This window comes from Trichosurus vulpecula (genome assembly GCF_011100635.1).
Source record: "Trichosurus vulpecula isolate mTriVul1 chromosome X unlocalized genomic scaffold, mTriVul1.pri SUPER_X_unloc_6, whole genome shotgun sequence".
Lineage (NCBI taxonomy): Eukaryota > Metazoa > Chordata > Mammalia > Diprotodontia > Phalangeridae > Trichosurus > Trichosurus vulpecula.
The window spans coordinates 12,048-84,136 of NW_023494382.1; the positions used below are offsets into that span (position 1 = coordinate 12,048).

General features: G+C 40.4%; 1 long non-coding RNA gene across 2 annotated transcripts; it reads right to left on the minus strand.

Moving 5' to 3' along the window:
- Positions 1 to 444: 444 nt before the first annotated feature.
- Positions 445 to 50,530, minus strand: LOC118833250. 2 transcript variants are annotated; one of them, XR_005009307.1, is made up of 3 exons: positions 50,446 to 50,530; positions 1,602 to 1,763; positions 445 to 573 (listed from the first exon to the last, which is right to left on the minus strand). It is a non-coding gene; the product is annotated as an uncharacterized LOC118833250 (long non-coding RNA). The 2 variants fall into 2 exon arrangements; XR_005009306.1 differs by having other exon boundaries at positions 445 to 1,763.
- Between the last annotated feature and the right edge of the window lie 21,559 nt (positions 50,531 to 72,089).

Here is a 72,089-nt window from a genome sequence, read left to right on the forward strand (position 1 = left end):
CTCCAAAAGTCAACGAGTTCTCTAAGTATTGAAAATAAATATAAATATCTTGAAGTGTAAATGAGCCATGAGAAAATTAGCAACTAATCTGAAAGAGGGTATTATAGAATATCAAAACTATCATTCCACCACTGAAATTTCCATAACAAAATAGTCGTGGCATTAACAGTAACCCACTAACCCACAAGAAGCCAATTCTAAACCCAGACCCAGTGCCACATAGTAATCTATCGCAAATCACAGCATAATACAATAATCCGCAGCCAATATTTGTATAACATAACATTACATACTATGTCAAAATACCACTGTCCCAAACACCACCCACAACCTGCCTCCTTGTTTCCTTTGCAGGAATGATCTCTCTAAGTCCCTTACTTGCTCTTACCACCCTCTGCCCATGTTAGTTACCTTGGCGATAGAATGATAACATCACAAGTGTTCTATGATGCAATAAGGAGCAGCTTTTACTGGGTGAGTTGATTTTTAAAGAGATCATCCCGCGATTTGTCAAGTGTTCTGTAATTCAATCAGCAGATTCGAATTGGGCGAATTTCCTTTTCAGACAGCCTCCTAGGATTAGACAGTAAAAGTCTCAAAATCAATGTTGCATATCACTCAGATTGCTGCAATAAATGTCCACTAACACAAATTGTATTATATAGGGAGAATACGCTCAATTGTTCCCTTGTCACCTCAAGACCATGGTTTGCTATCCAAGAGGTCACAGTAGTGATAAGCATGTAATAAATGGGAAAAACAGTGCTGATAATGATAATAATATCTCTCATTTGTACGATAGTTTCAGGTTTCCAAAGTGCTTTCCGAATATCCTATCTGCACATGACAACCACTCCAGGAAATTGACTGTATTACTATCTTCATTTTATAAATGAAGAAACTGAACAATATTCCACCCAATGTCAAACCTGTCTATAAATAGATTGATTACAAGTGTACATTCCGGCCCTCAAACTAAGGATGTGAACAACAGATGAATTTTTGTATCTCTGGCACACAACACGTTTTGAAAGGTATGAAATTCTCAACAAAATAATTCCAAGGCTATGGGATCTTAAACTATTCACTGTTCCTCTGTGGATCCCAAAGTTTGCCTATGGCGAAGTGGGTGGGTAAACTTATGACATCTCTGAGATCCCTTGACGAATCTTATGGTCTTGTGCCATTGGCTCCAAAAGTCAACGAGTTCTCTAAGTATTGAAAATAAATATAAATATCTTGAAGTGTAAATGAGCCATGAGAAAATTAGCAACTAATCTGAAAGAGGGTATTATAGAATATCAAAACTATCATTCCACCACTGAAATTTCCATAACAAAATAGTCGTGGCATTAACAGTAACCCACTAACCCACAAGAAGCCAATTCTAAACCCAGACCCAGTGCCACATAGTAATCTATCGCAAATCACAGCATAATACAATAATCCGCAGCCAATATTTGTATAACATAACATTACATACTATGTCAAAATACCACTGTCCCAAACACCACCCACAACCTGCCTCCTTGTTTCCTTTGCAGGAATGATCTCTCTAAGTCCCTTACTTGCTCTTACCACCCTCTGCCCATGTTAGTTACCTTGGCGATAGAATGATAACATCACAAGTGTTCTATGATGCAATAAGGAGCAGCTTTTACTGGGTGAGTTGATTTTTAAAGAGATCATCCCGCGATTTGTCAAGTGTTCTGTAATTCAATCAGCAGATTCGAATTGGGCGAATTTCCTTTTCAGACAGCCTCCTAGGATTAGACACGTAAAAGTCTCAAAATCAATGTTGCATATCACTCAGATTGCTGCAATAAATGTCCACTAACACAAATTGTATTATATAGGGAGAATACGCTCAATTGTTCCCTTGTCACCTCAAGACCATGGTTTGCTATCCAAGAGGTCACAGTAGTGATAAGCATGTAATAAATGGGAAAAACAGTGCTGATAATGATAATAATATCTCTCATTTGTACGATAGTTTCAGGTTTCCAAAGTGCTTTCCGAATATCCTATCTGCATATGACAACCACTCCAGGAAATTGACTGTATTACTATCTTCATTTTATAAATGAAGAAACTGAACAATATTCCACCCAATGTCAAACCTGTCTATAAATAGATTGATTACAAGTGTACATTCCGGCCCTCAAACTAAGGATGTGAACAACAGATGAATTTTTGTATCTCTGGCACACAACACGTTTTGAAAGGTATGAAATTCTCAACAAAATAATTCCAAGGCTATGGGATCTTAAACTATTCACTGTTCCTCTGTGGATCCCAAAGTTTGCCTATGGCGAAGTGGGTGGGTAAACTTATGACATCTCTGAGATCCCTTGACGAATCTTATGGTCTTGTGCCATTGGCTCCAAAAGTCAACGAGTTCTCTAAGTATTGAAAATAAATATAAATATCTTGAAGTGTAAATGAGCCATGAGAAAATTAGCAACTAATCTGAAAGAGGGTATTATAGAATATCAAAACTATCATTCCACCACTGAAATTTCCATAACAAAATAGTCCTGGTCATTTGATTGGTTTAGCATTAAGAGTTTAAATTAACTTCGGCAGGATTGTCATTTTTATTAAATTCACATGGCCTAGCCATAAGCATTGATATTTAAAGTTTTTAAGTTCTTTATTTGTTTAAGCAGCACTTTGTGATTGAATCCATGTAAGTCCGTTATGTACTTGGTAGATCAATCCCCATGTATTTTTTTTTTTGCATTTTGTAGTTAATTAGAATGGAATTTCCCTTACTATTGCTTCTTGGGTGTTATTATTATTATGTAGAAAAGCTCTTGATTTTTGATGGTTTATTTTGTAGCCTACAACTTTTCTGAACCTGTTAATTGACTCAGTATCTTTGATAATTCCCTAGGATTTCCCAAATATACCAACATGCCATCAAACAACAGACATCGTTTTATTGCCTATTTAGCTACTTTTCTTTTGACTTTAATTTCGTTCTTTTGTCTTATTGCTGTTGATAGTACTTCTAAAACTATATCAAATAATAGTGGAGAGAATGGACTTCCTCACTTCACTCCTTTTGTAATCACTGTGAAAGGTTCTAGATCCCCATGGCAAAAGATGCTCGCTTTTGGTTTTAGTAGATATTTTTATGATAGTTAAAAAGGTCTCCCTATGCCTATGCTTGGTAGGGTTTTTAGTATGAATGAATGCTCCACTTTGTCAAAGGCTTTTTTATTTCTATTGAGATAAACATGTGGTTTTGAGTTTTTACATAATGTACTTTCCATAGTTGTCTCTTAAAACATTTCTGTTTTTACTATTTTCTTGTCCTTTAACCTTTATGGGCCCCAATTCTGTCATGCTTAAAATGAGGAGTTTGGACTTGATGGTTTCTGAGATCCCTTCCTCTGCTAGATCTATGATCCTATGATCTAGATTGCTTTTCCTTCTTCATTGTATTCTGGTCAGTTATAATAAATTTTATTCCAACCCCGAATTTTAATTTTGTGAATTTTTTATCTAAAAACCCTCACATTTTATTGAAGCCTTTTTAAGACATTACCATCATTTCCTGTCGTTTCCCCTTTCTTTCTGAGAGAACCATTCCATATAATAATATTTTTTAAAGATTAAAAAAAAGAAAAAAAGTTTAAAAAAATCAATGTAACTTATCAATACATGGAAAACGTTTGGAAATATATGCAGTATACCATATTTATGGACCTCCCACATTTAAGAAAGGGTGTTGGGCAAGGAGTACGTGGCCATGTGTCTTACATCTTTTCTTTCCTGCCATGCTAGTTCTTTGTGATTTTACAAATTCACTTTTGATTATTTTGTGGTTATTTCCATTTACTTTGTTGTAGTCATTGTATATTGTTTTCATGGCAGTATTTACTTCATTCCATATCAATGCTGCTCTGAATTCATCATATTCATCATTTGTCATTTCTTACAATGCAGTAATATTCCATCACATGAATGTACTGAAATTTATTTCTCCATTCCCCAGGTGACGGACATCTACTTTGCTCCTAATCTTTGCTGTTACAAAGAGTGTTGCTATAAATACTTTGATGCATATTGGGACTTTCTCCTTATCTGGGACCTCCTTGGGACATAAATCTAGTGGTAGAATCTGTGGGTTTGGAGGTTATGATATGGACAATTTAATCACTTTATTTATGCAGTTACAAGTTGTCAGTTTCCAGTCTTTGTGGTATGGGAAGACCTTCTGCCTCATCTCTGCCTCTTGCTAGAAGAAGAGAAAAACACCATTCCATTTCAGCAACAGACTCTTCCCTTCTAAGGAAGAATAAAAAGGCTATTACATCTAGTCTCTAGCTTGTTTTCTTGCCTTAGGAGCATGTTCCATGTACTTCCTCCCTCCCTTGAATTGCCTAAGGCCGTGAGAGAACTCCACCCATAGGCCTGATCCCTATGGACTGTGGAAATCTTTCTAAACTCTTAATGTTTTACACACTCCCCTATGGTCATACTTTCCCCATCCCTATAACTAGTTACTTGGGTGGTCATCTTTCAAATTCTATTCCCTGTCTTCTACTATCAATGATTTCCATTCCCCTGAACTCCAGCTACTCACCTGTAAAGGCAATCAGTGAATGGAAATAAGCTATGGAAAATAAAACCTTCACCCCTTACCCCAAGATTTTGAGCCCCATTCTTTTGAGGAGGGGAATGATGATATTGTTCTTTGTGCTTATTTTGTATTACCTTTGCTGTATTGTTTTATTGTTATGGTATTATTGACAGCAGTTTCCCATTGACCTCTGTAATGGATACAAAGATTTATGGGCCAACAAGTGAGCCATGTGGCCACTCTGATGATGAGATGTTATGTTAAGTATTTTGCAAATATGATGTGTTTATTTGATTGGAATTCTATTGTACTTGAAAAAAAAAAGAGAGAAAAAGAGTTTGTACCTATTTAGACACAAGTTGCCTGTGTAATGGACGTGAAATATCTTTGGGCCAAAGTAAAGGCAATCAGCGAATGGGAAGATCTTTCCCACCCATTTCAGTGGGCTCTCAGGTTCCTGGGGGGAGTGGCTAGGACCGGAGCCAATGATAGGTGCCTGAGTTTTGGTCGCTTGGGATGACATTCTTGTCGACGTGATGATGTCTGTCTACTGTGTGGGGGGTGAGAATACAGCTTGGAGATTGGGACAAGGAGACGCTGGTGATACAAAAAGCAGGACTGACCCTTGTGCAGACCAGAGAGTGCTGAGCAGGGGCTTGAGGCCAATGGCTGGTCTTCCTGCTGGAGGGCTCTGGCATTGGGGGGAAAGCACCAGTATGGCTTGGCTTGCTGCCATAATGTTTTTCTGTGGCCTCCTGGTCACTGTTGTGAGATGGGCATACTGGTTTTGGAAGGTTCTTGCCAGGATGTCGAATTGGGGGCACTGGTCCCTGGGTATGCTACTTTGGAGTTTCAATAAATTCTTTAACTCCTCTATCTTCCACTTAAGAGAATTCCTTATATCCTGCAATTCTGGACCATTCAGGCATATTCATGTTTATCTTTGAAGTCATGACTTCTGCCTTAATATTATATCTGGCAACAAGGATAGGATCGCTAGGTATAAGATCTCTATTTAGAAGCATAAGAACTTCAAGAGGAAGAGATGAATATCCCAGGGTGGGAGGATCCATTTTATTCCTCCCTAGAAATGAATGGGTTAAAAGAGCTGGACTCTGTGAAAACTGGGAACCAAGGCTACAGAGAGGAGATCCTAGGGATTTGGAAAGATGTTTACAAGAGGCTAGAATTCAGTCAGGGGCATCACTATCTAGGCAAAGCTGGATAGTGTTATCAGCCTACCGGCTAGTAGCATATGAAAGACTGAGATTAAGTGAAAGAAATGGGGGCACTTCTACACCACGGCAAGATGGGGAATCTCAGACAGCAGGAGAAAAAATTGTTGCTCAAGAATCTACTGACTCAAATCAAAATTTTTTCCATTAATGTGGCTAGGAGCAACAGGAGGCTAAATAGGCCAAGAGTGCATTTCAACTCAGCCCAGGTAGAGCCTGACTGCCAGCTTTGTCCTTGACATAGTAGCAGGGGAAGGGAGTGGAGAGAAAATGAGACAATGTCAGGGGCTGAGGCACAAAACTCTACTAGAGTTCAGGACGTCCCTGGCATAGAGAATGAGAGATGCTCAAATACTTAGACAGATGCTCGTCACATACAGAGCAGGAGGACAGAAACCCAAGGTGACAATTCAATTACAAGGGAGATTCAGGAAGATTTTTCAAAGCAAGAGATCACAGACATTTTGAGTAGATTCACCCAAAGAATGGGAGAACCGTTAATATCTTGGATGGTAAGATTCAGTGAACAAGCAGCTGGTGGAATATCAGTAGATAGGGTGGATAGTATGAGATTCATAGGTATCAGCCACAATCCTCTAGTTCAGCAAGCATTTAGGGAACATCTTCAGCAAAGAGATGGTGATGGCAAGACTAATCTGTTGGCGTTAGCCGCTGAGGGATATAATAAGAGATATGCTACTGATTCTATGTGGCCCACTGAGAATAAACCCTGGTATTCACTTAGAGATTGTATCATAAAACTAAAGGAGGGGGTAATGAAGACTGCTATCACGGCAGGAACTGCAGACATATATTACGATGATCCCTTGGGAGTCCCTCATAGGAATTTAATAGTCAGGACAGCTCCTCCTGCTTATAAACACCTAATTTTGACTCTGTTACTTGGGGAAATAGGGAGCTGTCTTTCGGTGGTGATACATAAGATTTTACAGTTAAGTGACTTAGGAGACTGGGGAAGGGATAGATCTCCCTAAGAGAGGTGAGTGAAGAGCCAGCAAATTTGGCACCAAAATAGAGTGACCAGAAAAGAAATGTTCACTGCTCTATTGAGAGCAGGGGTAGACTTTGAAATGATGGATGGCATTCCAACCAATGAACTGTACAGAATGGACCGAGATAAAGGACTTGATAACAGACAAAATAGGGAAATAAGAACTGATCCTGTAGATGCTACAGACCCTAAACCCTCACACCCAAGAGAGTCACATGTTAAGGAATACTAGGAAAGAGGCCAAGCCCCAGTCCAAATTAAGGAAATACACAGGCTGGATTGCAGACACCACATTAACTTGACCATACATTGGAAAAATGGGTCAAGTACGGTAACTAGGGCATTAATAGATACTGGGGCAGAGGCCACCCTTTTCTATGGAAATCCAGACAAGTTCAGCCATGGAACTCCTATTACTATCACAGGATTAGGAGGGGCTGAAATATCAGCCAGACAAGTTAAATTGATGATGAAAATTGGACAGTTGCCCAAGAAAGAATGTACTGTGCTTATTGTGCCGATTCCTGAATACATCATTGGGATAGATGTATTGAACGGTGTGACCTTGAATTTACCTGACGGGAAATACCAATTTGCTGTCAGAAAAAAGGTGTTAATGTAGTCTTAGTGGAGAAAATAAAGATGGACCCAATCACTTTGCCCGAACCTTCTGAAATAATTACTTTGAGGCAATATCGTGTGCTAGGTGGGCAAGATGAAATTGCCAGTACTATAAAAGAATGCGTTGAAGCGGGAGTGTTAGTCCCTACAACTGCTCAATGGAACAACCGTGTCTGGCCAGTTCGAAAGTCAGATGGGATGTGGAGGATGACGGTAGATTATAGACAGCTGAACAAAGTGACTCCTCCCCTGTATGCTGCTGTTCCAGACACTGTTACTTTAATAGAGAGAATATAGAAACATGAAGGGACTTGGCATGCAGTTATTGATTTGGCCAATGCCTTCTTTACGATCCCAATAGACCCAAAGCAATGGGACCAGTTTGATTTGACTTGGCAAGGCTGACAGTATAAATTTACATGCCTGCCACAAGAATATCTTCATAGCCCAACTATTTGCCTCAGGACTGTAGCTGAGCATTTAGATGAATTAAAGTTATCTGGTGTACAGCTTACCCACTACATAGATGACATCATGATACAGGGAGAAAACATAAAAGAAGTGGAGAAGAGTTTGACACTATTAATTGACCATATGAAAAGCAAAGGATGGGAAATTAACCCTGAAAAGGTTCAAGGGCTAGCTCAAACTGTAAAATTTTGGGGGATACAGTGGAATAAAGGACTGCGAGAAATTGTCCCACAAGCTCGATTAAAAAATCCAGGATTTTCCTACCCCTACTAATAAGAAAGAGGCCCAAAAGTTCATAGGGCTATTTGGTTATTGGAGACACCACATCCCACACTTGGGACACATTTTGAAGCCCTTGTATAAAGTCACCAGGAAGAAATACAGATTTGATTGGGGACTTGAACAAAGTAGAGCATTTGAGGAAGCAAAGGCTGCTATACAATTAGCCCTGGATATATGGCCTATGCAAAATGGGCCAGTGGAATTACAAGGGACTGTGCAAGATGACTATGCAAATTGGAGTTTGTGGCAAAAGCAACAAAGCCTAAGTGTACCTTTAGGATTTTGGTCAAGGAAACTACCTTCGTCTGGGATGCAATATACACTTTTTGAGAAGCAGCTGTTAGCTGCATATTGGGCTTTGGTAGAAACTGAGCAACTGACTCTGGGTCACGAAGTGGTATTAAGGCCTGGAATTCTGATTATGACTTGGGTAATGAGTACCCCAGCTTCCCACAGAATTGGACATGTGCAAGAGGCAAGCATAATCAAATGGAAGTGGTGTATTCAGAATAGGCCTAGAGTAGGCAAAAGTAGAGTTTCTGCTCTACATGAATCTGTGGCAAACATTGATACTGAGGATAATGAAAAACCCCCTGAACCTAAGCAACAGTTAGTACAATCCTTGGTGAAATGGAATAATGGATATGATGGACTAACCAAGGAACAGAAGAAACATGATTCGTTTACTGATGGGACAGCAAAATATTTGGGAGACAAGAGACATTGGAAAGCAGCAGCCTGTAACCCCTATACTAGGCGAACTCTGGAAAGTTCTGGGATAGGTAGAAGTAGCCAATGTGCCAAACTGATGGCAGTGCATCAAGCCATCAAAACAGAGAAAGGAGGACAGCGTCATATATTTACTGACTCATGGGCAGTAGCTAATGGGTTAGCTACATGGATGCCTATATGGAGGAATCAGAATTGGAAGACTCATGGCAAACAATTTTGGGGTAAAGAGTTATGGGAACACATATGGGATTTTTCTCTGGTTACGAGTTTGTCAGTTTTTCACGTTGATGCTCGCGCAACCCTGACCACACCAGAACGTGAGTACAATGCACACGCGGGTCGACTAGCAAAGGTTGCTACTGAATGTATTGTCCCTACTCCACCTCCAACTGATGACCCAGCCTTAGCAAAATGGGTCCACCAGACCGCCGGCCTTTTAGGGGTCCAGGCCACCCATCGATGGGCACAGGATTGCGGTATTAGTATCTCTCTATTTGTTAAAACAAATAACAGAGGAGTGTTGCATATGCCAATTGGAAAAATAACGAACTGTTCCTAGGATAGTAACTGGAGAAATAGCAAGGGGAAAAGTTCCAGCCCAAATGTTGCAGATAGATTATATTGGACCACTACCCCAAGATAAAGGATGTAAATATATATGTACAAGTGTTGACACATTTTCAGGTGTACTAGTGGCTTGTCCTTATAAGGATACAACTCAGAAAAAACACCTGTAAAACCCTAGATATTGTAAGTTTATACTATGGAACCCCAATGCAGATTCAAAGTGACAACGGGTCAAATTTCAAGGGTAATAAAATAAAAAGATATTGTATATTGAATAATATAGAGTGGATATATCATATTCCATATTACCCACAAGCATCTGGGCTAATCAAAAGAATGAATGGATTGTTGAAAGAACAGCTAAGAAAATTAAGCTCTAATAATTCATATCGACATCGGAAGGAAAATTTGTCTATTGCCTTATGTAATTTGAATAATAGGCCCTTAGGAGGGAGTACACCTCTAGCCAGAATGATGACCCCAAATCTGCAGATTAGAAAACAGCAAACACGTGAGATCCAAAACATTGAATTTTGGACTATGAGGGAAGATGTCCCACCACCATGCCCAGGAACACCTGGTTAGGCAGGATATGATTTACATTGTACAGAGAATTTTAGGTTGCATAGGAAAGAGACAAGAAAAATCTCTACTGGGGTCTGTGTGAGAATCTCCAGGAATCATTTTGGATGGATATTACTGTTGTACCAGAAGCGAGCGAGACGCACCACAGAGTATAAGTTTTAAGTGCAGAATTTATTAGCCGGCAGACATTGGGGTACTGTAACCACAAATCAATGGCCGCCGGCTAATAAATCCTCCACTTAAAACTTATACTCTGTAGTGTGTCTCGCTCGCTTCTGGTACAACATTATCTAAACCAGGATTATCAGCTCAAGGAGTACATGTATTGGCTGGAGTGATAGATTCTAATTATCAAAGAGAAATTGTTGTGACACTCCATAATTTGGGTAAAAAACCTATACAATTTTGTAGAAATGATAGGATAGTCCAAATGATTATTATCCCCTGTGAAAAAAATACCCTTTGTGAAAACTGACCCTCCTTTTAAAATAACTCTCAGAGGAAAGGGAGGCTTTGGTTCTACTGATGGAATAAAATTGGGAGCTAAGGTATGGGTAAAACGGAAGGCGGATGATATTCCAAAGGCTGCAGAAGTCATAGCCCATGGGAAGGAAAACACTGTAACAGTTGTCTATTCAGGTGAAGATAATTACCAAATCGTACCCCTGAACCATATGCTTTACCATGAATAGGGCTATAATAATAGATTCATGGACTCCAGAAGTACGACTGATGCGGATAAATGCCACAAGCCACTCAGAGGGAAGGTGATCTTGTGTGACTAACAGATGAAAGTTTGTATCTGGGGAAAAGGCCTGGTGGGCAGTCCTAGTCTCCATCCACGATGGGACCCTTCTGACTTAGTTTCCTTATTGTGTTCCCCTTGAAAAGAAACATTTTCTACCTGATTTAGGCTATGAGATCGAATTTCTGTATAATTGGAGTCTCAACCAGAATGGGGAAGATTTTATTTGAAGTAAGTATAATAGCCCATACTTACCGACTCTTTTGTTCTCTGTTGTGGTTAACATTGTTGCTAGTTCTGTCTACTTTAGGCTTAAGTACCCTACACTTTCAGATGACTGCCTAAGCACCTAGCATTCCTGGAATTCCTGCCTGCTTGCTAAAGAACTGACCTCTGGAATGGGACTCTTGGGGCAGGGACAGCTCTACCTCCAATTTCAGCAGGAAAAAGCTATGGGAAATAAAACCTTCACCCCTTACCCCAAGATTTTGAGCCCCATTCTTTTCAGGGGTGGGAATGATGATATTGTTCTTTGTGCTTATTTTGTATTACCCTTGCTGTATTGTCTTATTGTTATGGTGTTATTGACAGCAGTTTCCCATTGACCTATGTAAAGGATACAAAGATCTATGGGCCAACAAGTGAGCCATGTGGCCACTCTGATGATGAGATGTTATGTTAAGTATTTTGCAAATATGATGTGTTTATTTGGGTGGAATTCTATTGTACTTGAAAAAAAAAGAGAGAAAAAGAGTTTGTACCTATTTAGACACAAGTTGCCTGTGTAATGGATGTGAAATATCTTTGGGCCAAAGTAAAGGCAATCAGCGAATGGGAAGATCTTTCCCACCCATTTCAGTGGGCTCTCAGGTTCCTGGGGGGAGTGGCTAGGACCGGAGCCAATGATAGGTGCCTGAGTTTTGGTCGCTTGGGATGACATTCTTGTCGACGTGATGATGTCTGTCTACTGTGTGGGGGGTGACAACACAGCTTGGAGATTGGGACAAGGAGACGCGGGTGATACAAAAAGCAGGACTGACCCTTGTGCAGACCAGAGAGTGCTGAGCAGGGGCTTGAGGCCATTGGGTGGTCTTCTTGCTGGAGGGCCCTGGCATTGGGGGGGGAAGCGCCAGTATGGCTTGGCTTGCTGCCATAATGTTTTTCTGTGGCCTCCTGGTCACTGTTGTGAGATGGGCATACTGCTTTTGGAAGGTTCTTGCCAGGATGTCAGATTGGGGGCACTGGTCCCTGGGTATGCTACTTTGGAGCTTCAATAAATGCTTTAACTCCTCTGCCTTCTACTTAGAGAATTCCTTATATCCTGCGATAGGCAACAGACTTAATTTCATCTTTGATCTTTTCCTTTCCCACTTCCTCTTCTGGCTCTCACTGAACCTGGCTTTCTTGCCATAAGCTCTCTTGCGGCCCATTCCAGCACTGGCTGCACTTTCCCTCATCCTACCGACTCATTGGTGTGGAGACAGGGGAGTCAGAACACTCCTTGCTCTTCCTTGCCATTTCCATATTCTCCTTCTACTGCCACCACTCAGCAACCTCTCCTTCTTTGAGGTTCCCTCAGTCGATACCACCAATCAAAATTCTGCTACCTATTGTCTACAAACCTCCAGAACAGTTCCTTTCCTTCCTCAGTGATGTTAGGTGCCTGGCTTAAAATCTTTCTCTTCTTTCCTACTCCTATTTATGCTACCTATACTTAAATATTCATACTCTCTGAAAACACTTTAATCTCATCTTTCCTCAAGTTACTCATTTCATGTGATCTAGTTAATCCTCTGCCTAACCTCATACACGCACACGCACAGACACACACACACACACACACACACACACACACACACATGATGGTTCTCTTTTGATCATGTCATCATTACCCACAAATGTTCACTTCCATGTTTATGAACTCTGAAATTCTTTATCTGATCACAGTCTATTGTCATTCCACCTCTCTGCCTTGAAACCCCAAATCCTGTTCTTTGTCTACAGACTTCCAATCCCCTGACACCCCAAGTTCACCCCCAGGCCATCAACCCTGCTCTAGCTCTTCCTTTACTTATCTTGATTTCTTGATGAACCAATTCAGCTTTATTTCCACTGGCCTCTGTCATTAGTCTCTCTCATTTACCTTCAGTCTCTCCCTGCCTGCTGGTTGCTTCCCTACTATCTACCTGTCTTTCCTATCCTCAACAAACTTTCACTTGATCGATCCATCCATCCCTCCTAACTATCATTTTGTATCTTTCCTTCTTTTTCTGGCCAATGTTTGCCACATTTAATTACGAGACTTTTTTAACTGTCCTCAATGGAAATCTTTTTACAGTGTGTGCTGCTAGAATGTGAACTTTTCTTGATGAATCAATTATCACAATGAGTCATCTTTTGTTTTGGTCTGCTGTATTACAATGATGGCCTTAGGAACACATTAAAGTATAAAGGACTCTTTGCCTCTAAGATAAATTACCTCTGTCTAGTGAACTTTGTCTGCTTTTAGTAATTTTTCCTGTTTGATCCCTTGCTCTTAGTTTTTGCATTTTAATACCAATAATGTGCCCAGTGCAAATTCTAATACTATTTCTTACATAAAAGAGTAAGTTGCCAGTGATAGTTCTTAGAAGTGAACTGCTATGGACATTGATTTAAGTTAACATTGATTTAAATCATTAGTTAGAATTGTAATGAACAAACTGGGCTGGAGAAACGGGATGTGGAATACCTTATATATTGCCAGATATGCTCACTGTCTTCCTTTACTTAAATGTTTCCAACAAAAACAAAAACTAGCATTTGTATAGTCTCTACTATGTTCCAAGCACTGCTAAAGGCTTCATTCGATCCTTACAACAGTCTTGTGAGGTATGTTATATTGTTATCTTCATTTTGTAGTTGTGGAAATTGAGGCAGAGAGAGGTTAAATGATTTGCCCAGGGTCAAATTTCTAGTAGGTGTCTGAGGCCAAATTTGAACTCATCTTCCTTTTTGTTCTTTTTTGTGGAGGGAAGGCAGGGCAATCGGGATTAAGTGACTTGCCCAAGGTCACAGAGCTAGTAAGTGTGTCAGGTGTCTCAGGTGGAATTTGAACTCAGGTTCTCCTGACTCCAGGGCCAGTGCTCTACTCACTGCGCCACCTACCTGCGCCAAGCTCAAGTCTTCCTGAGTCCAGGTCCAGCACTCTATCCACTGTGTCACCTAGTTGCCTGTTTTACTTTGTTACAAGTATAATATATGGTACAAGGGGTTGCCACCCACATTGTTGTGCCTCTTACCTCTTGTCACCAGGAATGTGGACACCTACTTGCTCTTTTGGCTATCTTGCTTACTCCAGCTTGCTCTCACTTGACTCTGGGTTCCCCGAGTAGAGAGTCACCATGTGATTACACTGAAACTGTCCGAGTCCTAGGAGTAATCCTACTCACCACTTCAGCTTCTGAGTCCACACCAATGTGCTTCCATTTTACAAATTAGGAATTCATAGTGACACTTACAGATCATAAATATAACCATTTACTTCATGATAATGCCATCATTAGGTACTCATAAAAGCAAGTGCATTCATAATAAAATACATCACAATCTATACAGAAACCTGGCTCACACTTTCCCACTATTGTACATTGGGCAGAATGACCACACACAAGAAAAAAAGTGGGGAAACACATGAAATAGGAAAAACTCATGTGCTTTATGTCACTCACAACTCTGGACTCTAGGCTTTGATGTCCTGGATCCGTTCAAGAACATCTGCACACCTGAAGCAGCTTCTCTACCAACTACTTGTCTGCTGTTCCTCACCACTCTTTAACTGAGTCCATCCTCTTCTCTTCTAGAACCCATGGAGTACTTACAAGGGCTATTCCAATTATAGTCAGTCTAACAGGATGTTGTGAAAGTGTTACCATTTAATTTAAATAATTCCCTCATGTCAGAACTGCAAAGCTGCCAGGCTGCGTGCCACTGAATAGCCCTGCCAAATATGCAGTTACCAGGATGCTGTGCTCAGTCAAATTGAGGGTAGCAGAGATAATTTAAGAATAGCTCATCTTGACTCTGGTCAAGGCAGACCAGCCTAGCCACCTCTTTACAGAATTCTACATCCAGTTGAATTCCTGCGTCTCTTCCTATCTGTAACAAAGCAACTGCATAATTTTTCTTTCACATTTCTGCTTTTCCTTCCCAAACCAAAAGAGGGCAGCAAAGGGCAGTAGGTATTTCTGCCAGGCTTCCTCACTTTTAAACCCTAGGGGCTGCTGAAAAGACATAGCTGGAACTTGAAGCTCTTGTCCAATGAGGTTGAGCCTTTCTCCAGTCACTTAGGAATCACTAAACTGAAGTCTTCTGTCAGCTGACTGCTCCAGCTGCTGCTGGTACTTCACAAACAGGTCCAGTAAAGCTGCTTGTGACCTTTTCTTCAGGCTAAACATACTTAGTTCCTTTGGTCAACCCTCATCTGACATAGTTTCAGATCCCCCCAAATATCCTGGTTGAGTTCTTCTGGGCAGACTCCCGTGTATCTTCTAAAATGTGGTGTACAGTATTAGGAGTAAGTCTTCGGAGGTGCTCTGATGAGAACAGAGTACAGAACTCTTCCCTTTCTGGGCATTGATGCTTCTCATCATGGTCTCTTTGAGTACTCTGCTGTGCACACGTACGTTCCACCTTCATCCTTGTTATTTGCACGTCCATCTTATCTTCCTACTAGACTGTAAGGTGCTCTGCAGCAGTCAGGGTCTGCATCACATCTCATTCCTATGTCCCCAGCATTTGCACAGTGCCCAGCACATGGTAAGCACTGAGTGATTGTTTGTTGAGCTGGACTGAACTGAATACAGCCTCAGATCTCATGAGCTTTTTTGGCAGCTTCATCACACTGCTAACTCATGGATTGAGCTTACACATCCAAGCTAAGGATGCAGTGATTGAAAGTCCCCTGCTTCCATTATGGAGGGACCCTACCTCTGGTTTCTGAAACATGACTTCATTCCATTAGAGATTCCCGAAAAGCAGAATGGCTATTCGTTGAAATAGGCACGGATGGAGGAGATTTCACAATCTCACCCAAAGGGAGGCAATTCTCTCTTTGGTGACATGGTGGAGTCTCAGGAGATTCTGATAATCAAAATGAAAGAATCTGATTAATGACTCCTTGAGTCAGGAAGCTCACTGAGAAGTCAAACACAATATCCCCCATCTTACAAAGCAGGATTGGAGGTTCATGTATAGGAAGATTTTACATTTATATATGTTCTCATTGTTATCATTAGGTTGTAAGTAAGGATTATTTCATTCACTGTACTTATAGCTCCCCTTTCCCACTCCCTCCCTGCACCTAGAACAGTGGCTTGCATGTAGTAAGTGCTCAATGAATACTTATTGATTGATACTTGATCATTACCAGAGTCTTCTCTCTATTGGAGGAGTTAAGGGAAAGGAGCGATTAAAGTTCATTGCTACATAAGGCTTATCCCTCTACATGGCCTGATGGAACCAGGTTTAGGTTGCCCCAGAGAGCTAATGTGATGCATCCCACCTGACTATATCCTGAGATGATTAAGACCATCTCTGTAAAATTGGTAGTGGGTACAAGGCATACACCCTAAGGAGGTCAAAGATAGAAAAGTCCCACATGTATTAAAATATTCATATCAGCACAATTTGTGGTACTGAAAATTGGAAACCAAGTAGATGCCCATTAACTAGGGAATGGCTACATAAATTGTGGTACATGAATGTAATGGGATATTACTGCACAGTAGGAAATAATGAATATGAAGAGCCCAGAGAAGCATAGAAAGACTTGGAAAAACTGAAACATATGAAGTAGGCAGAACTAGGGAAGAATTATTGTTGTTTTGGCTTTCTTTGTATTCCCCAGTGCTTGCCTGGCACACAGGAAGTGCTGAATAAATCCTTGTGGATTGGCTTGTTGCTTGAAGATACACAATAATTACAGCAATGCAATTGGAAAAAAAACCAAAAAAAAATCTGAGAGGCAGCAAGATAAAGTGTAGGACTACAAGTCAGGAAGATTCAGGTTCAAATCCTGCCTTGGACGTTTATCAGACGTAATTCTAGAAAAGTCATTTACCTTTCTGGGCCACAGTTTCCTCATCTGTAAAATGAAAGGCTTGGATTCAATACCCCTAAGGCCTCTCCCAGCTCTAAATGTAAGGTGAGGGTTACTTTTCTCAACTGCCTCCCCCCTTCCTTTCCTCTTTATGCTTTGTTACAAAGGATGACTTGCTGAGTAAGGGAGTGAGAAGGGATGTATTTGGCAATTAAGGTAATGTTAAAAACAAAAGATAGTGATATAAATTTAAAAATTAAGTGACAGAGATTCTTCTACCGAGGACTATCATTCATCTTTCACTGTCATGTTGCCCCTGTACAAATCTTTATCAAAGAACAACAGAATCATTGATGTAGAATTAAAAAGGACCTTAGAGGCCATCTAGTCCAACCCTCTCATTTTACAGATGAGGAAACTGAGGCTTTAGAATTCAGATCATTTGACTCCAAATCCAGTATTCTTTCCAGAGCTTGTCTCATGCTGCCTCACTGAACCGTCACTATATATGAAATGCTGCCAAGTCACAGAGCACAGAAGTATCTGATTTTTGACTCCAAGAGCATGTAAAGAAGAAAAAAAAATCTTTTCAAGACATCAAGGCCATGTAATATAAGAGCTAAAGCTTGAGGTATGAGTATAAATTGTAGCTACTGAAAAAGGGAAAGAAATTTGGTTCCACAACCTAGTTCTTTGCATCTCTAGGAAATTCATAGTTTACTGACATGGCTGCCCTAATCTGCTTCAGGAGTGGGACAGCACTGCCTCAATCACACAACCCACCTTACCAGAAAACCAGGACAAGGTGCTTGCATGCAGCCAAATCCTTTATCTGTGCTAAGGGTAGATAAATCTTAATAGGACTGAAAAATGAAATCCACAAGTAATCCAGCAACTTCCTAATTTCCCTCTCTAACTGTCCCCTCTCCTCTAATATCTCACTAAACACTCTAAACAAGGAGTTGATTTGAGTTTCACATCAGATCAAAGATTGGAAAGGACCATAGAGACCATCTAGTCCAGGGATTCTTAGTTTGGATCCATGAATAGATTTCAAGGAGCTTATGAAGTTGGAGAAAAATTACATCTTTCATGTCACTAACCTTTAACTAAGTTTTAGTATTTCCTTCTATTAGAAGAACTAGCACTTATATAACACTCCAAAGTTTGCAAAACACTTTACAAATATAATCTTATTTGATCCTCACAACATTCCTGGGAGGTTAGTGCTATTATTATCTTCATTTTACAGTTGAGGAAACTGAGGCAAGGGACGTTAAGTGGCTTGCTAGTCACACAGCTTAAAAAGTACCTGAAGCAGATTTTGAACTTACGTCTTCTTGACCTGGCCCTGGGGTCCAGCCCACTATCCACTGTGCCAGTAGCTGCCTATTAGGAGTATAGACAACAAAACATTATTCTGAGAAGGGGTCCATAGGTTTTAACTAGAATGTCAAGGGAGTCACATGACCTAAAAGGTTAAGAATTCCTAATCTAGTCCAGCTCCTTCATTTTACTGGAGAGGAACCTGAGGGTCAGAGAAATGGAGATGCTGGATCAACATCCCGTACGTGATAGACAATAAAACCAAGTTTTAAAGTGGGTCCTGTGTTTCTGAGTGCAGTGCTCTCCCCTTCCCCTCCTCCCTAGTTCTGATCCCTTTTGGTTCTGCCTTTCCCTAACTCCCTTCAGACACTACTACTCAGTAGAGATCTTTGTAAGGATGAGTTAGGTCCGACAATTCATCAGATTGTTAGAGTTAGAAGGGAACTTAGAAGTTATCTAGCATGACGCTTGTTTTTACAGAAGAAAAGACACACTCAGGAATGTATGTCACTTGCAAGGCAGAGAGGAGACTAGAATGCCACGGAATGAGCTATCCACCCCCGGATGTGTTCAGCCAGAGGCTGAATAATAACATCTTCCCGATGGTATGGAGTAGGTTTGTGTATGGGATTGGCATTTCCCAAAAGTAGACAGGTGGATGGGGAAAAGAATTGTCAGAAACAGGCCGGGCTAATCCAGAAACTTAACAATCTGAGACTGAGCTGATTGTCGTCAGCTTTCAATTGTCTGTGAATTATCCATGGAAGTTCTAAATTCCCAATTCAGTTTTCTTTCCCCAGGTTTCTTGGGACACACATCTTGGCTGCCAGCTGGTGTGGGTTCAGGGAATAAAAACTATTCATCTGAATCAGAACTGGATCAGACCTTGATCATCTGGCCAGCTTCCTGACTTTAGTTTCCTCTCCCTCCTAAGAAGTCAGCGTAATGTTGACCTCTACAAATCGATCTAAACCTTCTAGCTATTCCACCCCCACCCCCCCCACAAAGATATGAAAATATGAAGGCTATGCAATTCAGATCCAAGCACATATAGAAAGGTAAGTCTTTCCCTACTCCAAATCCTATCACCCAACTCAAAAAAAAATGATTTGGGATTACTTATGACATGTTTTGTATTTGGGTAGTTAAGTCAAGGTCTATTTGGCTAGGGATGACTGAAAAAGAGTTGCTATCTATTTTTTTCTTCTGGCTCTCTGTTAGTCTTATAGAGGAACCAGCTTAAACGGAAGAGATCTGCATAAAATGAATTATGTTCCTCCTCCTCCTCCCCTCCTCCTGCCCCCCACTCCGCAGGCATGCAAAATTATATTCAAAAAGGCAAGAAGCCAGAGCGCTATACCTCCTCTGAGGTCCAAGTCCGAAGCTGGAATGAAGCGACAGAAGGTAGGAAGCAAAGAGAGCCAGTCACCCCCGGGAATCGGGCGGGGTTGGTTCCCATAACTATAGCTCTTTTCCGATCTCTAAGCATAAGCATTTTAGTGGAAGGAATCTGCCTATCCGGTTCTCAAGAGTTAAGCCAAATCCCGGGGATCACAGGCAACGGAACTAAGATATGCTAAGGGAGGCACCCCGCTTTTCAAGGGGTTGCTTGAGTAGGTTTGAGTAAGGTCAGGACTGGCCACCGTAGCTCAAGTCGCGGGCTGAAAGGAGCGCATGCGGGCACAGGTTTGCTTTCTGTCCCACCTGGTTTATGCACCCTCCAGATATGGGTAAAGCGAATCTTGCTGAATTAAGAAAGGTTGGACCCTCAGGGGAAACCCCAATTTCCCTCTACTCGCCCCATCCTAGCACAGGGGACTTCCCGGACCCCAGGAAGTCTTGGCTGCTTGGCCAGGGCGGGGGATTAGCCGGGACAGGCCGCTATGCCCCCCAGGGACGAAGAGAAGCGGGGATCTTAGCACTCAGGAGACGGCTCCCTCCCTCCCGCGGCCAAGCCAAGACTGCGGTGAGGAGCGCCGCTCGGGGCTGCAGAAACCTGGGCTGCATGCCCCCAGGATCCCGGGCGGCCTTAACAGCTGTGCGGAGTGCAGTAGGGCTGCAGCAGCAACAGCAGCATCTCCCGGGACCCACAGCCGACCACTGCGAGGGCGCCTTGGAAGGAGCAGAGCCCCTGCCGGGCACATCACCGCCGGGGAGGGCAGCCCCTCCGCCTGCCCCGCCCCCACACAGCCCTCCTCCCGTAAGCACCGCGCCCGGGGCCGCCTCTTAGCGGATAAAGGCAAGATGCCGCCCTCCCCAGCCAGCGGGCCATGGTTTCTCCAGCGCAATCCCCTACACTGGCCTAGAGAGAACTGGTTTAGTCGGAATCCAGTCACTTTGTGGGAACTGCAGCAACGTCCCGGGCAGGCAATTCCTCTTCCTCTGAACTTCCTTTGTTCTCCACAACCTGGTCTGAAACAGCTGCAGCTAGTTTTCCCCCGAAAAGAACTAAATAAAGCAAGGCTCCCTCTCTCCAGTGAGATCTTCTCCTCACGCTGCCTACAGGGCGATGCGTCAGCTGACAGCATTCAGGGGAGGATCACCTAAAAATTCAGTTAAAAAAATTCATGAAAGTATTCCCTATGTGGAAGGCATTGTGTCTCCAAACAGTCTTTGCCCTCAAGTAGCTTCATTCTGACAATATATACACAGTAATGAAGGACAAAATATATACAAAGTTTAGAGGGAGTGGGATCAGAGTACTTCCTATGGTTCTGGGCACATGTGTTTTGGCTCCATGAGGGAGAATATATTATCTATGCATATAATATTATATAGAATATAAGATAAATATATAACATTATATATTTATCTTATAGTTATTCTATATACTTTACACACACATTTATACACACACACAATCTCTTCACCAGAGGGCATGCACTAGGCTCCTATTCGGTCCTTTGGGTCCTATGGAGAGAAATGCTGAAAGGTTACTGTAGGGGGAAGGAGGTTTGCTAAAGAGATTGGTGACTGAACCAGGAAGATCTGTAAGGGCTGAAGAGAATTGGTTTCTGATTTCTTCCATTAGAGGAAAGCTCTTTGTTGGAATATAGCCAATGCTAGCTCTTTCTTGGATCTTCAGCAACAATTGCCATTTTCCTTTTTTCCCTGTCTTTGTCAATCTGGTGGATATGGGCTTCAGGGTTGTTTTAATTGGATTCTCTTATAGTGATTTGGAACATTTTTTTCATATGATTGTTCATACTGTTCATTTCTTCTTTTGAAAAATGGCCTGTTTATATCCTTTGATTATTTATCTCCTGAGGGAGAGGAATGAAAACTAAAACTCTGACATTCCATTTCACACCAATGGGATTGGCAAAAATTTGTTGGAGGACAGGGAAGCGATGGGCAGACAGGCACACTAATGTACTGTTGGAACTGTGAATTGATCTAATAATTCTGGAAAGCAATTTGGAACTATACCCCCAAAGTCACTAAATTATTCATATTTTTTAACCGTTGATACCACTACTAGTTATATATCCCCAAGAGGTCAAAGACAAAGAGAAAGAAAGGATTCATATGTCTAAAATATTAATGATAATACATTTTGTTGAAGCAAAGAACTGGAAAAAAGCAGATTCCTGTCAACTGGGAAATAAACAATTTGTGATGTAAGAAATTATGAATACAAAACATTCAGAGAAACTTAGGGAGCTTGTATGAACTGATACAGTGAAAACATAATTCACATCATGACCAAAATAATGAAAAGCAAAACAGCTTTGAAAGATTACAGAAGTCTGATCAATACATTGGCCAATTATAACTTCAGAAAACTGATGATCTAATTTGCTTTCCACCTCTTGGCAGAAAGATGATGGACAATGGTGCAGAATGTGGCATGTTTTCAGACACAATGTGTTGCTGTGTTTTGCTTAGCTATACTTTTTGATTATGAGAGGGCTTGTATGGTAGGTAGGAGATGCATTAGTGGATATTTATAGAAATGCAAAAAAGCATCAATAAAATAATTTTTAAATTTGCAGAAGAAATAAAGCAGTTTAGAGGGGAACACAAGGAATATAGATTTATTACTTTTTAAATTTGACATGTTTAAAAGCAATTTGTAATAAATTCATAATTTCACAATGCTTTTTGTTGAAATGTTTGTTCCTGTTCATGGACATCAAGTATATAATCAATAAGAAGTTTTTTTTAAAAGTTACAAACCAAGTCTGAGTACAAAAAGGTCCATATCCCAAGTTAGGGGTGAGGAAGTATGTGGTAGGGAAATATCCTTTAATGAACAGGATCTGGGGTCAGGGAAAAGAGAAGCACAAAGCATCTGAGAGTTTTTCTCATAGCAACAAGTTATCCTGTGGAAGAAACAATATCTACCAAGTTATCAGATTATAGGCCAAAATAGCTTTTTTCTCTAAAAGGTAAGGAAGCTGTCCTTGAGATTTGATTTGTCTAGGTAGGTAGGCCCTGAGCCACTGATGTAGCTTCCCAGGCACCCAAGGGCAGAACAAAGGTTAGACCACGCATAAGCAATTATTACTTGGCAGATGTCCCACAGCACATGAGTCGCCACACCTTGCTGACAACCCCTTCCAGACCCAACTCCTTTCTTTATAAAGATGAGGGGGTAGGGAGAGGGTAAAGAAGTAGCTACCTGGACCAGTGCCATATCTTTGCTGATATCCTTTTCAATCAATCAATAAACATTAAGTACCTACTATGCACCAGGCACTGTGGTTGTTAACCTTTTTTTTGTTATTCGGTGGGGGGGGGGGGAACCTGTGGCCTTGAGGCCACATGTGGCCCTCTAGGTCCTCAAGTACGGTCCTTTGACCCCCCCCCAAATAAAAGGATTTGTTCTGTAAAACTGACTTAGTTAAAAGGCCCCCAATCAAGGACCTAGAAGGCCACATGTGGCCTTGAGGCCACAGGTTTTCTGCCTGTTTAGATGGTGTATTGAATATCTCATTTTGTTACAATCTTGAACCTGAACTACCAGATCAACTTTAGTCAGGCTGGCCTAAATATGCCCAAGTCTAATTAAGATAGTGGCATACCTATATTCCCTTCTCACTCAGCTATGGAACTCTTATCAACTCATCATCTCCCACTCAAGTCAGTTCATTTTTCACATTCTCTTATTTCTGCCACTAGTAGTCATAGTTAGAACTGGATTCTCAGAGATCCTTTCCCACTTGGCTGCATTCCTTTGGATTTCACTCTTTCCATTAGATTTTGAGCTCCTTGAGGACAGGAACTCTATTTTTGTTTATGTATTCCTCAGTGCTCATCAAAGTTCTTGGCACATGTTATGGTTGTTGTTCAGTCATGTCTGACTCTTTGTGACCCTGTGGGCCATAATACTCTAATACTGTCCATGGGGTTTTCTTGGTGGAGTGGTTTGCCATCTCCTTCTTCAGTGGATTAAAGGAAACAGAGGTTAAGTGACTTTCCCAGGGTCACACAGCTAGTGGGTGTCTGAGGCTGAATTTGAACTCAGGTCTTCCTGATTGCAGGCCCAGGGGTTTATCCACTGAGCCACCTAGCTGCTTCCTCTTGGCACATAATAAATGTTTATTGACTGACTAATCTCTCATTGCAGAAGAGGAAACTGAGGCTCACTCAGATAAAATGACTTGCCTAAGATAGATATCATTACTCTATCTAATCACTCAGGCTCCAAATCTTGGAATCACCTTTCTTTCCTTTCCCTTCTCTCCCACCCCTAAATCCAATTAATCAGAACATCCTGTTCAGTTTTCCTTTGTAAACTATATTATATGCTCTTTGAGGGCAGGAACTACATCTTTACTTATTTTTATTCCCCAGCACTTTTTAATTCTGAGCACCTGGCTTAGAAATATTTTCATTTAAAGTGAAAGGGGAAAGACCACAGATCCCAAGAGTGATCTTTTGGGGGAAAATCTCCCAATAGCAGGAAGTTACAGGCATCAGTGACAGAACTTGGCCAGAGAGAAGGTTCATTCTCTCTCCTCTCCTACTTCCATTGGCTTCTAGCTAATGTAGCAGATAACTCAGCTGGTAGGGCACTCCTAACCACTCATTAAGAACACCAATGGATTATGCCCTATCTCCTTCTCTGTCATAGGCAAGTAACAGAAGTCCTTTTGTAAAGCATCTATCTCTTTTAATTCCCACTGCCATTATCCATCTTCAAACCTTATTGCCTCACCTAAGGGAGAGTCTCTGGGAATGCTCCCTCAGGACATGCTCTAAAAGCTTGGGCCTAGGTCTTTCCACTTTTTTCCACTGATAATGTATTTAACTGTGGAAGAAGGCACCCTAGATTTTGGGAGTGTTGCTACTTTCTTTATATTATTTCATTAAATGTCTGTGCTTTGAACTAGCTTTATCCTTTGACTAATAAAATTTAACATGTTGATGAGGGCCTGTGAACTATAGTTTTAAGTGGATGTAGACCATACAATACCTTGAATCTGGGGTAGTTTTTCTGAGAGGCTCACATGTGTTATGGGGGTATATCAGGGGTTATAATATATTTATTGCATTTATAGTATATTTATAGGACATTTAAAAATAAACATGCTGTTGTTGTTCAGTTGTGTCCAACCCTTTGTGACCCCATTTGAGGTCTTCTTGGCAAAGATACTGGAATGGTTTACTATTTCCTTCTCCAGCTCATTTTACCAACAGGGTTAAGTGACTTGCTCAGGGTCACACAGCTAGTAAGTGTCTGAGGCCTGACTCCAGGCCCAGAGCTGCATCCACTGAGGCACCTAGCTGCTGCCTCTAGAAATAGATATATCTTCCCTAGAATTCAGATTGACCTATATTGGACATATGGCAGCAGAACCTTCACCACATCTGCTCTTTTTGCAAATGTTTCTGAAAGGACTGATGCTGAGTACAGGTAAGTTTAGTTCCTGTTCAAAGCATCTGAGAATAAGGGAGAGATGTTGCCAACCCCTGATCTGCTCCAGCCTTCAAGGAACAGAGGATATCTTCTGTTAAGCAGTAAGCTACAGAAGGCTTGGCTGGCTGCTGGCTGCTGAGAACAAGGATGACAGTTGGGTAAGAACAGACCAATATGTCAAGTCGACTTCAATATCTTTATTAAAATTCTCTCCACTAGTTTCTAGAAATTCCTGATGAACTTAGTTATTAAAGAATTTCCACGGTGGGGCAGAGCCAAGATGGTGGCGGGAAAACAGGGACTAGCATGAGCTCCCCGCCAAGTCCCTCCAAAAACCTATAAAAAATGGCTCTGAACCAATTCTAGAACTGCAGAACCCACAAAATAGCAGAGGGAAGCAGGGCCCCAGCCCAGGACAGCTTGGATGGTCTCTGGGTAAGGTCTATCCTGCATGGAGCTGGGAGCGGAGGGGAGCAGAGCAGAGCCCAGCGTGGGCAGCACGGACCAACCAGACCAGGAGCCGGGTGGAGCAGGCCCTAGTGCCCTGAATCAGTGAGCTGCAGCAGTTACCAGACTTTTCAACCCACAAACACCAAAGACAACAGAGAAGGTTAATGGGAAAAGCTGCTGGGGACAGGGGCATAGAGTTCATGGTTCAGCCACCGCCCCGGGGGAAGCGGAGGTGGGGCAGCTACAGAACTATAGCTGCAGTTGCTTCCAGCCCCAGGACCACCTGGTGGGAGGAAGTAAGTGGTGGATCAGAGCAGGATTGAAGAGCCTGCTGAAGATCTAAGTCCAGTGCGGGTTGGGGGTTCATGGGGAAGGAGGAGTGCTGGTGTGGCAGAGCTGGCTGTGAGAGCTCTGAAATCCACAGCACATCCCCCCAAGCTTGGAACATAGGACTCTTTACTCTACAAGCAGTCACACCCTGCTGAAAAACTCAAGGGTCAAGTAAGTTGACTGGAAACATGGCCAGGCAGCGAAAACACACCCAGATTCAATCTCAGACTTTGGAATCTTTCTTTGGTGACAAAGAAGACCAAAACATACAGCCAGAAGAAATCAACAAAGTCAAAGAGCCTACAACAAAAGCCTCCTAGGAAAACATGAACTGGTCTCAGGCCATGGAAGAGCACAAAAAGGATTTGGAAAAGCAAGTTAGAGAAGTAGAGGAAAAATTGGGAAGAGAAATGAGAAGGATGCAAGAAAACCATGAAAAACAAGTCAATGACTTGCTAAAGGAGACCCAAAAACACTGAAAAACATACTGAACAAAACAACACCTTAAAAATAGACTAACTCATATGGCAAAAGAGCTCCAAAAAGCCAATGAGGAGAAGAATGCCTTGAAAGGCAGAATTAGCCAAATGGAAAAGGAGGTCCAAAAGACCACTGAAGAAAATACCACCTTAAAAACTAGATTGGAGCAAGTGGAAGCTAGTGACTTTATGAGAAATCAAGATATTATAAAACAGAACAAAAGGAATGAAAAAATGGAAGACAATGTGAAATATCTCCTTGGAAAAACCACTGACCTGGAAAATAGATCCAGGAGAGATAATTTAAAAATTATTGGACTACCTGAAAGCCATGATCAAAAAAGGAGCCTAGATATCATCTTTCAAGAAATTATCAAGGAGAACTGCCCTGATATTCTAGAGCCACAGGGCAAAATAGAAATTGAAAGAATCCCTGATTGCCTCCTCAAATGGATCACAAAAAGAAATCTCTAGGAATATTGTTGCCAAATTCCAGAGCTCCCAGATCAAGGAGAAAATACTGCAAGCAGCCAGAAAGAAACAAGTTGAGTATTGTGGAAAAACAATCTGGATAACACAGGATCTAGCAGCTTCCACATTAAGGGACTGAAGTGCTTGGAATACGATATTCCGGAGGTCAATGGAGCTAGGATTAAAACCAAGAATCACCTACCCAGCAAAACGGAGTATCATGCTCCAAGGCAAAATATGGATTTTCAATAAAATAGAGGACTTTCAAGCTTTCTCAGTGAAAAGACCAGAGCTGAATAGAAAATTTGACTTTCAAACACAAGAATCAAGAGAAGCATGAAAAAGTAATCAAGAAAAAGAACAAGAAAAAGAAATTGCAAGCAACTTACTAAAGTTGAAGTGTTTTGTTTACATTCCTACATGGAAAGATGATGTGTTTGATTCATGAGACCTCAGTATTAGGGCAGCTGAAGAGAATATGTATATATACATATATATACATATACATATATATATATGTTTATGTATATATATGCATATGTGAGTGTGTATGTATGTATATATGTATGTGTGTGTGTGTGTGTATATATATATATATATATATATATATATATATATACACAGAGAGAGAGAGAGAGGGCACAGGGTGAGTTGAAGATGAAGGGAAGATATCTAAAAGAAATAAAATCAAATTAAGGGATGAGAGAGGAATATATTGAGAGAGGGAGAAAGGGAGAGATAGAATGGGGTAAATTATCTTGCATAAAAGTGGCAGAAAAAGCTGTTCTGTAGGAAGAGAAGAGAAGGCAGGTGAGAGGGAATGAGTGAATCTTGCTCTCATCAGATTTGACCTGAGGAGGGAGTACCATACATATTCAATTGGGTATCTTACCCCACAGGAAAGAAGAGGGAAGAAGATAAAAAAAGGGGGATGATAGAAGGGAGGGCAGATGGGGGAGGAGGTAATCTAAAACAAACACTTTCGAAAAGGGACAGAGTCAAGGGAGAAAACTGGATAAAGGGGGATAGGTTAGAAAGGAGCAAAATATAGTTAGTCTTTCACAACATGAGTATTGTGGAAGGGTTATACATAATGATACGCATGTGGCCTATGTTGAATTGCTTGACTTCTTAGGGAGGGTGAGTGGGAAGGGAAGAGGGGAGAGAATTCGGAACTCAAAGTTTTAAAAACAGATGTTCAAAAACAAAAAAAAGTTTTTTGCACGCAACTAGACAATAAGATACACAGGCAATGGGGCGTAGAAATTTATCTTGCCCTACAAGAAAGGAAGGGAAAAGGGGATGGGAAGGGAGTCGGGTGACAGAAGGGAGGGCTGACTGGGGAACAGGGCAACCAGAATATACACCATCTTGGAGTGGGGGGGGGTAGAAATGGGGAGCAAATTTGTAATTCAAACTCTTGTGAAAATCAGCACTGAAAACTAAATATATTAAATAAATTAAATTAAAGATAAAAAAAAAGAATTTCTGAGACATTTCTGACACCATTGCGCCTATTAACTGGACCTGTTGCCTGACTGATTATAGGTTCCTGAGTTCCACCTGTAACACTCATGACCTTACAGTTGCAAAGTTTGGGTGGGGAGGCAGAAGAAGTGGAGTGAGTTTGTGGTGAAATCTTGACCCTTTAACCTGGACAACCAGGCTTGCATATGGGAACTTAAAAGTGTCAATGAAGAAAAAACATTTTAATTCTAATGGCAAACTAAAAAGCAAAACAAAACAAAAAATCCCAAATCAACTCTTTTTTGGAAAGTTGGCTTCAATGGGAAATTTTCAGAAATGTTATTTAGCATGTCTTGGGTTTGTGTTGTCAACCTAGAGAAGTTTGGTTGAACTAGACAACAGGCTAGGTGATACAAAAATTCATATAGTTTTATTCCCTTGAAGCTAACGGGTACATGATCATGGAATCAGAAGCAAGCAAGCTTCTGATTGATTGGAACAAAAAGCACAAGGTTTTAAGTAACAGTTTCCCAACTGCAGTTTATGATCTCCCTATGAAAGAAAAGAAGTTCTTAGGTAAACAAGGCAATAGACAAGGTAGGGTCACTTGGAGATGCAAATGTCTCTAGCCCTTTGTTCTGGCTGCAGACATTTTGTAGACAAGGTACCTTTTGTTGATCTTATCTGGTCTTTGAAGTTGCTGACACAGAGAGGGGGATTTTTAGAATAGAGCAAAAGCAGTTTTGTTGCCCCGGACATAATTGGAGTTCAAATAATCTGAAAGGATTGACAATGTGTATGAATTTCAAGCTACTGGCACGGTGATTTGGGTATTCCAAGATCTGGCAGCGGTCTGCTTTCTGAAAGGGACTCTAGATTTTCTCCAAGAGTAAAACTGGAATCACCTTTCTTTCCTTTCCCTTCCCTTCTCTCCCACCCCTAAATCCAATTAATCAGAACATCCTGTTTAGTTTTCCTTTGTAGACTATATTATATGCTCTTTGAGGGCAGGAACTACATCTTTACTTATTTTTATTCCCCAGCACTTTTTAATTCTGAGCACCTGGCTTAGAAATATTTTCATTTAAAGTGAAAGGGGAAAGGCCACAGATGCCAAGAGTAAAACTGGCTTGAAACCTTTAGTGCTGAGGTGGCATTTTGGAGATACCAGCATCCCTCCCCATCCCACCCCCATCCCCCATTTCCTTCTTCTGTTTTTCCTGATGGCTCCCGAGATGGCTACTCACAGCACCTGTTTCCGGTGCCTTTGACACACCTAATGTGGTCAAATCCTGCAATCCCGATAATCAACTTCAAAAAGAAACACCAAAAAGTAAGCAAGAAGATAAGAAAGTATGAAGTAAGAGAATTGGAACAGATATTATCGAGTGTAGCAGTGATCAAATAGCATAGGATACACAAGTACATACAACTCATCAAGTTCTCTTGAAAGTTTATTTGTCTGTAAATTTATTTCATTGACCTTTAATAACCTAGAACAACAAAAAGGAACCTGATAAAGAGGTGCGGCAGGGGGCACTTTCAAAAGCAAAATTACTTTCCTTCACTGTCAATTAAGCTGACCCAAGGCCTTCACTTCTTCTCCGTCGTTTCTTTCTGATTTTGTGAGTACTTTCCTGTTGGAGGTAATAAGTCAATTCCAGTAAACAAAGCTGTAGTTTGGAACACACATTCTACATGATGAAATGATCTTTTGGAAACCTCCCCAGGAATTAAGTACAGATTTTGGGGTTCTGAATATTAAGTCTTATAACAAAGGGCAACTTTATGCATCTGTGGAGTAAGCCTATGTGGTAGTATTTGAGGAACATGGGATGACTCCCCTACACCCAAAATACTTTCCCCACCCAAGTGTCACAGTGCCTGAAATTCCACCATTAATTCCTTTATATTAAGCCAACTCCTCTATACTTTTAAAAGGCAAACATTCTTAGGAAGAATTAAATGTTAAGTTGCTGAAACTTTGGTGGGGAAGTTTTTCAGGTCTCTCTCCCTAGAATGAATGACCAGAACCAGGCAGAGACATAGAAAGAGACAGTTAACTAAGCCAAAATTACTCTCAGGGCTGACTCTGCTTAAAGACAGTTTCATAAAATGAATGTCAGAGTTGGAAGGAACCTCAGGGACAATCTAGTACAATACTTGTCTGACCAAAAAATCCCTCCACCACATATCTAATAAGTGTTCATGTACCCTTTTCTTCAAGACCTCTAGAGAGTGAGGGGAGACCCGCTTAATTATAATCATCTTTTATTTGGCAGTTAGGTAGTGCAGTGGATAAAATGCCGGGCCTGGAGTCAAGAAGACCTGGGTTCAGGTCCCTCCTCAGACACTTCTAGCTGTAGAAAATTGGACGATTCACTTCACCTCTGCTTCAGTTTCCTGCATTGTAAAGGATAATAATTGTATCTATCTCATAGGGTTATTGTGAGGATTAAATGAGATAATATTTGTAAGAGCTTAGCACAGTATCTGACACATAGCAGGTACTATGTAAATGCTAACTGTTACTATTATTAGAAACTAGTAAAATTTTAGAAAAATAACTTCTGAAATAGCCAAGGCAGAATCTTGGATTCTATTCATATGTGGCCCTTATACTTTTACGGAGATGGTCTTAAAACTATAACAAGTATGTGCATGCTACATAGGGTGTTCTCTGGTCCAATTTCTGCCATAATTAGTAAAAATTACTAGGGACAGTTAGGTGGCAGAGTGGATAGAGCACTGGGCTTGGAATCAGGACGACTCATCTTCATGAGTAAAAAACCAGCCTTAGATACTTCCTAGTTGCATGACCCTGAGTAATTCTTTTTTTTTTGTTTGTTTGTTTTTTTAATTTAAATTTATTTATTTAACATATTTGGTTTTCAGCATTGATTTTCACAACAGTTTGAATTACAAATTTCCTCCCCATTTCTACCCTCCCCCCCACTCCAAGATGGCATATATTCTGGTTGCCCTGTTCCCCAGTCAGCCCTCCCCTCTATCACTCCCCTCCCCTCTCATCCCCTTTTCCCTTCCTTTCTTGTAGGGCAAGATAAATTTCTACGCCCCATTGCCTGTGTATCTTATTTTTTAGTTGCATGCAAAAACTTTTTTTTTGAACATCTGATTTTAAAACTTTGAGTTCCAAATTCTCTCCCCTCTTCCCTTCCCACCCACCCTCCCCAAGAAGTCGAGCAACTCAACCTAGGCCACACATGTATCATTATGTATAACCCTTCCACAATACTCAAGTTGTGAAAGGCTAACTACATTTTGTTCCTTCCCAACCCATCCTGCTTTATTGAATTTTCTCCCTTGACCCTGTCCCCTTTCCAAAGTGTTTGTTTTGATTACCTCCACCCCCATCTGCCCTTCCCTCCATCATCCCCCCTTTTTATTTTTTTTTCTATCTTCCTCACTCTTCTCTCCTGTGGGGTAAGATACCCAACTGAGTATGTATGGTATTCCCCCTCAGGCCAAATCTGATGAGAGCAAGGTTCACTCATTCCCCCCTCACCTGCCCTCTCCCCTCCTCCCACAGAACTGCTTCCTCTTGCCACCTTTATGCAAGATAATCCACCCCATTCTATCTCTCCCTATCTCCCTCTCTCAGTATGTTGCTCTCTCATCCCTTAATTTGATTTTATTTCTTTTAGATATCTTCCCTTCATCTTCAACTCACCCTGTGTCTGCTCTCTCTCTTTTACATATATATATATATATATATATATATATATATAAACATATATACGTATATACACATACATATACATACATACATATACACATAGATATATACATACATACACATTCACTCATATATATACATAAACATATATATATATGCATATTTCCTTCAACTACCCTAATACTGAGGTCTCATGAATCATACACATCATCTTTCCATGTAGGAATGTAAACAAAACAGTTCAACTTTAGTAAGTCCCTTGCAATTTCCGTTTCTTGATTACCTTTTCATGCTTCTCTTGATTCTTGTGTTTGAAAGTCAAATTTTCTATTCAGTTCTGGTCTTTTCACTGAGAAAGCTTGAAAGTCCTCTATTTTATTGAAAGTCCATATTTTGCCTTGGAACATGATACTCAGTTTTGCTGGGTAGGTGATTCTAGGTTTTAATCCTAGCTCCATTGACCTCCGGAATATCGCATTCCAAGCCCTTTGATCTCTTAATGTAGAAGCTGCCAGATCTTGGGTTATTCTGATTGGGTTTCCACAATACTCAAATTGATCTGGGAGCTCTGGAATTTGGTGACAATATTCCTAGGAGATTTCTTTTTGGGATCTATTTGAGGAGGCGATCGATGGATTCTTTCAATTTCTATTTTGCCCTGTGGCTCTAGGATATCAGGGCAGTTCTCCTTGATAATTTCTTGAAAGATGATATCTAGGCTCTTTTTTTGATCATGGCTTTCAGGTAGTCCAATAAATTTTAAATTATCTCTCCTGGATCTATTTTCCAGGTCAGTGGTTTTTCCAAGGAGATATTTCACATTGTCTTCCATTTTTTCATTCCTTTGGTTCTGTTTTATAATATCCTGATTTCTCATCAAGTCCCTAGCTTCCACTTGCTCCAATCTAATTTTTAAAGTAGTATTTTCTTCAGTGGTCTTTTGGACCTCCTTTTCCATTTGGCTAATTCTGCCTTTCAAGGCATTCTTCTCCTCATTGGCTTTTTGGAGCTCTTTTGCCATTTGAGTTAGTCTGTTTTTTAAAGTGTTGTTTTCTTCAGTGTATTTTTCAGTATTTTTTTGGGTCTCCTTTAGCAAGTCATTGACTTGTTTTTCATGGTTTTCTCGCATCCTTCTCATTTCTGTTCCCAATTTTTCCTCTACTTCTCTAACTTACTTTTCCAAATCCTTCTTGAGTTCTTCTATGGCCTGGGGCCAGTTCATGTTTTTCTTGGAGGCTTTTGTGGTAGGCTCTATGACTTTGTTGTCTTCTTTAGGCTGTATGTTTTGGTCTTCTTTGTCACCAAAGAAAGAATCTAAAGTCTGAGACTGAATCTGGGTGCGTTTTCGCTGCCTGGCCATATTCCCAACCAACTAACTTGACCCTTGAGTTTTTCAGTGGGGTATGACTGCTTGTAGACTAACGAGTTCTATGTTCCACGTTTGAGGGGGAGGTGCCAGCTCTGTCAGACCCTCACCACTCCTTCCCCAAGAACCCCCAGCCCGGGCTGGGCTTAGATCTTCAGCAGGCTGTGCACTCCTGCTCTGATCCGCCACTTAATTCCTCCCACCAGGTGGGCCTGGAGCCGGAAGTAACAACAGGTGTAGCTGCCCCACCTCCGCTGCCCCCGGGGCTGGAAGCCGAACCGCGAACTCCTTCCACTCCTGCAGCTTTTCCCACTAACCTTCTCCGCAGTCTTTGGTGTTTGTGGGTCGAGGGGTCTGGTAACTGCCGCAGCTCACATATTCAGGGCGCTAGGGGCCCCATCTGCCCGACTCCAAGTTTGGTTGTTCCACGCCGCTCAGGCTGGGCTCTGCTCCACTCCGTTCCCAGCTCCCAGCTCCCAGCTCCCAGATCCGTGTGGAATAGACCTCACCCAGAGACCATCCAGGCTGTCCTGGGCTGGATCCCTGCTTCCCTCTGCTGTTCTGTGGGTTCTGCCGTTCTAGAATTGGTTCAGAGCCATTTTTTTTATAGGTTTTTGGAGGGACTCTGTAAGGAGCTCACTCTAGTCCCTGCTTACCAGCTGCCATCTTGGCTCCGCCCCCGACCCTGAGTAATTCACTTAACTCTGTTGCCTCAGTTCCTCATCTGTAAAATGAGATGGAAAAGTAAATGGCAAACCACTCCAGGATCTTTGCCAGGAAAACCCCAAATGGGGTCACAAAGATCTGTATACGACTGAAAAATGACTGGACGACAACTAGTCAATCAACAGTGATGTATTATATTCCAACTAAATACATCTACTCTCTCCTCCTGGATCACTGCCTTGTCATGGCAGAGGGGTTTGCATAGTTATACTCTGCAGGGTTATCAAGACTGACAGCTCCTAAGGAAGAGTTCTGACAAAAGGCGATCCACTGGAGAAGGAAATGGCAAACCACTCCAGGATCTTTGCCAAGAAAACCCCATGGACAGTATTAAAATGATAAAAGATAGGATATTAGAAGATGAACCCCTCAGGTCAGAAGGTGTCCAACACACTACTGGGGAAGAGAGGAGGAAAACTATAAGTAGCTCCAAAGAAGAAAGTAGCTGGGTCAAAGCTGAAAGGGATCTCAGCCACAGATGTGTCTGGTGACGAAAGGAAAGTCTGATGCTGCATAGGAGCCTGCTGTGAAAGATCTATGAACCAAGGTAAGCTGGACTTGATCAAGCAGGAAGTGGAAAGATTGAACATCAATATCTCTGGCGTCAATGAACATAAATAGATGGGAATGAGTGAATTAAATTCAGGTAATAATTACATATGTAATGTTACATATGCCAAAGAATTTACAAGTTATTGAACGATGGCACTCATTTCATATGCCAACAAGTTTATGCTTAAGATTCTGCAAGCTAGGCTTCAGCAAAATGTGAACCAAGAATTGTCAGAAGAGGAAGCTGGTTTTCAAAAGGCAGAGGGAGTAGAGACCAAATAACCAACATTCACTGGATTATGGAGAAAGCAAGGGAATTGCAGGAAAAAAAACAACAACTCCAAACCAAACATCTACTTTTGCTTCATCGACTACACTAAAGCCCTTGACCGTGTGGAACATAACAAATTGTAGCAAGTCCTCAAAGAGATGGGAGTACCAGATCATCTTTGTTTTCTGAGGAGACTTGTATGCAAGACCAAGCAGCAGCAGTTAGAACCAAACATGGAACAACTGGTTAATTTAAGATTAGAAAAGGAGTACTAACTTATATGCAAAGTATATCATGTGAAATGCCAGGCTGGATGAATCAAAAGCCAGAATTAGGGTTGCCAGGAGAAACATCAATAACCTCAGATATGCAGATGATATCATTCTGATGGCAGAAAGTGAAGATGAACTAAGAAGCCTCTTGATGAGGGTGAAAGAGGAGAAAGTAAAAGCTGGCTTGAAGTTTAACATAAAAAAGACTAAGATCTTGGCATTGGTCATTTCACTTCCGGCAAATACAGGGAAAAGAAATAGAAGCAGTGTTTGATTTTCTATTCTTTTTATATTCTGAAATCAAAGATCATTGCTGATGGTGACTGCAGCTATGAAATGAAAAGCCTCTTACTCCTTGGAAGGAAAGTTATGGCAAATCTGGACAGGATACTAAAAAGCAGAGATATTGTGATGCCTGAGCAGCCAGCTATTGCTAAAAAAAAACCCTGCCCCCAGCCCCTAACTAATAAAACCCCAGTTTGCATAAGGAAAAACAGACTTAGTTCCTGCTGTTTGGCGTTCAGCGGGTGTCCTTGGCCCTGTGACTGTTCTGGGAGTATGGACTGACTGGCCAGGAAAGGGGCCTGATGTGAGCAATCTCAGTTTATTTCCTGAGCGGGCTGAGAGACGACTCTATCTCGCTTCAACAAACCCAGCTGGAGCATCCCTTGGTCTGCCTATGGCCTTGAAGGATGAAGGCCTCAGCCCCAGACATTCTCTTGAATTAGGTTTGACTCTTCCTGGCTCTTATCTCATGAGTCATGTTGTGGGATGTATGGCAAATAGGACACAGAGATCCTGGGTTGTAATTCAGTTGACACTTTGTCAGCCATCTGATATGCTGTATTTACAATCTATTTAGGAGGTTCCTTTTCATGTATTGTGATCATAAAAGTGAAATAACAAAGGCTTGCTGAGCCTGCTAAAATAACATATGTAAGTTTCAAGAGATAATTAACCACTGTACCTACATTTTTTTGTATAAATACTACTTCTTCACTGGCATCTGGAGCCGTTTTGATTTGGGCTGTTAATTGCCCCTAAACGGTGGCCGGCTAATAAAATTCTCCATTTAAAACTTTTACTCTGTGGCGTGTCTTGCTCGCTGTTGGTACTGCAATATCACCTGGCCAACAGAGGTCTGTATAGTCAAAGCTATGGTTTTTCTATTGGCAATGTATGGCTGTGAGAGTTGGACTATAAGGAAGGCTGAGTGCCACAGAATCAGCATTTTCTAATTGTGATGCTGGAGAAGACTTTTGAGAGTACCCTGGACAGCAAGGAGATCAAATCAGTCAATACTTAAAGGAAATTAATTCAGACTATTCACTGGAAGGTCAAACACTGAAGCCGAAGCTTAAATACTTTGGCTACATAATGAGAAGACAAAACTCATTGGAAAAGACCCTAATGGTGGGAAAGATTGAAGGCAAAAGCAAAAGAGGATGAGATGGATAGACAGTGTCATGGAAGTAACAAGCATGAGCTTGGACAGACTTCAGGACACTGGAGGATAGAAGGGTCTGGTGCGTTGTGGCCCATGGCGTCGTGAAGAGTAGTACACAACTGAATGACTGAACAACAACATCTATTCTAGGCACTGTGAAGAATAGAAATTAGTACTGTGCATAGTACTGCCCCAAAGGAGTTTATAAGTCAGTTGGGAGAGATGAATATAAACATGTGAAAAGTTAAATAGCAATTCAAGAGATAAATGATAGCTCAAGATAACAACATAAAAATGTCATAAGACCATAGCTGATATTTAGTGATAGAGTGGAAAAAAGCACCAGACAAGGAAATATTAAAAGCATCTATTTATTTGGGGGGATGTAGATCATACTTTCATATATAACTAAAAGTACATCCAAACTATCATACACTAACAAATCAATCATATATAAATGAAGAAAACTCAAACTTCTTTGCCTGTCAGAGGTAATACCTGTACCTGTTCCCAAAATGGAGAATTCAAGGAACAACTTTCATGTTTAGGACTATCTTGATGCTGGTTTCTCTATCCAGTCTGTATTGGATCTAATTTACTGATAAAACAACCTCAATTACCAGAACACTTATTTTTTCAATTATATGTTTCTTTCATTTTTCATTCCATTCTCATTTTGAGGTCTCATCATTTTATGGAGGTCTTGCCAACAGGGCACAGCCTCTGGCAGGTCTTACCAACCTGAAAATGTTTGAGTCTAAGATTGGTGGAATATACATTTATTAAGTACCTACTATATGTCGGGCACTGTGCTGAGAACTTTTCAAATATTATGTTGTACCAGAAGCGAGCGAGACACACCACAGAGTATAAGTTTTAAGTGGAGAATTTATTAGCCGGTGGCCATCAGGGTACAGCACCACAAATCAATGGCAAATGTGTTGGGGTGATGGCTTGGCTTATATAGGATATGGGGGTACAAAGTGGGGGAACAAAGGTCCTGGCTGATCAAAAGATTCAGTCAGGTTATTGTACTAGTGGGATAATCTCATTTACATTCCTTGGTGGAGTCACGGAGCCCCAGGGATATCTGCTAGACAGGGTCTGCCAGGTTATCCTTCAGTGGGATGGTCCTATCTACTGACATTCCTTGGTGGAGTCATGGAGTCCCAGGGGGTTTGCTAAATGCCAAAGATATCTGAGTCCATTCTTTCTGGGGGTGCTTGTCAGTAGCTAGGGGTTTCTCAGGGGTTCCTAATTTTCCTTGTATTACAATTATCTCATTCTTTCTTTGTAATGGCACTATAAGATAGGTGCTATTATGAGATCTGTTTTACAGTGGAGGAAATTGAGACAGACAGAGGTTAAGTGATTTGACCAGGATCACATGGCAAAGAAATGTCTTATGCTGGATTTGAATTCAGGTTTTCCTGCCTCTAGGTTCAACATTCTGTCATCTAGCTGTGTTACCTTTGACAAAATCCTTATCTTGGGGCCTAATTTTTGTTATCCATAAAATGAGAGATTAAGACTAGATAATTTACAAAGTGACATCCCTTCCAGTTTTATCATTCTGGAATTCTAGAATTGATTGCCAAATGAATGCTCTAGACAAGAAGAACTTTAGGAATACAGAGAAAGGAGAGATCACTCGTTATGGGTTGAAGTGGCTTTACTTAACAGGAGGGAAAGAATTATATGTGCATATTCAAAAACAGTTAAATTAAAGGACTCAAATAGCTAAGAAAATGTCCAAGCTGGGAAAGAATGTGGTTTATTTTTAGGTGACCATACTTATAGCAACACAACTGGTCCAAAGGAAAGATCCGATTTAGCCCTGCATGATTTAAGGAACCCAGTGGCTGCTATTCCAGCAGGAGTTTTCATGCAACAGATCGAAAGAATTGTTTAGCTGGGCTAGTTTTAGCCACAGGAATATAGTGCATAGAATCACAGAATTTTAGAATTAGAAGGGATTTTAGAGACCAAGTCCAACCCCTTTATTTTACAAATGGGGAAACTGAGGGCACTTGACTAAGGTCACCTAGCAATCTGCTCCATTCTCTCTGTGGGGATTCTACTGGAACTTCTTGAAAAATCACCATATCCCCTAAGTGGGTGAAGAAAGACACAATCCTTTTAGATAAGAGACTATCCCCAGACTATGTCATGCGATCCGGGTGAAAAATGAAAATTAAATTTTGTCCATGAAATATTTGGATAATTAACGGAATTTTTCATTTTCTATTCTGACATAGATACAATCACCGTTATCTCGTTCGTTCTCGGGCCAAGGTTAGAGATGTGTGACATTATGACAAATGTCAAAAAAAGATCCACTCAATGATTACTTGTAGATAACAGTAAGGGCCAGCCCTCGGGAGGAAAATGGCATAGAGCTTTAGAATAACAGGATTCAAAGAGAGCTAAGAGACTGTCTAGTCCAATCCCTTCACTTTACAGATGAGGAGGTGAAGGCCAACTGAGATGAAGTAATTAGCTTGCTCAAGATCACAGGTCTCCTCTCTCTGCAGGTGTAATGGAAAGAATGCCAGATAACTAATAATAATAGCTAACATCTATTTGGCACTCACTATGGATCAAGCACTATGCTAAGCACTTTACAATTATTTGATTCTCACAACAACTTTGGCAGGTAGATCCCCATTATACAAATGAGGAAACTGAAGCAAACAGAGGAAGCTAAGTGACTTGGCCAGAGTCATATAGCCAATGTGTCCGAGGCCAGATTTGAACTCAAGTCTTCCTGACTCCAGGCCCAGTACTCTATTAATTCTGCCATCCAGCTGCAGTGCTAGACAAGGAATTAGAAGACCTAAGGCCCAACCCTAGCTCTAATACATCCTGTTGGATCTACAGACATACCTGCTGAGCCTTAATTTACCTCTAACATGGAATGATACCTGGGGTCCACCTGTGTCAGAGCACTGTGGTAAGGAAGTAGTGTAAATGAGAAGACACTATAAAAAATATAAGGTATGCCCATGCCTAATTTCCTTTTCTTTGTCCTTGAAGTCCTCTTCTCCAACTCCATTTCTTCTCCCTTCTCTACCTATCCCCCTCTTCAGGCTTCTAGTGCCTTTGTACTTTCTAAAACATTATAAAAACCTGCTTCCAGGAAAGGATTTGATGGGCATTGCAAGTATGAATTTAAGTGATGAATATTACCTGAAGAATCATACTAGCCCCAAGAGGATATACATTTTAAGCTTATCTCTAATTATGAAATGAAGGACTCTTTACTTTTAAAGGAATTGTAGGCATCAGACCACGTATGCGGAAAGCTTGAGAGGGTTTAGAATAATTTTCTTTCTGTGATACACAAGGCTGGATTTACCTTCCCCCTTTCTTCCCTTTCCCCTTCTGCTTCACTCTTCTGGGTCATCTCTGGGCTTCTGGTATCTCTATCCCTGTCAATCCCATTAGAGTGCTTCTGGTGACCAGAAGGCATCATGCTTAACTGTGGATGCTTGAATAAGATTTTATTGTTTATTTTTGGTTAGGGAAAGTCCTCAAAAGATGTCAAATAGGTGAGGACTACACCTTGGGTAAGACCAGCCAAAGACTCAGACTATGAGAAACCATTGTAAAATTGGCAATGATGAATCTTATTGTAATAAAAATGATAGGCTAATACTGTCTTTGAGGGTTCAGGCTCAGTAATGTGCAATTTAAAACACATTGACAGGATAATAGTAATCACAAAAAATCCCCAAATGTTTATACTTTTTGTCCCCTGATGGGAACAAAAGCTGAGTGGTGATTAGTTAATGAGACAGCCTCTTTTGTAGGATATGTGTTATGAATGGGGATCAGTGATTACCGTTAGTTCTATAGTCTGTTCTCTATAAACCAATATATGACCTTAATCCTTACTTTTTCAAAGTTTACAAAGCCATTTCTAATGGAAGAAATGATAGAATTTCTATTAACACTGTAAATCAAACTATCCTTCCTCCCCACCCTCTGAGTTGTTTGCAAGGTTCCTGTTTATTTTTTAACAAATATTTCCTCACAATGGAAAAAAGCACTTACATCAATTATGAAGTCACCTTCTTTGGATTAAGGAAATTGCTTCATGAAGTCTCCTTAGAGCCCAAATAATGACATTTCTCGCTTTCATTTCTTCTCTTCCTTAGGGTTCCCTATGGAATCATAGGGTTCCATAAACCATTTGTAATCCATTTGTAAATGGGGATAATAATACTCACCTACCTCAAGGGTTTTTATGAGGAAAATGCTTTAAAAAACTAGTGCTAAATAAATCTGAGTTGTCAGAGCTGCTATGATACTCTAGGAAATTACATTCAGTTGGCTCACCAATTAGTCAATCTGCTAGTAGTTGGTAGAGCATTAGACCTGGGGTCTGGGAAGACCTCAGTTCAAAGCCTTCTTACTATTTATCAGCATTGTGACCCTGGGAAAGTCCTTTAACCTTTCAGCCTCAGTTTCTTCATCTGTAAAATGGGGATGATAAATGTTTGTAGCACTTATGGATTTGTTGCGAGGGCCAAATGAGATAGTGTATTTTGTAAAAGACTTTGCAAACCTTAAAATGCTATATAAACATTAGTCATTATTTTTCTACCTTCTTTCCAAATACTTAAAAAGCAAATTCTGACTGGGACTTATGCTTATTAATAATTTCCTATGAAATTCCAATATTGTTTACTTGAATTTATCACCAATGCAGAACACTACTTTAAGGGCAAATTGAGGGCTTTGAGGATCTTCAGGATATTTTAGCCTTTAAAGCATTATTTTCCTAAAGAAGTAAGAGATAGAAACACATTCTGCACAATTCTTGAAGGTATAAGAATACAGGTTAGGTCTGGTTTGATAGCTTTATGCAGGGTAAAATGGTTAAGTCTGTGAATGCTTTTTCTGGGTATCCTGGAGAATACTGGAAACTTGTCTAACTCACCATACAGGAAGGTTATTTGTGCCTTGTATAGAGAGCCGAAAGTGGGAGCAAGCAATATGAGAAAGTTGTGGGGCTGGATTTTAATAGTCTTTCTTTCAATTCCACAGGTCTTGCATTTTTGTTAGAGGAACTAGGCTCGTGACACAAAAAGAGTCTTCAGGAGAATGAAGCAATGATAGAAGATTTTCTTCAAATTACTCACATTTGTTTAGTCTCTTTCTTAAACTGATCTCAGTGATCAGTATATTGATGCTTATTGAATATGAAGCAAATAAGATACTTGCTTTAGAAGGTATTAAAGATCACTAGCTAGAAGGGACCCTACTATAGATAAGAAAATTGAGGTCTAGGGAGGTTAAGTGACTTGCCCCAGGATCACATAGGTAGAAAGTATCTGAAGTAGGATTTGAACCCAGGTCCTTCAACTATGAGAGATCTCTTTCCATTGCACTTCTCAGTCACATTTTGGAGGTGTCACCTGCTGCTAGTTTGGGTGTGGACGCTGCCCTAATATGGGGGCTGGTGTCAATTGTTGCCCCAGCTTTAGGGGTAGATATTGCTCTAATGTCCTTTCCTTGTTGCCCTTGCCTCCCCTTTGGTGCTCTGTTTGATATGTCTAGTTAAGCTATGTGATCTCTTTAATGAACACCAAATTAAGTAGTCTATCTATTCTATAGTCACCCTTGAAGCCAAGAAGGCCACTGTATGACCCTGGACAAGTCCTTTAGCTTCTTAGTGCTCTGGGCCAAAGGCGTCAAACATGTGGCCTGTGAGGTCAGAACCAGATGAAAATGTAATTGGGAAATAATTTAACAAAATAAAATATAATGTAACATGGATAATGTTAATAATATGTGCTTTTCTAAGTCAATATACAGCCAGCAGGGATTCTGACGTACAGTTTCATGGCCCTGTTTTTATCTGAGTTTGATATCATTGTTCTAGGCAACTCTCTAAGACTACTGGTCGAAAGGAAAGTGCCAAATGTGCACTGGTGGAGCAAGTTTCTTCATATGGGAGTTCCCTTTACCAATGAAATTACAGGTCCATTGCCTATTCTTATCCTGTTGTTTCAACTGACCATTGAGTAGATTATTTAATATTCTGCAAAACCTTCCTTTTAAGTCCCAGCAATGGAGTACCCATAGGACAGAATATAAAAAATATAATTTCTGACTATGTAATTACTATTAGTAACTCACATTCACATAGTACTTTAAGTGCTTTATAGTACTTTATTTAAAGCACATTCCCTATAATTCTCAAAGGCAGCCAGTACAGGTATCATTCCCATTCTATAGATGAGGAAACTGAAGCTCTGAAAGGTTAGATGGTTCAAATACTTCAGGGCACACAAATAATAAGTGCCAGAGCTGATGCTTCAATATTGGTCTTCTGATTCAAAGTCAAGTGTTCTCGTTTCATTCCTCTATAGTAAAATGCATCTTTAACTAGGGAATCAAAGATGAGAGAAATTATTTTGAAAAGTATAAACTTAGTTTGCTTGGAGTGCCTTGACCTTTGGTTTATGAAGAAGAGAAACCAGTTCTTTCTAAAAAAAAAAAAGATTTTACTTAAGACATAAATGAAGTCGATTTTTCTTCTAGTCGTTGCTCATGACATACTGACTGAATTTTGCCTATTTAAAAAAATGTGGACTGAATAATCATAGTGTCTACACTATAAAGTCAGATCTAAATAAATGGAAAAATAACAGTTGCTCATGGTTAGGCCGAGCTAATATAATAAAAATGACAATTTTGCCTAAATTAATCTATCTATTCAGTGCCATACCAATCGAACTACCAAAAAACTATTTTACTGAGTTAGACAAAATAATAACAAAAATCATCTGGAAAAACAAGAGGTCTAGAATATCTAGGGTATTAATGAAAAGACATGCTAGAGAAGGTGGCCTAGCCATACCAGATATTAAACTGTACTACAGAGCAGCAGTCATCAAAACTACCTGCTACTGGCTAAGAAACAGGGGTGTGGATCAGTGGAATAGGATAGGGACACAAGATGGAGAAGTCAACAACTAAAGCAATCTACTCTTTGATAAACCCAAAGAGGCCAGCTTCTGGCCCAAGAATTCACTATTTCACAGAAACTGCTGGGAAAATTGGAAAAGGGTGGGGCAGAAACTGGGCATAGACCAATATCTTACACCATATACCAGAATAAAGTCAAAATGGGTTCATGTTCTAGGAGTAAAGGCTGATACTATAAGTAATTTGGGAGAGCAAGGAATAGTTTACTTATCAGATTTATGGAAAAAAAAGAATTCATAACCCAACAAGAGATAGAGAGCATTACAAATGCAAAATGGATAATTTTGATTATGTTAAATTGAAAGGTTTTTGTACAAAAAAAGCCAATGCAACAAAAATTAGGAGGGAAGTAGAAAATTGGGAGAAAATCTTTGCAACTAGTATCTCTGACAAAGGCCTCATTTCTAAAATATACAGGGAACTGAGCCAAATATATAGGAATACAAGCCATTCCCCAATTGAGAAATGGTCAAAGGATATGAACAGGCAGTTTTCAGAAGAAGAAATTAAAGCTATGTATAGGCATATGAAAAAATGCTCTGGATCACTACTGATTAGAGAAATGCAAATCAAAACAACTCTCAGATACCACATCTCTCCTGTAAGATTGGCTAAAATAACAAAGCAGGAGGATGACAAATGCTGGAGAGGATGTGGGAAAATTGGGACATTGTTACATTACTGGTGGAGTTGTAAACTGAGCCAGCCATTTTGGAGAGTAATTTGGAACTATGCCCAAAGGGCCATAGGAATGTTCATACCCTTTGATCCAGCAATATCACTTCTAGGGTTGTATCCCAAAGAAATCACACAAGAGGGAAAGGAACCCATATGTACAAGGATATTTATAGCGGCTCTCTTTGTGGTAGCCAAGAATTGGAAATCAAAGGGATGCCCATCAATTGGGGAATGGCTGAACAAGCTGTGGTATATGAAGGTAATGGAATACTATTGTGCCATAAGAAATGGGGATGATACGGACCTCGTAACAACCTGGAAAAACCTACACGACATAATGCTGAGTGAGCAGATGAGAGCCAGGAGAACATTGTACACAATCACAGATATATGGATTCCGTTAGTACCAACGCTGACAGACTTCGCTCTTCTCAGCAACGCAGGGTGCAAGGACAACTCCAGGGGACTCACGATGGAGAATGCTATCTTCATCCAGAGAAAGAACTGTGAAGTTTGAATGCAGATTGAGGCACACTAAACGCTCGCCTTTTTTCTTCCCTTTTGTTTTTGTTCTTGGTTTTTTGGTTTTTTTTTGGTTCTGTCTCTTCTTTCTCATGACTCATTCCATTGGTCATAATTCTTCTCCACAACTTGACTAGTGTATAAATTAATTCAATGCAAAGTTATACATGATAGTTATATGAGCTTCCATGCCATCTTGGGGAGGGAGGGGGGAGGGAGGGGAAAAAATCTGGAACTCAAAATTATGTAGAACCGTGTGTGGTAAACTAAAAATAAAATAATATTAAAAAAATAATAATAATAAAAAGTAAAACATTTCCTACACTCTGTTCCTCCAGGCAAGTTCATGTACATTTTTCAGTATCAGCCTCACCTCTATTCTCTCTTCTCTTTGTTTCCTTAACAGATCAAGAATTTCTCTTCTTTTCTTGGCCTGTTTAAAGAAAAAACAAAACAAAACAATGAATGTATTTACAAGTCATTCTTTTGACTTATGAATATGGCACCCCACTGCCTTATTCAAGTCCTGGATGCCATTTGGGTTCACCAAAGGCTCTATTTTTTTCCCCTGACTCTTCCCAATTAAGCAGAATTAATGCTATGATATCATAGTTATACAAGAGCACATTTACTTACACAGGATGAAGAGGTATTAACAAGTGACAAGAATCAGGCAGTGCTCATTCTTACTGTCCATTTCCCAAACTACAACCTCTCAGACTTCTAGAGAAGATAAGGTTTTAGTCTTCTCAGCTCTGCTCTCGCAACACTGACTTATTTCCTACTGGGAATATTAGAAAAGCAGGATTGTAACTCCACTCTCCCACCAGTGTCCATGCTGGGTAGCATTTTCACTTGCAGTGCATTACCCCAGGCTCCTAGGAGATTTCCAGGTTTCCAGGGAGAGAACATGTCCCCCCTACAGAACTGATGGCAGTTTGAGGGACTTTATCTTCCACAAGCTGGAGTTCAGCAGGTGAAAATATTACTCTGGCATAGACTCTGGGTGGAGGGGAGTGTTTGCACTATGCAGTGGAAGGCTGATAACAAACCTCATGAGATTAATGAGATGCAGGAAGATACAAGTGAGATACAGAAATGAAAAGTAAGGAAAATGGATATGGAGTCAGAAAACGCTGATACAGTTACATCTGAAACCTGCTACTTCAAAGAGGTGGCATATTCCCTCCTATATTCTGAGAAACAATAGATGCAAGTATCTTCCCATTTACAATTCCCAATATGAGAAGTGGTTGTTGCAAATTGTCAATATAGTATGGACCTAGCACTGAGATAAAGTGCCTTTCAGACCTCAAGGTTACTGGGTTTTGTTGCTGGGAAAATTGCTAATGATGTCTTACTGTCTCCTATGTTTCTGTGGCATCATGAGATAGTAGCATAAGGAATAATGAGAGAATGGACTCACAAATCTAATTTCCTATTCTACTAGCTAGTGATGTTGAGCTGATAAAATGGCATGGGAAGGAGAACTCAGAGGACCCACAAACTATATTCTCTGGAATTTGGGGAGGCGGTATTTTGGGAATGGGTGGTAAGAACATTTGCTTAATTCTTATCTGGTTCTATATCTCATGTTCTGTTTTAGGTAACTTTATTGCTCTGATATCACATGGCAATCCAATGCTAGATGGCCTAGGGGAAAGGTCAGTGGAGAAAATGGGGCCTCATGAGCAGTAACTGAATGGATAGGGAAGCTGATGTCTAGAAACTGTAACGAGGTACTTTACTATTAAACTATTTCTACCTCATTTTCCACTATTGGCCAAAGAATATTAGTTTCCTTTAACCTAGAAGATTGAAGAATCTCTCTTATCTCATTCTCATATTGTGTGGGTAAAATTTATTAGTAATTTATTATTTTTCATGATGATTCACATTTGTTAGCCAAAATACAAGCAATTTGCAAAACATTTTGAATTATACTTTTCACCATCAAGGACAGTAAAGCCACCACACTTGACTCTAACATCGTAGTTACAGAGACATTAAGAGAAGAGAAGACATGGCATTAAAGAGAAAAGAGATGGGGAAAGCATTGCATTAGATCAGGTTCAGAGAGAAGAGATCTATACTGGAGGTCGCACAATTGTAAAAAGTGATTCTATAGTAGATCACATAATTACCATCATTCAATTAACTGAAATTTATAGGGAATATATGATTTCACTGTGCTTATTGTTTGTATTGATTATGAAAAATAATTTGATTCATTCAGTTAACAAGTATTTATTAAGTGCTCACTGTGCCAGATACTGTTCTAAGGGCTAGGATTAAAAGATAAAAATATGGCTCCTATCCTCGAGGAGTTGACATTATAATTGTGGGGTGGGGGAGAATAGCATGAAAATAAGTAGTACATACAAGGTATATACAATGTGAATGGAAAGAGATGTCAAAGGATTGAGGTTGAGTTTTTTTTTTACTTTTATAAGTGTTTTATTAAGGAAAATTATAGCACATTTTAAAATATTGTACTCATTATACTTTAATTCCTCACATGTGCAGTTATTATTAGTTTTATTTTCATCAAAATTTCAAAATACCATAAATCATTTTCACCTACTATAAAGTATGTAATTTAATTTGACAAATTCAACAAACATTTATAAAGCTCCTTCTGTGTACAAGGAACATGGTACTATGTACCACTGAGAGGACAGATTCTAAGTTTAAATAAAACTGAATACTTTTCCTCAAGATGCTTCTTGACTGGTAATGGTATCTAATATCTACACAAAATACTATTTAACTTTGCACATTACCTGGCACATAGTAGACACTGTAGTAAACTAGAGAATTTTAGAAAATAATTCTTACACTATCAAAGTATGTATGCTATTTAAAGAATTTCAAATGCATTGTTGTAATCATGTTCAATGGATATATCTTGCCTTTTCAGCCACTGGGTTAATAAAATAATGCTGGATTATAGATCAGCAGCAACAAAGACCTATTTTACCTATGTGTAGGTGTTATGAATGACTGTCCACATGATATAATGTTAGTTCCTTACTTTTGCAAAATACATAACCCACCAAATCCCCCAATAGCTGAAATACACACAATTCAAATTTCTTAAGGATGACAGAGTTGTTAATTTGGAGACTATTAAATTTAGAAGGGATTTTTTTTTGTTTTTGTTTTTGAACATCTGTTTTTAAAACTTTGAGTTCTAAATTCTCTCCCCTCTTCCCTTCCCACCCACCCTCCCTAAGTAGTCAAGCAATTCAACATAGGCCACATGTGTATCATTATGTATAACCCTTCCACAATACTCATGTTGTGAAAGACTAACTATATTTTGCTCGTTCCCAACCCATCCCCCTTTATTGAATTTTCTCCTTTGACCCTGTCCCCTTTCCAAAGTGTTTGTTTTTGATTGCCACCACCCCCATCTGCCCTCCCCTCCATCATCCCCCCCTTTTTTATCTTCTTCCCTCTTCTTTCCTGTGGGGTAAGATACCCAATTGAGTATGTATGGTATTCCCTCCTCAGGCCAAATTTGATGAGAGCAAGATTCACTCATTCCCCCCTCACCTGCCCTCTCCCCTCTTCCCACAGAACTGCTTCCTCTTGCCACCTTTATGCGAGATAATCCAACGCATTCCCCATTCTATCTCTCCCTATCTCCCTCTCTCAATATATTCCTCTCTCATCCTTTAATTTGATTTTATTTCTTTTGGATATCTTCCCTTCTTCTTCAACTCACCCTGTGTCCTCTCTCCTCTCTCTCTCTCTCTCTCTCTCTCTCTCTCTCTCTCCATATATATATATATATATATAGTATGTATGTATATGTGTGTGTGTGTGTGTATATATATACACATATATATATACACACACACACATACATATATACATACATGCACATTCACTTATATATATACATAAACATATATATATATGCATATTCCTTTCAGCTACTATGATATTGAGGTCTCATGAATCATACACATCATCTTTCCATGTAGGAATGTAAACAAAACAGTTCAACTTTAGAAAGTCCCTCATGGTTTCTCTTTCTTGTTTACTTTTTCATCCTTCTCTTGATTCTTGTGTTTGAAAGTCAAATTTTCTATTCAGCTCTGGTCTTTTCACTGAGAAAGCTTGAAAGTCCTCTATTTTATTGAAAATCCATATTTTGCCTTGGAGCATGATACTCAGTTTTGCTGGATAGGTGATTCTAGGTTTTAATCCTAGCTCCATTGACCTCCAGAATTTCGTGTTCCAAGCCCTTCGATCTCTTAATGTAGAAGCTGCCAGATCTTGGGTTATTCTGATTGTGTTTCCACAATATTGAAATTGTTTCTTTCTGGCTGCTTGCAGTATTTTCGCCTTGATCTGGGAGCTCTGGAATTTGGAAACAATATTCCTAGGAGATTTCTTTTTGGGATCTATTTGGGGAGGCGCTCGGTGGATTCTTTCAATTTCTATTTTGCCCTGTCCTCTAGAATATCAGCGCAGTTCTGCTTGATAATTTCTTGAAAGATGATATCTAGGCTCTTTTTTTGATCATGGCTTTCAGGCAGTCCAATAATTTTTAAATTATCTCTCCTGGATCTATTTTCCAGGTCAGTGGTTTTTCCAAGGAGATATTTCACATTGTCTTCCATTTTTTCATTCCTTTGGTTCTGTTTTATAATATCTTGATTTCTCATAAAGTCACTAGCTTCCACTTGCTCCAATCTAATTTTTAAAGTAGTATTTACTTCAGTGGTCTTTTGGAGCTCCTTTTCCTTTTAGCTAATTCTGACTTTCAAGGCATTCTTCTCCTCATTGGCTTTTTGGAGCTCTTTTGCCATTTGAGTTAGTCTTTTTTTTAAGATATTGTTTTCTTCAGTGTATTTTTCAGTATTTTTTTGGGTCTCCTTTAGCAACTTATTGACTTGGTTTTCATGGTTTTCTCTCATCGTTCTCATTTCTCTTACCACTTTTTCCTCTACTTCTCTAACTTGCTTTTCCAAATCCTTCTTGAATTCTTCCATGGCCTGGGACCAGTTCATGTTTTTCTTGGAGGTTTCTGTTGTAGGCTCTTGGACTTAGTTGACTTCTTCTGTTTGTATGTTTTGGTCTTCTTTGTCAGCAAAGAAAGAATGCAAAATCTGAGACTGAATCTGGGTGTGTTTTCGCTGCCTGGCCATATTCCCAACCAACTAACTTGACCCTTGAGTTTTTCAGCGGGGTATGACTGCTTGTAGACTAAAGAGATCTGTGTTCCAAGCCTGGGGGGATGTGCCAGCTATGCCACTCCAGCACTCCACCTTCCCCAAGAACCCCTGACCCGGATTGGGCTTCGGTCTTCAGCAGGCTGTGCACTCCTGCTCTGATAGTCATGGCATTAACAGTAACCCACTAACCCACAAGAAGCCAATTCCAAACCCAGACCCAGTGCCACATAATAATCTACCGCAAATCACAGCATAATACAAAATCCGCAGCCAATATTTGTATGACATAACATTACATACTATTTCAAAATACCACTGTCCCAAACACCACCCACATCCTGCCACCTTGTTTCCTTTGCAGGAATGATCTCTCTGAGTCCCTTACTTGCTCTTACCACCCTCTGCCCATGTTAGTTACCTTGGCGATAGAATGATAACATCACAAGTGTTCTATGATGCAATAAGGAGCAGCTTTTACTGGGTGAGTTGATTTTTTCAGAGATCATCCCACGATTTCTCAAGTATTCTGTCATTAAATCAGCAGGTTTTAAGTGGCCGAATTTTCTTTTCAGACACCATCCTACGATTAGACAGCAAAAGTCTCAATATCAATATTGGATATCACAGATTTTGCTGCAATAAATATCCACTAACACAAATTGTATTTTATATGGAGAATACGCTGAAATGTACCCTTGTCACCTCAAGACCATGGTTTTCTATGGAAGAGATCACAGTAGTGATAAGCATATAATAAATAGGAATATCAATGCTTATGATAATAATAATATTTCTAATTTGTATGATAGTTTCAGGTTTCCAAAGTGCTTTGCACATGTCTTATGTGCATATTCAAACCAGTCCAGGAAATAAAATGTATAAGTATCTTCAATTTATAAATGAAGAAAATGAACAATATTCCACCCAACGCCAAACCTGCCTAGAAATAGATTGATTACAAGTATACATTGAGGCCCTCAACCTAAGATTGTGAACAACAGATGAATTCCATGGATCTCTAGCACACAGCATTTTTTGGAATGTATGAAATTCTCAACAAAACATTCCAAGACTATGGGAACTTAAACTATTCACTGTTCCTTTGTGGACCCCAAAGTTTCCATTTGGAAAAGAGGGTGGGTAAACATTTGACATCTCTGAGATCCCTTCATGAATCTTACGGTCTTGTGCCATTGGCTCATAATGTCAACGAGTTTTCTAAGTATTTAAAATAAATATAAATATCTTGAAGAATAAATGGCCCATGAGAAAATTAGCACCTAATCTGAAAGAATGTCTTTTAGAAGATCAAAATTATCATTCCGCCACTCAGATGTCCATAACAAAAATAGTCGTGGCATTAACCATAACCCGCTAAACCACAAGAAGCCAATTCCAAAGCCAGACCCAGAGCCACATAGTAATCTACCGCAAATCACAGCATAATACAATGATCCACAGCCAATGTTTGTATAACATAACATTACATACTTTTTCAAAATACCACTGTCCCAAACACCACCCACATCCTCCCTCCTGATTTGCTTTTCAGGAATGATCTCTCTAAGTCCCTTAATTGCTGTTTGCATCCTCTGCCCATGTTAGTTACCTTGGTGATAGAACGATAACATCACAAGTGTTCTATGATACAATAAGAGCAGCTTTTACTGGGTGAGTTGATTTTTTGAGAGAACATCCCGCGATTTCTCAAGTGTTCTGTCATTCAATCAGCAGCATTTAACTGGCCGAATTTTCTGTTCAGACACCATCCTAGGATTCGACAGCAAAAGTCTCAATATCAATGTTGGATATCACACAGATTGCTGCAATAAATATCCACTGACACAAATTGTATATATATGGAGAATATGATCAATTGCACCCTTGTCATCTCAAGACCGTGGTTTTCTATGGAAGAGGTCACAGTAGTGATAAGCATACAATAAGTAGCAATGACAATGCTGATAATGATAATAATATCTCTCATTTGTATGATAGTATCAGGTTTTCAAAGTACTTTATACGTATTCTATCTGCATATTACCACCACTGCAGGAAGTAGACTTTATTAGTATTTCTAATTGATAAAAGAAGAAAATGAACAATATTCCACCCACTGCCAAACCTGCCTACAAATAGATTGATTACAAGTGTACATTCGGGCCCTCAACCTAAGGCTGTGAACAACAGAAGAATTTTTGTATCTATAGCACACAACACTTTTTGAAATGTATGAAATTCTCAACAAAATATTCCAAGGCTATGGGATCTTAAACTATTCACTGTTCCTCTGTGGACCTCCAAGTTTCCATTTGGAAAAGAGAGTGCTTAAACGTATGACATCTCTGAGATCCCTTCTCGAATCTTACGGTCTTGTGCCATTGGCTCAAAATGTCAATGAGATCTCTAAGTTTTTAAATGTAGAAACTGAACCATATTCCACCCAATGCCAAACCTCCCTACAAATACATTGATTAGAAGTGTACATTGAGGCCCTCAACCTAAGGATGTAAAAAACAGATGAATTTTTGTATCTCTAGCACACAACACTTTTTGAAATGTATGAAATTCTCAACAATTTAACATAATCAAAATTATCCATTTTGCATTTTGTAATGCTCTCCATCTCCTGTTGGGTCATGAATTGTTTACTTTTCCATAAATCTGATAAGTAAATTATTCCTTGCTCTCCCCAATTGCTTATAGTATCAGCCTTTACTCCTAAATCGTGTAACCATTTTGACTTTATTTTGGTATATGGTGTAAGATATTAGTCTATGCCCAGTTTCTGCCCTACCATTTTCCAATTTTCCCAAAGGTTTTTGTGAAATAGAGAATTACTAGCCCAGAAGCTGGCCTCTTAGAGTTTATCAAAGTGTAGATTGCTGTAGTTGTTGCCTTCTCCATCTTGTATTCCTATCCTATTCCACTGATCCACACCTCTGTTTCTTAGCCAGTACCAGGTAGTTTTGAGGACTGCTGCTCTGTAGTACAGTTTAATATCTGGTATGGCTAGGCCACCTTCTCTAGCATGTCTTTTCATTAATACCCTATATATTCTAGACCTCTTGTTGTTCCAGATGAATTTTGTTATAATTTTGTCCAGCTCAGTAAAATAATTTTCTGGTAGTTTGATTGGTATGGCTTTGAATAGATAGATTAATTTAGGTAAAATTGACATTTATATTATATTAGCTCAGCCTAACCATGAGCAACTGATATTTTTCCATTTATTCACATCTGTCTTTATTCGCGTGAGATGTGTTTCATAGTTATGTTCATGTAGGCCCTGGGTTTGTCTTGGCAAACAGACTCCCAAATATTTTACAGTGTCTACAGTAACTTTGAATGGAATTACTCTTTCTATCTCTTGCTGTTGGGCTTTGTCAGTAATGTATAGGAATGCTGAGGATTTATGTGGGTTTATTTTATATCCTGCAACTTTGCTAAAGTTGTTTATTATTTCAAGTAGTATGTTACTTGATTCTCTAGGATTCTCTAAATAAATCCTCATATCATCTGCAAAACCTGATAATTTAGTTTCTTCTTTTCCTAATCTAATTCCTTCAATTACTTTTTCTTCTCTTATTGCTACAGTTAACATTTCTAGTACCAAATTGAATAGTAGGGGTGATAATGGACATCCTTGTTTCACCCCGATCTTATTGGGAATGCATCTAGCTTATCCCCATTCCAAATAATGCTTGTTGATGGTTTTAGGTAGATGCTATTTATAATTTTAAGGAAGGTTCCATTTATTCCTATGCTTTCTAGTGTTTTTAATAGGAATGGCTGTTGTATTTTGTCAAAGGCTTTTTCTGGGTCTATTGAGATGATCATATGTTTTCTGCTAGTTTTGTTGTTGATACGTAATATAAGGAAAATTAAGAACCCCTGAGAAACCCCTAGCTACTGACAAGCACCCTCAGAAAGAATTTAATCAGATATCTTTGGCATTTAGCAAACCCCCTGGGACTCCATGACTCCACCAAGGAATGTCAATAGATAGGACCATCCCACTGAAGGATAACCTGGCAGACCCTTTCTAGCAGATATCCCTGGGGCTCCCTGACTCCACCAAGGAATGTAAATGAGATTATCCCACTAGTACCATAACCTGACTGAATCTTTTGATCAGCCAGGACCTTTGTTCCTGTTCCCCCCACCCAGTGACCTGGTCTGTAGGTTCCAGGAGATAATTCATCATTGTACCCCCACATGTCCTATATAAGTCAAGCCATCACCACAACACATGGCCATGATTTGTGGTGCAGTATCCCAGTGGCCGCCAGCTAATAAATTCTCCATTTAAAACTTATACTCTGTGGTGTGTCCCACTCGCTTCTGGTACAACATTTTGGAGTCCCCAGTGAGATGAAGCAGTATTTCGTGTTACCGCCCTGGAGACACACACAGAATTCCGGACCTCAACAGGGATTCTCTGCCCCAGATCCACCTTCTCTCACTTCAGAGGGCCGGCTCCTGGGGATTCCTTTTCCTTGGACTCTGATGTGGGGTGATGGTCTTGGAGAATGGGCTCTTTGCTGACCTGTCCCTTTTCGGCCTATGGAGAATTCTGGTTTTCAGACCTCTAGAGGTTAGGTTTTTCTGGTTTGGGGCTAGCCATTTGGTCTCTGTTATCACAATAAACCCTGACGACCTGTAGTACAGAGCTGGGAGGGGGGGCTGGGACGCTACCCTCCTTATTGGGGTGTGGGAAGATTGGGGGTCGTATCCCTAAGGAGGACATCTGGTTCACTTGTCTTTCCTCTGAGGGGACTTGTTTAGCCTTCAAACAGCTCATGCCATCTGGTTTTCTGTTTTGTGTTTTGGGATGTGAGGAGATTGGAGGTCATTATCCCTCCTCCGAGGGAATTTGATTAGCCTTCAGTCAACCCATGCTGTTGGTTCTCTGTTTTGTGTTGGAGTGTGAGAGAGATTGGGGGTCGTATCTTTGAGGAGGAAGTCTTTCCTCTGAGACGACTTGTTTAGCCTTCGATTTCACCCACACTGTATGATTCTCTGTTTTGTGTTGAAGTGTGAGAGAGATTGGGGGTTGTATCTTTGAGGAGGAAATCTTTCCTCTGAGGGGACCTCTTTAGCCTTCAATTCGATCCACACTGTTTTTTTGTTGCGTTTTGAGTTCACCTCTGTTCGCGTGTCTGTGTCAAAATTGTGAAATGTCTGTTTTGTTAAAAAATCTGAAACATAGGTAGCCAGAGATATCAGGCTGCCACTAGGGAAACAGACTCCCTCCCTTGTGGCTCCCATTTGGTCAACGTGGAACTGCGACGGAAATGGGTTATAATTTGGTAGATTCTGGGTTTTAAATTGTTAAAAAGTTTGGAAATTGGTTAGTTGAATTTGGGAAGAAAGATCTCCTGAAATTGTAAAGTCATTCCAGGAGCTCACTCTTTCTGAAACACCTCCTCCCAATGAATGCCTTCTGGCTAAAACCTCCGTTAAAGTCTTCAGTGGGACTCTCACATTTGTCTTAGTCCCTGATTCCCTTAGATTCAAGTACAAAAGAGGTTTTTGGGAGCGAGCAAGGAGGTGAAGTTTACTTGAATTACAATCATTGAGAACTTTTCACTAGGGCTGCAGTAAAGGTTAGAGCAGTTAAATCAAACTCCTCTCCTCCCAGATCAGATTAGAAGAGAATGCAGGAGAACTGTAGGGAAAAACTTAAATCGCCCTCCCCACCCGGCAAAAGGAGGAGAGGGACAGAAATTCACAGACTGACAGTCAGTCCTGTGCCGCTGGGTACCTTTGTAGCCCGTCCTTGTGGTAAACTTTCAAAAGTAAATTTTGTGAAACAGAGAGATAGAAACTTGTAAAAAAAAGGAATTTAGGAGGGTTGTAGAATGGCAGCTTGAGACTACCTGTCTAGTCAGGAGTCCATGTGCTCCTCTTTGGCTGCCATGTGCTCTTGGCCTCGCCCTTCTCCCACCCTCCACATTGAAAGATTATCAGAGCTGAAGCTAAAGGAAAGGTCTCTCAGCTAGTAAGGGTCCAAAGTGACTGGGAAAGAGGGCTTGCCTCCAAATTAGGTGAATTCAATAAACATAATTATGAAAAACTTATTGTGATCAAGACATTGTGTTAAGGTCTAAGGAGACAAGGACAAAAATGGGAAGAAAAACAAAAGCCCAGTCCCTACCCACAAGGTGCTTATATCCTGCTGGGGGATACAACATCCAAACAGATGAGTAAATGAGAAACAATTTGAGGTGAGAGCACTGGTAACTAGGGGTATCACTGAGATAATGAATGTGAAAGTGCTTTGAAATTATAAAACCCTTTTGAATGTAATAGTTGTGGTAGTAGTAGTAGTAGTAGTAGTAGTAGTAGTAGTAGTAGTAGTAGTAGTAGTAGTAGTAGTAGTAGTAGTAGTAGTAGTAATAGTAGTAGTAGTAGTAGTAGTAGTAGTAGTAGTAGTAGTAGTAGTAGGCAGCAGCAATAGTAGTAACCCGTGGCCCAGAACTCAAGCTCTGTGTTTACACAGACCAGGTTCAGTCTTGGGGGCATCTCTCAAATCATTCTTTTTGCCTTGTGCCCCCATTTAGAATTTCCCACTGGAAAATTGTTATGTGGCTTGTATCTGTGTACTAATGAATGGTAATTCTTTCTCTTGCTACTCCAAATTCTCTCTCCTACTTGGTCCAAGAACTCTTCTCTGAGAGGCTTGGTCTGGGCATTCCTCCAATGGATAGTTCCCCCTCCAGGAATTCCTTGACTACTCTGCCATAGCCTTTTCTGGGCTGCCGTCATGGGTTCCAAGACTTCTCCAAGTTCTTAAACCATAATGAGATACTTAAGAAGGGTCTGTGAACACTGGTAGAGGCAGGCTTGTTGTTGTTTAGGATGTCATTATTTCAAGTCTTCTTGTTTCATGTTATTTTAATTTGTGGGCAGGCTATAATGTTAGAATTCCCTCTGAGCTCTATGGAGATGACTGTGGCCCTGGATATCTTTCAGGTTACATTAGGCAAAGGTGCCATCCTGGAGATCCCCCTGAGTTTTACTGGGGAATTAATTTGTAGGCTCTGGAACACCCTGGTGGTCACTATGGACATCAGGGAATAATCAATTAGAATAAAATCCTACCCCGATATCTGGTTTTTGAAGTCTATGCCAACAGAATAGAAGCTTTGACAGGACACCTAAACATAGAATCACTGAGTTTCAGAGTTAGCAAAACCCTCAGAAGCCATCTACTTCAGCCTAAACTTAAATAAGCCAAAATACCTGGTTTTGTTTGAAGACTTTCCATGAAAGAGGCTAACTCTCCTTCCACAGGCATGGTTAAGAAGTTCTTTCTGACATCAAGGCTAAATCTGAATCTATGTAAACTTAAGCCACTGCTCTGAACTACACCCTCTAGGGCCAAGTAGAAAACAAGTAATGCCTCTTTCAGTCGACATTTTTTTTTCAAATACTTAAAACCAGCCATCACATTCCCCCAAGTCTTCTTCTCTTGGGGCCAGACCTCCCCCTTTCTTTGAACTGCTCCTCACAGGGCATGATCTCCTTCATCATCTTATTTGCCCTCCACTTTGTCCTATCAGTCTGTATCCATCCAAAAATTGGTGCCCAGAACTGAAGACAATGCTTTGATGTAGTCTGACCCAGATGCTATGCCTCTCCATGCAGCCTCAGATTGAGGTGGATTTCTAGGTTGCCATGTTGACACTGCTCACTTATGATAAGTGCACTGAAAGCCTTAAATCTTTCTCTGGTGAAATGCTATCTAGTCACTCCTCCCTCATTCTGTTTTTCAAATCTGAGCTTAAGCATTTACACAACCCTTACTGATTGTGTACAGTAAATGCCAATGGTTCCTTATTACCTTCAGGATCAAATACAAAAGCCCATATTTTGCTTTTAAAGCTCTTCATAACTAAGATCTTTCATAACTTTCTGTTCTTCTTAACCATTACTGGCCTCCACATTCACTGCCATAAATTGACACTGGCTTCCTTGTCATTCTTCACACAAGACATTATATCTTCCAATTCTTAATTTCACTGCCTTTCCCCATGCCTAGAATTCTCTTCCTCATCTCTGCCTCTTGGCTTCCTTCAAATATCAGCAAAAAAAACTCACCTTCTATATGAAGACTTTTTCAATCCTCCTTCACCCTAGTGCCTTCTTTCGGAGATTATCTCCAATTTATCCCTTATATATCTCATTTGTACATAATTGCATGTTGCCATCCTCATTTGACTGTGAGGCCCTTGAGGGCAGAGAATTTTTTTTCCTTTTTTTCAATCTCTAGCACTTAGCACAGTGTCTAGCACATAGTAAGCACTTAAAAAAATAATTGTCTGACTTGACATTAGATTTGTCCCAATATTCTAGCCGGTTGCTCTGACTCTGTTATCCAGTATATTAGCTATATCTCCTAGGGTTGTATCATCTGCAAATCTGGGAAACATGCCATCTATACCTTCATTTAAGTAATTGATTAAAAACATTAAGCCAACACGACACCCAAAAAGCATACAGCCAAACATTCCCTGTGGCATTAAACAGGAGATAGATTTTTATTTTTTTTTTATTTTTAGTTTACAATACTCAGTTCTACATAATTTTGAGTTCCAGATTTTCTTCCCTCCCTCCTCCCTCCCTCCCCAAGATGTCATGGAATCCCATATATCTTCCACGTATAACTTCGCATTGAATTAATTTACACACTAGTCAAGTCATGGAGAAGAATTATGACCAAGGGAATGAATCATGAGAAAGAAGAAACAGAACCAAAAAAACCCAAAAAACAAAAACAAGAGAGAAAAAAAGGGGAAAAAAGTAGAGCATAAAGGGTGCCTCAATCTGCATTCACACTTCATAGTTCTTTCTCTGGATGTAGATAGTATTCTCCATCGTGAGTCCTTTGGAGTTGTCTTTGTACCTTGTGTTGCTGAGAACAGCAAAGTTTGTCAGGGTTAGTCACCACAGAATCCACGTATCTGTGGTTGTGTGTAATGTTCTCCGGGCTCTGCTCCGCTCGCTCAGCATTATGTCGTGTACGTTTTTCCAGGTTGTTATGAAGTCCGTATCATCCCCATTTCTTACAGCACAATACTATTCCATTTCCTTCATATACTACAGCTTGTCCAGCCATTCCTCAATTGATGGGCATCCCTTTGATTTCCAATGCTTAGCTACCACAAAAAGAGCTGCTATAAATATTTTTATACATATGGGTACTTTTCCCACTTGTGTGATCTCTTTGGGACACAACCCTAGAAGTGGTATTGCTGGGTCAAAGAGTATGAACATTTTTATAGCCCTTTGGGCATAGTTCCAAATTGCTCTCCAGAATGGCTGGATCAGTTCACAGCTCCACCAGCAATGTCACAATGTTCCAATTTTTCCACATCGTCTCCAGCATTTATCATTTTCCTGTTTTGTCATTTTAGCCAATCTGACAGGAGAGATGTGGTACCTAAGAGTTGTTTTGATTTGCATTTCTATAATCAGTATTAATTTAGAGCATTTTTTCATATGCCTGTAGATATCTTTAATTGCTTCCTCTGAAAACTGCCTGTTCACATCCTTTGACCATTTCTCAATTAGGGAATGACTTGTATTCATATATATTTGGCTTAGTTGCCTGTATATTTTAGAAATGAGGCCTTTATCAGAGAGACTAGTTGTAAAGATTTTCTCCCAGTTTTCTGCTTCCCTCCTAATCTTTGTTTCATTGGCATTTTTTTGTACAAAAACATTTCAATTTAACATAATCAAAATTATCCATTTCACATTTTGTAATGCTATCTCTTGTTTGTGTCACAAATTCTTTTCTTTTCCATAAATCTGATAGGTAAACTATTCCTTGCTCTCCCAAATTGCTTATAGTATCAGCCTTTATTCTTAAATCATGAACCCATTTTGACTTTATTTTGGTGTATGGTGTAAGATATTGGTCTATGCCCAGTTTGTGCCCTACCATTTTCCAACTTTCCCAGCAGCTTTTGTGAAATAGTGAATGCTTAGCCCAGAAGCTGGCCTCTTTGAATTTATCAAAGAGTAGATTGCTATAGTCGTTGACTTCGCCCAGCTTTCTCCCAGCCTGTCTCCAAAGTTGGTTTCCCAGCTGCTTCCGCTTTGGTGCTGTCTGGAGCAGCTCTGCATGCTGAGTGCTCTCCCAGCCTATAGATTCGTCCCTTCATCCTTTCAGACTCTTATGGATGGAAATTTGCCTTACTCAGACTGCTCACGGCTTCTAACTCTCTCAAATCTGTTCAGATTCACTTTTTAATAGGAATCTGACAAAACTTGTGAGAGAGCTCCGGTAAGATGCTGTTTTCATGTGGCCATCTTGGCTCCACCCCCTGGAGATAGATTTTAAGTTGACATTTAATCACTCATGAGACCTTTTTACGTACAGTCCTTCAACCAGTTCCAAAGTCACCCAACTTTATAGTCATCTAATTGACAGATAGAATTAGTGCTTGGAAAGGAAAGGAAAGTCAAACATAGTCTGATGGGTCTTCTAGATTTTGAGAGCACATTTCAAAGAGTTCAGTGAAAGAATTGGTAGGATCTGATAGGTCATTATTCTGCAAAGGAAGTTACCCTAAGAAGGACTGAAAGCTTTCAACAATGAAACACCAAAGACAAACTGAAATTATTCTAATAAGGGAAAAGGGGGAAATCTGCTTACAATGATGTGGCTACACAGGGAACTCAGCTTCGCAAAGAATACTGCTAAGTCTACACCCAAAAGAGATCAAAGAGGATAAGGATCCAAATGTGCAGAAGTATTTATAGCAGCTCTTTTTGTGGTGGCAAATAATTGGAAATTGAGGGGGTGTCCATCAATTGGGGAATGGCTGAAAATATTATGGTATATGGATGGGATGGAATACTATAGTGTAAGAAATGATGAAGGGGACAGTTTCAGAGAAATCTGGGAAGACTTGTATGAACTGATGCAAAAATGAATTGAGAAGAACCAGGAGAACAATGTCTACAGTAACAGCAATACTGTAAATCTAATCATTTGAAAGACTTAGTAACACTGATCAACTCAATAACCAACCATAATCTCAAAGGACTTTTGATGAAACATATTATCCACCATATTTTCGACATGGCTAATGCAAGAATATTTTTTCATGGCTATGCATAATTACAATGGGTCTTATTTTTCACCTCAGTGGGGAAGGGAGAGAATTCAAAACTGAAAATAAAATAAGATTGAGCCATTGGGGAAAAAACTGGGAATTCAGCAACCAACTCTGATTGTTAAAAGAATAGTACAGAAGTAGCACAAGACTTGCAAAAGTAATATCATGAACATTAAAGTCAAATCAAGCTAAAACTCTCGATGAATGCTAAGGATGAAAAAAGTGTGTGTGTTAAAAGGGGAAGGATACCTAGCTATGTTGAGGGCAAGAAAAGGATCAAACAAACTTAGGACTAATGATAGCGGTGGCTAAGTGATTATGATGAATTATGGCAAGGAGGCTGAACCACTCTGATGTTATTTTGCTCCTGTTTTATCTTCTGAGGAGAATGGCCTTTGAATTAAGAAGGGAAGAACCAAATGATTAACAGTGAAATGATAGCAAAGATAAAGGTGGCAAGGGAGCACTTATCTGAATAGGTTACAGAGAGAGGTTACAATTCTAGCCACAGTCTTTTGCAACAGTGATATCAGCTTTCCAATGTGTATAGAAAATAAATTTGCCTGGGATACAGAGCTTAAAGATGACACGACTGAAGAATGACACAGACATGGAGGAGTCATCCATATTTGTGTTGACTGCTTCACTGTGCCTAGGTGGAGTAAGTCCTAGGGTACAGAAAGAAGTCATAGATCTTGTTGCTAAGTCTGTGATTAAAAAAATCTGGAGAATGGTTATATTCCAGTTTTCAAAAGAAGGAAGAGAAGGGAATCTGCAAGCAGACCAATTAACTTGATTTTTAAACCTGTTAAAATTCAAAGACATATTTTTAAAGGGGAGCTTTGTGAGCATATAGAAAAGGGAAGCAGTGATTCCCTCAAAGCCACCATGATTTCATCAAGAAGAGGACATGCTAGATTACCTTCATTTCCTTTTTTTGATAGGGTTACTAGGCTGATAGGTCAATGGAATTCAGTAGCTTTAGTATACCTAGATTTCAGGGAAGCATTGGACAGAATCTCTCAGGTTAGTCTTGTGTACAAAATGAGTAATATGGGCTAGATGAGGGGCCACAAGCTGCTGCCATTTTTGTATGACCACTTAACTAAAAATAGCTTTTACACTTTTTTTTTAAAAAAACGAAGTTTTGTTGTATTTAAAATTGTAAAATCCATACTTAGCTTGGGACCCTGCCAAAAAAAGGGAGCCAGATTTGGCCTTCAGTAGTAGTTTGCTGACCCCTGGGCTCTAGGGGACAGTACAGTTAGGTGGAATTGAAAGTAGTAGAATGTCTAGACCCAAAGAGTGGTCATTATGGCATTGGCACTACAAGATTGAATAAGGAAAAATGTTAACCTGAATTTCAAAAAAAGGAAAGAAAATAGAATCTGAAAACTGTAGGTTAATGGACTTGACTTTGATTCCTTGGGAAATTTAGAAAATTGAAGTGATGGTTGGAAAAAGGGAAGTACTAATTACAAGAAGAGAACATGGCTTCATCAAGAACAGGTCATGTCTGACTAATCTTGTTTAATTTTTTAACAGTGTTACTAAACTAAAGAATTGGAAAATGCTACAGATATACTTTACCTAGATTTCACCAAAGTCTTTGCTAAAGTATCTCATACTATTTTTGTGGAGAATATGGAGAGCTGTGGACTGGGTGATATTACAATTAGATTCAGATTTCAATGGATGGCCTGCTTCAAAGAGTACTCAGTAATAGTTCAATGTCAGCATAGCAGGCAGTCTCTAGTAGGATACCTAAGGGATACATCTTTGGCCCTTGCCCTATAACATTTTTATCATCAATTCTCTCTCTCTCTCTCTCTCTCTCTCTCTCTCTCTGTTTCTCTCTCTCTCTCTCTCTCTGTACATATATATATATATATGTATATATTATATACATATATATATATATATATTTATAAGTTCCCTTCAGCTACCATAATAATGAGGACTCATGAATTACACACATGTAGGAATGCAAACAACACAGTTCAACTTCAGTAAGTCCCTTGTGTTTTCTCTTTCTTGTTTACCTTTTCATGATTCTTGTGTTTGAAAGACAAATTTTCTATTCATCTCTGGTCTTTTCACTGAGAAAGCTTGAAAGTCCTCTGTTTTATTGAAAATCCATATTTTGCCTTGGAGCATGATACTCAGTTTTGCTGGCTAGGTGATTCTTGGTTTTGATCCTAGCTCTATTGACCTCCAGAATATCATATTCCAAACCCTTTGATCCCTTAATGTAGAAGCTGCTACATCTTGTGTTATCCTGATTGTGTTTCCACAATACTCACATTGTTTCTTTCTGGCTGCTTGCAATGTTTTCTCCTTGATCTGGGAGCTCTGGGATTTGGCAACAATATTCCTAGGAGTTTTCATTTGGCGATCTTTTTCAGGAGGCTACTTGTGGATTCTTTCCAATTTCTATTTTACCCTCTGGCTCTAGAATATCAGGGCAGTTCTCCTTGATAATTTCTTGAAAGATGTTATCTAGGCTCTTTTTTTGCTCATGACTTTCAGGCAGTCCAATAATTTTTAAATTATCTCTCCTGGATCTATTTTCCAGGTCAGTGGTTTTTCCAATGAGATATTTCACATTGTCTTCCACTTTTTCATTCCTTTGGTTCTGTTTTATAATATCTTGATTTCTCATAAAGTCACTAGCTTCCACTTGTTCCAATCTAATTTTTAAGGTAGTATTTTCTTCGGTGGTCTTTTGGTCCTCCTTTTCCATTTGGCTAATTCTGCCTTTCAAGGCATTCTTCTCCTCATTGGCTTTTTGGAGCTCCTTTGCCATTTGAGTTAGTCTATTTTTTAAAATGTTATTTTCTTCAGTATTTTTTGGGTCTCCTTTAGTCATTCATTGGCTTGTTTTTCATGGTTTTCTTGAAATCACTCTCATTTCTCTTCCCAATTTTTCCTCTACTTCTCTTACTTGCTTTTCCAAATCCTTTTTGAGCTCTTCCATGGCCTGGGACCAGCTCATGTTTTTCTTCGAGGCTTTTGGTGTAGGCTCTTGCACTTTATTGACTTCTTCTGGCTGTATGTTTTGTCTTCTTTGTCACCAAAGAAAGATTGCAAAGTCTGATTCTGAATCTGATACCGTTTTTGCTGCCTGTTCATATTCCCAGCCAACTACTTGACCCTTGAACTTTTTGTTGGTGTACAACTCCTTGTAGAGTAGAGAGTACTTTGTCCCAAGCTTGAGGGATTGGAGTGCTATTTTCAGAGCTACTTCTACTCAGCAAGCTCTGCCACACCAATGCTCCTTCTCCCCCAACAACTGCCAACCAAGATTGTGGCCCAGATTCAGGCAGGACAAAGCAGGCTTTGTTCTCGTGCTCTAATCCGCCACTTAATTCCTCCCACCAGGTGGGCCTGGGGCCAGAAGTAACTGCACCTGTAGGTCTGGAAGCAGCCTCAGAGCTGCACCACCTCTGCTGTCCCCAGGGTGTTGGCCCACTGAGAACTCCTTTCACTCTGTCCCAGCTGCTTCTCCCACTAACCTTCTCTGTTGTTTTTGGTGTTTGTGGGTTGAGAAGTCTGGTAAATGCCACAGCTTACTGATTCAGGGCACTGTGGCTGTTCCTCCAGGCTCCCGGTCTGCTACACTCCGCTCCCAGCTCTGTGAGATAGACCTTACCGAGCAACCATCCAGGCTGTCCTGGGCTGGTGCCCTGCTTCCCTTTGCTACTGCATGAGTTCTGCAGCTCTAGAATTTGTTCAGAGTCAATTTCTATCGGTGTTTGGAAGGACCTGGAGGGAAGCTTATGCAAGTCCCTGGTTTCCAGTTGCCATTCTTATCCCTCCACTCACAAACCTCATATCTTCTCTTCTGTCCAATACAACAGTCTCCTAAATGGTCTCCCTGCCTTAGGTCATCCCCTCTCCATTCCATCCTCCACTCAACTGCTAAAAGATATTGCTGCTTTACAGTTCTGATCATGTCAATTCCAGCCTCAAATACCTCCATTGGCTCACTGGTACATCTAGTATCAAGCTGAACCAACTCTGTCTTTTATTACCATTTGTGAACATCTAAAACCTAAGTATTTGATGTAATCTTGTATTATTCCTTTTTGTAGTGTAACATCCAGGCTTATTTGCCTTGTTGTTGTTCTTTATACATCACATTTCATATCTCTTCTTTAAACTTTTGCAAAAGCAGGTCCTCGGGGGGCGGAGCCAAGATGGCGGCTGGTAAGCAGGGACTAGTGTGAGCTCCCTACCAAGTCCCTCCAAAAAACTATAAAAAATGGCTCTGAATCAATTCTAGAACGGCAGAACCCACAGAACAGCAGAGGGAAGCAGGGCTCCAGCCCAGGACAGCCTGGATGGTCTCTGGGTGAGGTCTATCCCACACGGAGCTGGGAGCTGGGAACGGAGTGGAGCAGAGCCCAGCCTGAGTGGCATGGAACAACCAAACTTGGAGTCGGGTGGATGGGGCCCCTAGCGCCCTGAATATGTGAGCTGCGGCAGTTACCAGACCCCTCGACCCACCAACACCAAAGACTGCGGAGAAGGTTAGTGGGAAAAGCTGTGGGAGTGGAAGGAGTTCGCGGTTCGGCTTCCAGCCCCGGGGGCAGCAGAGGTGGGGCAGCTACAGTTGCTCATGCTTCTGGCCCCAGGCCCACCTGGTGGGAGGAATTAAGTGGTGGATTAGAGCAGAAGTGCAGGGCCTGCTGAAGATCTAAGCCCTGCCCGGGCTGGGGGTTCTTGGGGAAGGAATAGTGCTGGTGTGACAGAGCTGGCACATCCCCCCCAAACGTGGAACATAGAACTCGTTAGTCTACAAGCAGTCATACCCCACTGAAAAACTCAAGGGTCAAGTTAGTTGGTTGGGAATATGGCCAGGCAGCGAAAGCACACCCAGATTCAGTCTCAGACTTTGGATTCTTTCTTTGGTGACAAAGAAGACCAAAACATACAGCCTAAAGAAGACAACAAAGTCATAGAGCCTACACCAAAAGCCTCCAAGAAAAATGTGAACTGGTCCCAGGCCATGGAAGAGCTCAAAAAGGATTTGGAAAAGCAAGTTAGAGAAGTAGAGGAAAAATTGGGAAGAGAAATGAGGATGCGAGAAAACCATGAAAAACAAGTCAATGACTTGCTAAAGGAGACCCAAAAAAATACTGAAAAATACACTGAAGAAAACAACACCTTAAAAAATAGACTAACTCAAATGGCAAAAGTGCTCCAAAAAGCCACTGAGGAGAAGAATGCCTTCAAAGGCAGAATTAGCCAAATGGAAAAGGAGGTCCAAAAGACCACTGAAGAAAATACTACTTTAAAAATTAGATTGGAGCAAGTGGAAGCTAGGGACTTGATGAGAAATCAGGATATTATAAAACAGAACCAAAGGAATGAAAAAATGGAAGACAAGGTGAAATATCTCATTGGAAAAACCACTGACCTGGAAAATAGATCCAGGAGAGATAATTTAAAAATTATTGGACTACCTAAAAGCCATGATCAAAAAAAAAGAGCTTACATATCATCTTTCAAGAAATTATCAAGGAGAACTGCCCTGAAATTCTAGAGCCACAGGGCAAAATAGAAATTGAAAGAATCCATCAATCGCCTCCTCAAATAGATCCCAAAAAGAAATCTCCTAGGAATATTGTTGCCAAATTCCAGAGCTCCCTGATCAAGGAGAAAATACTGCAAGCAGCCAGAAAGAAATAATTTGAGTATTGAGGAAACCCAATCAGAATACCCAAGATCTGGCAGCTTCTACATTAAGAGATCGAAGGGCTTGGAATGTGATATTCCGGAGGTCAATGGAGCTAGGATTAAAACCTAGAATCACCTACCCAGCAAAACTGAGTATCATGCTCCAAGGCAAAATATGGATTTTCAATAAAATAGAGGACTTTCAAGCTTTCTCAGTGAAAAGACCAGAACTGAATAGAAAATTTGACTTTCAAACACAAGAATCAAGAGAAGCATGAGAAGATAATCAAGAAACAGAAATTGTAAGGGACTTACTAAAGTTGAACTGTTTTGTTTACATTCCTACATGGAAAGATGACATGTATGATTCATGAGACCTCAGTATTAGGGTAGCTGAAAGGAATATGCATATATATATGTTTATGTATATATATAAGTGAATGTGTATGTATGTATATATCTATGTGTATATGTATGTATGTGTATGTATGTGTGTGTATGTATATGTATGTATATATATATATATATATATATATATATATATGTAAAAGAGAGAGAGCAGACACAGGGTGAGTTGAAGATGAAGGGAAGATATCTGAAAGAAATAAAATGAAATTAAGGGATGAGAGAGCAACATACTGAGAGAGGGAGATAGGGAGAGATAGAATGGGGTGGATTATCTCTCATAAAGGTGGCAAGAGGAAGCAGTTCTGTGGGAGGAGGGGAGAGGGCAGGTGAGGGGGGAATGAGTGAACCTTGCTCTCATCAGATTTGGCCTGAGGAGTGAATATCATGCATACTCAGTTGGGTATCTTACCACACAGGAGAGAAGAGGAAGGAAGATAAAAAAAAATAAAAGGTGGGGGATGATGGAGGGGAGGGCAGATGGTGGTGGAGGTAATCAAAACCAACAGTTTGGAAAGGGGACAGGGTCAAGGGAGAAAATTCAATAAAGCAGGATGTGTTGGGAAGGAGCAAAATGTAGTTAGTCTTTCACAACATGAGTATTGTGGAAGGGTTATACATAATGATACACATGTGGCATAGGTTGAATTGCTCGACTTCTTAGGGAGGGTGGGTGGGAAGGGAAGAGGGGAGAGAATTTGGAACTCAAAGTTTTAAAAACAGATGTTCAAAAACAAAAAAAAAAGTTTTTGCATGCAACAAGAAAATAAGATACACAGGCAATGGGATGTAGAAATTTATCTTGCCCTACAAGAAAGGAAGGGAAAAGGGGATGGGAGGGGAGTGGGGTGACAGAAGGGAGGGCTGATTGGGGAACAGGGCAACCAGAATATATGCCATCTTGGAGTGGGAGGGAGGGTAGAAATGGGGAGAAAATTTGTAATTCAAACTCTTGTGAAAATCAATGCTGAAAACTAAATATGTTAAACAAATAAATTAAAAAAAAAGTAGGTCCTCTTCGGTGAAATTTATTCTCTCCTTCTCTCTGCCTCTTCCAATCCTCTATTTTCCTAGTTTCCTTCGTAGGTCAGCTAACATGCCACCTCATCCTGCTTAAGGACATTCCTAAATGTCACCTCCCCCACCAAAAAAAAGTTATAGACATCCACTTTTTTCCCAAACAACTTATATTTTCTTTATATCTTATACATAATTGTATGCATACATGTTGTCACCACCAGTACGATTTAAGCTTCTGGAAGGTAGAGGCTACTGAATTCTTGTTTTTATATCCCCAGAAACTAGTCTTTGCCAACACATGAAAACGGTCGTTAAGAAATATTGTACTTGTTGACCATTTCCTTGCCATTTAGGAAAATAGGACAGGCTTTCCCTGACATCTGCTGGCCTCAAAGAACACTGCAGCATATGAAAAAGTTTAAGCCAGAAAATAATTTCTGGAGAGATGAACTTATTTCAATTTCCCATTCAAATCCTAATAATACAATCTAACCCATTCCAAAACTTATTTTTAATTGATTGTATAAAGAGACATCTCGATCGCTGTGAAAACAGGCAGAATAGAGCCAAAGGAAATACTTCAGTGTAAATAGAAATTCAGATTAAATCATCAACATTCCAATGACCTATTTCACTTCTCATCCTGTCTCAGCAGAATGAGGCAGGTTAAGATTAAATAGAAGAGAACACATTGTATAGAATTTATCTAAAGTGAACCTGGTTCCAGGTAGAACTATTAAGTTTGACCATTCACAAGAGCAAAACTTTGGAGAAAATAATACATGAAAATTTCCTTTGCAGCAAGTTTTTGAAATATATCAGAAGTTAAATTAAGAGATTAGCACATTTAAATCCAACAACAGGGAAATCCTTTCCTATGTGCCTAGAGATACTTAGCAACATTGTTAGCCCTCTTAGCCCTGCATTGTTATGCAAAATCACCTAGTAAATGAAACAACTGATTTAAGCATTGTAGATAGTAGTAGAGCTGCAATTGGAAGCTGGCTTCTCTACCTTCAGTTGCAGTGTTCCTGTCTTTGGACCAGGATTTCCATCTCCTCCCACTGTGGCCCTCCATTCTGAACAAAGCTATCCCTCTCTCTTTTCAGTCACTGCCAATCTTCTCAAATATGTGGTCTCCACCTGCAGCCACAATTCCTTCCCTCTTCAGCCATTACCTTTGGCTGCTAAATGAGTGTGCAGGAACAGAGGTCAGATGGATAGATCCAAGGATTTCAGCGGTCATGTATTCCACCCCTATCATTATGTGAGGTCTTTAAAACAAATTGAAAAATATTATTTTGAAGTAATTTAATCATTTTATTAATAATGCCAGCATTTTAATGAAAGACTGTTCCTTTGCCTGTCTCCCTCTTACACCAAAGACAATGATGGGAATGGGCTCAAGACTTATAGGCCCATTGGAAGAGGGGTGTTTCTGGGGCTGGCAGTCAACTCTGAATGGTTAACAATGAAAGAATGAATATTACAGTTGATGAGGGTTTGGGGTGAGAGGTGCTCGACACCCCAAAGTACCGACACGCCGGGTCCTGCCGAAAGAATTCGACTCAAGCTTTCTCAGCCAAGGGAAAGGATAAAGTTTATTAAGAGTTAGCCAAATAAGCCTGCCCTGAGAGATCCCACCCCCTTGCGACGCCTGTAAGGAAAAAGGGCCAGACCCATCTGAGCTAGATTGGTTCTGACTGCCTTCATGGAGGCAAGATGGAGATTATATACACAAAGGTTGTGGGAGGGATTGAGGGGTGGTCTGGGGTGACCAGAAGAGGGGTCTAGGGAGGGACTTAAGGATGAGGTCAGACTCCAGGGTGGGGGAAATAGCTGAAGGCTATATGGAAATGACAGTCCATCAAGGGCTGGGGTAGCTGAGCTAGGGTATAGATATTTTGATCAGGATTAAGGATGGGAAACAGGATTAAGGGTGGGAAACAGCTGGACAATAGAGGACTGGGCAAGGTAGGCATTTGGGCTTAATGGTTATAGCCTCAGGCCAAGGCCAGGTCGCATGGCAAGATTCAAGGAGAGTTCAAGGGTTCAAGGGGTTCCCAGAGACTGTGCCCTCATCACAGTGAGGGGATGACCCCATTTAAATGAACTTTGATTATTTTGTTCAATTCTAAGTCACCCCCACCCTTGGGGAATCTATTTGTGATACCTGAGTAGCCAGCTATTGCTAAAAACCCTGCCCCCAGCCCCTAATCGCAAACTCCAGAGTGCTATAAAAAAACAGGCTGAGTTCCTGCCTTTTGGCGAGTTCCCTGGGCCCCTAAGATATTCCCATGGAATGTAAGCTAGTTACCAGGAAAGCCTAACGATCTTCCTTTATCTAACTGAGTTGGCTTGGAGACAACTTTATCTCTTGTCTCAACAAAACCCAGCTGGACTATTTGTCCCTGTCTGCCTATGGCCTTGAAGGATGAGGGCCTCAGCCCCGGATATTCCTTTTCTTATGTGATTGCTCCTAGCTCTTATCTCATGCTCCCGTGGGATGTATGGCAGATTGGACGAGGAGATCCTGGGTTGTAATTCAGTCAACACTTAAGTCAGCTATCTGATATATTGTATTTACAATCTATTTAGGGGGTTCCTTTCTTTCTGTAAAGTTAACAAAGGCTTATTGAGCCAGCTAAAAATAACATGTAAGTTTCAAGAGATAACTAACATCTGTACTTAGATTTTTTGTATAAATACTGCTTCTTCACTGGCATCAGGGGCCGTTTTGATTTGGGAGACTCTATTTCCCCGAACGGTCGCTGGCTAATAAACTTCTCCATTTAAAACTTAAACTCTTGTCGTGTGTCTCACTCGCTTCTGGTATAACATTTTGGAGGCCCCAGCGAGATGAGGCGGTATTCCGTGTTACCGCCCTGGAGATGATGAGGGCACAGTCTCTGGGAACCCCTTGAACCCTTGAACTCTCCTTGAATCTTGCCACTCGACCTGGCCTTGGCCTGAGGCTATAACCATTAAGCCCAAATGCCTACCTTGCCCAGTCCTCTATTGTCCAGCTGTTTCCCACCCTTAATCCTGTTTCCCATCCTTAATCCTGATCAAAATATCTATACCCTAGCTCCACTACCCCAGCCCTTGATGGGTTGTCATTTCCATATAGCCTTCAGCTATTTCCCCCACCCTGGAGTCTGACCTCGTCCTTAAGTCCCTCCCTAGACCCCTCTTCTAGTCACCCCAGACCACCCCTCAATCCCTCCCACAACCTTTGTGTATATAATCTCCATCTTGCCTCCATGAGGGAGGTCAGAACCAATCTAGCTCAGATGGGTCTGGCCCTTTTTCCTTACAGGCGTCGCAAGGGGTGGGATCTCTCGGGGCAGGCTTATTTGGCTAACTCTTAATAAACTTTATCCTTTCCCTTGGCTGAGAAGGCTTGAGTCGAATTCTTTCGGCAGGACCCGGCGTGTCGGTACTTTGGGGTGTCGAGCACCTCTCACCCCAAACCCTCATCAGAGACACACACAGAATTCCGGACCTCAACAGGGAGTCTCTGCCCCCGATCCACCTTCTCTCACTTCAGAGGGCCGGCTCCTGGGGATTTCTTTTCCTAGGACTCTGATGTGGGGAGATGGTCTCGGAGAATGGGCTCTTTGCTGACTCGTCCCTTTTCGGCCTTCGGAGAAGATCTGGTTTCAAATCCTCTAGAGGTAAGGTTCTGTTCTGTTCTGGGCTAGCCACTCTGGTCTCTGTTACCACGACACCCCTGACGAGGGGAAGGTGGGCAGAGTGGAAGAGCTGAGACGTCAGCCTCTTCCTGCTGGGGTATGGGGAGATTGGGGGTCCTATCCCT